Here is a 72,089-nt window from a genome sequence, read left to right on the forward strand (position 1 = left end):
AAAGTTCATCTCTCAGGTCGCACAAGACAGTTTCAACAGTCCCCTGGATTCTCTGCAGATGTGGCGTTAGACCGAATTGTTTAAGAGCGTTTGCTAAAATGTTTTTTAGCCCAGGCTTGAGCACCTCCTGACTGATCTCATCGAAATATCCGTAAAAATAATAGGGACTAGGTTCAAACAGGCACGAGTGTCTCGTTTGTGAAGGATGATCGACTGCGCAACCGTCACAATCCTTTTTCATCCTTTTATCAATCAGGTGTTGCAGGATGATGGTGACGACCGATTTAATGATCTTGTGACCCGTCACGCCAATACAGCCGTCCACATCATCACCGGCGCTGTCAGAAATCTTGGCGATGACTCCTGGAGATCCGTAGTTTGCGAGGAACTCGAGGTTATGATACCCCAGCTCTGTGCAGAACGTGGTCAGCCATGCATTGCATCTTTGGTAACACTCGACCGTTGGCTTTGATGATGATGATGATGATGATGGTGATGATGATGATGGTACAGTGTTGAGAGAGGTAGCTTCGCTTTCCTGAGACATGGTGCGTGAATGGTGTAAGTACTCTTCTGCGGTGGGTATTTAATGATTGTAGAATGTGGGTGGGGCTATATGAACGTCACGCCTACTAGTGACACACCATTCAGGGTGAAAAAGTTTGACTTTGATGTGTTTGTATCGGTCACGCGCCTCACACCACTTAAACATCTTGTCTATTTTATAAAATATATCCTCCATAACCTGCAAATCACGCCACTTAAATATGAACTTTATGTCATAAAGCTTAAGATGATCCTCCTCAGAAATAGGCCATGAACGCTCTGGCTGCCCCTTTCCGAAATCGCTGCAGAGAATGTACACGTAATCTTCCGGATTTTTGTTAATGTGATCGGCTAACATTCTGTATCTTCCCGTCACTAACCCATTCCACTCTGCTATGAACAGCGGATCGTCTCCTCCGTCTTTCAAATCACGCCACACACGCGTGTAAAACAGATTCCATTCTTTTTCTGAGAAAACCAGATCTGGATCATCCGTTGTTTTCGTTGTAAATCTTTTGTCGTTGTCCACATTGACCAGTCTGACCTCTCTTGTTTCTTTGTCAAAATTGTATGCACACACTCGAGAGCCTGACAAGTGAAACTCATATCTGATATCCTCCAACGGCTCGTGGGTGAATTTGGTCAGACAAGGCCCGTGCATCTTCCTAGGAGCTAGAGCCAGATTTTCCATTGCCGCCTCGACGGTTCTCTCAGGAGTTTTAGGTGAAGTCGCGGCCATCGTAGCAGATTAGCTTCTTTGTGTGTGTGTGTGTGTGTGTGTGTGTTAAATCACAAGTTGCGTTCTGCTGTTTTTTTCTCCCTTTTAACAGTTTACCGCAAAGGCCTGTGAGTGCAGGTGTGTTTTCCGCACAGAGGGTGGGTGTTAGGGGCGGAGCTGAGGGAGGGGGCTTCGCGCGAGCCTCCGGGTACATTCTTGTTTCTGTCGTCAACCTGAAAGGACGTGTTCGCACTGATGTCCGTAAGAGAGAATTATTTTAACTAAAACTAAAGAAAAACTTGATATGTTTAATGCCTATACTTGTTTGAAAACAGTGTTTACTCTATCTTTACAAACCGTAAGTCAAAGATATTCTCTAACTTGTTTTTATATTTATGAAAAAACATTTTAACGGCTCAAAGTTCAAATGTATGTGAAATACTATCTTTGTTTAATAAATACTATTCCCTGATCTTGTCACTGTTATCCAAACACAATGTCTGACATTTTAAAACGTTTCAAGCACATTCGTTTTTAAACATTCTTTGATCGTTTTCTAACTTTTTAGAAAAACACACAAAGTTACAAACAGTCGTAAATTCCTTTGAATGGGGAGGAATAGCAGGGGGAGGATAATAAAACAGGGGGTCAAAACAGATGGCCAAAACAGGTGTCCAGAACAGGTGTCCAGTCCGGTGGGAGGGAGGGGGGAGGAGGGAGGGGGGGTGGAATATTAATTAGGGGTGCCATAAATCAATCAAAAGTGACAGTACGTGCCCTTTATTACTCTCTACTGTACATAGTTGTGTGTTTAACAATAAAGCTCTTTCTTTGAATAAACAGCTGTGTGTTTATAAATGAAGCTCTTTCTTTGAATAAACGGCACGGTCCGGGCAAATTTTCCCATATATTCCTTGATGGTATGAATAGTGTAGTTCATAGCACAATAACATTAATATAAAACATACATTATTACAACATAAATTATATATTTAGGGGCCAAGCACCGAAGGTGCGAAGGCACCTATTGAAACCGTTCCCGTTCCTATTATTATTATTATTCATCTTCTTCTTCTTCCGCCACGAAGTCTATGGCAGCCCATAGAACCGTATGGTAAAAAGTTATGAAATTTGGCACACTAATAGAGGACAGTCTGAAATGTCACCATAGCAAATTTTGAGTCTCTAACTCAATCCCTCTAGCGCCACCATCAGTCCAAATTTAGACTCATGTTTATGCTAATAACTTTTGAACCATAAGGGCTAGAAACGAAATTCTTTTTTCTTCTGATTCCGTGGTTTGCGTCTGATTGCACCCTATGACGTCATTTTCCGTCATAATAATTTTCCCGCCATTTTTAATTAACCGAAAAACCTACTTTTGCGAACTCGTCCTAGACGGTTCATCCGATTTGCACGAAAATTGAACCAGATCATCTTCAGACCATGCTGACAAAAAATCTTGCAAATCAAGTTGATTCGTCAAATCATTTGCGATAAACGCGCAAACAAATTTTACGTAGCGGTTGCAAAAGCACTCTTAAGGCAATATCTCCGCAACGCTTTATCGTATTCAAACCAAACTTGGTACATGTCATCACAAGCATGACTTGAGGCAACATGCAGTGTTTCGGCGCAGCGCCACCTACTGGTCCGGAGATACAAAAAATGGCTGTTTTTGCTTATAACTTTTGAACCGTTTGTCCAAAAATCATAAAAGTGGTCTCGTTAGATTCAGGACGGCATGCCGAGTCGTCTGATATTCAATTTTACCATATCGGCCATTTTGTCTGTCGGCCATTTTGAATTATGTGCTAAAATGCTATATTTTACAAATGCATTAGTGTATTGTTACTAAACTCGGTATGTGACTTCCACTCCATGCCCTGAAGGTACTCAAAAAGTTTTGGGGCAGTGCCACCTTGTGGTCAAAAGTTATAACAAACTTGACAAAAATGCTAATAACTTTTGATTTAATTAGCTTAGTATAATGAAACTGGTCATAATACATTCATTGGCTCATGCCGATTCAATTGCATCCTATGACGTCATTTTCGGTCATGATAATTTCCCCGCCATATTTAATTTTCCAAAAAACCTACTTTTGCGAACTCGTCCTAGACGGTTTGTCCGATTTGCACGAAAATTGAACCAGATCATCTTCAGACCATGCTGACAAAAAATCTTGCAAATCAAGTTGATTCGTCAAATCGTTTTTGATAAACGTGCACACAAATTTTACGTAGCGGTTGCAAAAACACTCATAAGGCAAAATCTCCACAATGCTTTATCGTGTTCAATCCAAACTTGGTACATGTCATCACAAGCATGACTTGAGGCAACTTGCAGCGTTTCGGCGCAGCGCCACCTACTGGTCCGGAGATACAAAAAATGGCTATTTTTGCTTATAACTTTTGAACTGTTTGTCCAAAAATCATAAAAGTTGTCTCGTTAGATTCAGGACGGTATTCAGAGTTGTCTGATATTCAATTTTACCATATCGGCCATTTTGGCTCTCGGCCATTTTGAATTATGTGCTAAAATACTATATTTTACAAACGCATTAGTCTATCGTTACGAAACTTGGTATGGGTCTTCCGCACCATGCTTTGAAGGTACTCAAAAAGTTTTGGGGCAGTGCCACCTTGTGATCAGAGGTTATAACAAAATTTACAAACATGCTAATAACTTTTGATTAAATTAGCCTAGTTTAATGAAACTGGTCATAATACATTTATTGGCTCATGCCGAGAACATAGATACTAATTTTGCCATATTTGGTCAAACATCCTGTCCTCAATGTTCTTATTTGATCAAAACCTACTTTTTCAAACTCATCCTAGACCGTTTATCCAATTTCCACCAAAATCGAATCGTATCATCTTCAGACTATGTCAACAAAAAGTTAGGGATTTTGTATCAATAGATGAAACCGTTTTTGTAAACCGCAGTGACGAAGTTGAGCCATGATGCCAAAATGACTCTTGAGGCTGTATCTCTGCAATGCTTTGACATATTGGCATCAAACTTTGCATGTGTCATTGTTCCCTTATTCTGACTACACCACATCAATTTCGTAACTGTGCCACCTATTGGTCAAAAGTGATAAACCATTAACTTATATTATCAGTGACTCTATATATGATATTTCAGCCATTTTGCCTAATCTTCTTAAACTGTATAATTGTTAATTGTTGCAGTTGGTCTGACACTCTCAGACTACAATGCATTTTTCAGCCTTTTGCCTAAAATCATCTTAAAACGTGATTAATTGCTCATTGCTCCAGTTGATCTGACACTGCCAGCCATTTTGGCATGTCTTGTCTTCTTCTTTGCGCTTGGCCCCGGTATTGCTGCTTGCAGCTATATTTGTTATTGTTATTAGGGGCCAAGCACCGAAGGTGCGAAGGCACCTATTGAAACCGTTCCCGTTCTTATTATTATTAGGGGCCAAGCACCAAAGGTGCGAAGGCACCTATTGAAACCGTTCCCGTCTTTTTTTCTTCCGCCATGGGAGTCTATGGCAGCCCATAGAACCGTATGGTAAAAAGTTGTGAAATTTGGCACACTAATAGAGGATGGTCTGGTATGTCACCATGGCAATTTTGGTGTCTCTATCTCAATCCCTCTAGCGCCACCACCTGTCCAAATGTGTACTCATGTTTATGCTAATAACTTTTGAACCGTAAGGGCTAGAAACGAAATTCTTTTTTCCTCTAATTTCTGAGCTCGTGCCAATTCGATTGCACCCTATGACGTCATTTTCCGTCTTGGATATTTCCCCGCCATTTTCAATTAACCGAAAAACCTACTTTTGCGAACTCGTCCTAGACGGTTCATCCGATTTGCACGAAAATTGAACCAGATCATCTTCAGACAATATTGACAAAAAATCATGCAAATCAAGTTGATTCGTCTCTTCGTTTTCGATAAACGCGCGAACAAATTTTACGTAGCGGTTGCAAAAACACACTTAAGGCAATATCTCCGCAACGCTTTATCGTATTCAAACCAAACTTGGTACATGTCATCACAAGCATGACTTGAGGCAACATACAGCGTTTCGGCGCAGCGCCACCTACTGGTCCGGAGATACGAAAAATTGCTATTTTTGCTTATAACTTCTGAACTGTTTGTCCAAAAATCATAAAAGTGGTCTCGTTACATTCAGGACGGCATGCCGAGTCGTCTGATAATCAATTTTACCATATCGGCCATTTTGGCTGTCGGCAATTTTGAATTATGTGCTAAAATGCTATATTTTACAAATGCATTAGTGTATTGTTACTAAACTCGGTATGTGACTTCCACTCCATGCCCTGAAGGTACTCAAAAAGTTTTGGGGCAGTGCCACCTTGTGGTCAAAAGTTATAACAAACTTGACAAAAATGCTAATAACTTTTGATTTAATTAGCTTAGTATAATGAAACTGGTCATAATACATTCATTGGCTCATGCCGATTCAATTGCACCCTATGACGTCATTTTCGGTCATGATAATTTCCCCGCCATATTTAATTATCCAAAAAACCTACTTTTGCAAACTCGTCCTAGACGGTTTGTCCGATTTGCACGAAAATTGAACCAGATCATCTTCAGACCATGCTGACAAAAAATCTTGCAAATCAAGTTGATTTGTCAAATCGTTTTCGATAAACGCGCACACAAAATTTGCGTAGCGGTTGCAAAAACACTCATAAGCCTATATCTCCACAACGCTTTATCGTATTCAAACCAATCTTGGTATATGTCATCACAAGCATGACCTGAAGCAACTTGCAGCGTTTCGGCGCAGCGCCACCTACTGGTCCGGAGATACAAAAAATGGCTATTTTTGCTTATAACTTTTGAACTGTTTGTCCAAAAATCATGTCTTCCGCACCATGCTTTGAAGGTACTCAAAACGTTTTGGGGCAGTGCCACCTTGTGGTCAGAGGTTATAACAAAATTTACAAACATGCTAATAACTTTTGATTAAATTAGCCTAGTTTAATGAAACTGGTCATAATACAGTCATTGGCTCATGCCGAGAACAGAGATACTAATTTTTCCATATTTGGTCAAACATCCTGTCCTCAATGTTCTTATTTGATCAAAACCTACTTTTTCAAACTCATCCTAGACCGTTTGTCCAATTTCCACCAAAATCGAATCGTATCATCTTCAGACTGTCAACAAAAAGTTAGGGATTTTGCATCAATAGATGAAACCGTTTTTGTAAACCGCAGCGACGAAGTTGAGCCATTATGCCAAAATTACTCTTGAGGCTGTATCTCTGCAATGCTTTGACATATTGGCATCAAACTTTGCATGTGTCATTGTTCCCTTATTCTGACCACACCACATCAATTTCGTATCTGTGCCACCTATTGGTCAAAAGTGATAAACCATTAACTTACATTATCAGTGACTCAATATATGATATTTCAGCCATTTTGCCTAATCTTCTTAAACTGTATAATTGTTAATTGTTGCAGTTGGTCTGACACTCTCAGACTACAATGCATTTTCAGCCTTTTGCTTAAAATCATCTTAAAACGTGATTAATTGCTCATTGCTCCAGTTGATCTGACACTGCCAGCCATTTTGGCATGTCTTGTCTTCTTCTTTGCGCTTGGCCCCGGTATTGCTGCTTGTTATTATTCATCTTCTTCTTCTTCTTCTTCTTCCGCCACGAAGTCTATGGCAGCCCATAGAACCGTATGATAAAAAGTTGTAAAATTTGGCACACTAATAGAAGACAGTCTGAAAAGTCACCATAGCAAATTTGGCGTCTCTAACTCAATCCCTCTAGCGCCACCATCAGTCCAAAATTTGACTCATGTTTATGCTAATAACTTTTGAACCATAAGGGTTAGAAACAAAATTCTTTTTTCCTCTGATTCATTGGCTCAAGACGATTCGATTGCACCCTATGACGTCATTTTCCGTCATAAAAATTTTCCCGCCATTTTTAATTTTCCGAAAAACCTACTTTTACAAACTCGTCCTAGACGGTTCATCCGATTTGCACGAAAATTTAACCAGATCATCTTCAGACTATATTGACAAAAAATCTTCCAAATTAAGTTGATTCGTTAAATCGTTTTCGATAAACGCGCAAAAATTTTTTACGTAGTGGTTGTAAAAACACACTTAAGGCAATATCTCCGAAACGCTTCATTGTATTCAAACTAATCTTGGTACGTGTCATCACAAGCATAACCTGAGGCAACATGCAGCGTTTCGGCGCAGCGCCACCTACTGGTCCGGAGATACTCAAAATGGCTATTTTTGCTTATAACTTTTGAACCGTTTGTCCAAAAATCATAAAAGTGATCTCGTTAGATTCAGGACGGCATGACGAGTCGTTTAATATTCAATTTTACCATATCGCCAATTTTGGCTCTCGGCCATTTTGAATTATGTGCTAAAATGCTATATTTTACAAACTCATTAGTATATCGTTACGAAACTTGGTATGTTTCTTCCGCACCATGCTTTGAAGGTACTCAAAAAGTTTTGGGGCAGTGCCACCTTGTGGTCAAAGGTTATAACAAAATTTACAAAAATGCTAATAACTTTTGATTAAATTAGCTTAGTTAAATGAAATTGGTCATAATACATTCAATGGCTCATGCCGATTCAATTGCACCCTATGACGTCATTTTCGGTCATGACAATTTCCCCGCCATTTTTAATTTTCCAAAAAAACTACTTTTATGAACTCGTCCTAGACGGTTTGTCCGATTTGCAGGAAAATTGAACCAGATCATCTTCAGACCATGCTGACAAAAAATCTTGCAAATCAAGTTGATTTGTCAAATCGTTTTCGATAAACGCGCACACAAATTTTGCGTAGCGGCTGCAAAAACACTCATAAGGCAATATCTCCGCAACGCTTTATCGTATTCAAACCAATCTTGGTACATGTCATCACAAGCATGACCTGAGGCAACATGCAGTGTTTCGGCGTAGCGCCACCTACTGGTCCGGAGATACAAAGAATGGCTATTTTTGCTTAAAACTTTTGAACCGTTTGTCCAAAAATCATGTCTTCCGCACCATGCTTTGAAGGTACTCAAAAAGTTTTGGGGCAGTGCCACCTTGTGGTCAAAGGTTATAACAAAATTTACAAAAATGCTAATAACTTTTGATTAAATTAGCCTAGTATATTGAAACTGGTCATAATACATTTATTGGCTTATGCCGAGAATATAGATACTAATTTTACCATATTTGGTCAAACATACTGTCCTCAATATTCTTATTTGATCAAAACCTACTTTTTCAAACTCATCCTAGACCGTTTGTCCAATTTCCACCAAAATCAAATCGTATCATCTTTAGATTGTGTCAATAAAAAGTTACGGATTTTGCATCAATAGATGAAACCGTTTTTCTAAACCGCAGCGACGAATTTGAGGCATGATGCCAAAATGACTCTTGAGGCTGTATCTCTGCAATGCTTTGACATATTGGCATCAAACTTTGCATATGTCATTGTTCCCTTATTCTGACCACACCACATACATTTCGTAACTGTGCCACCTATTGGTCAAAAGTGATAAACCATTAACTTATATTATCAGTGACTCTATATATGATATTTCAGCCATTTTGCTTAATCTTCTTAAACTGTATAATTGTTCATTGTTGCAGTTGTTCTGACACTCTCAGACTACAAAGCATTTTTCAGCCTTTTGCCTAAAATCATCTTAAAATGTGATTAATTGCTCATTGATGCAGTTGATCTGACACTGCCAGCCATTTTGGCATGTCATGTCTTCTTCTTTGCGCTTGGCCCCGGTATTGCTGCTTGCAGCTATATTTATTAGGGGCCAAGCACCGAAGGTGCGAAGGCACCTATTGAAACCGTTCCCGTTCCTATTATTATTATTATTCATCTTCTTCTTCTTCCGCCACGAAGTCTATGGCAGCCCATAGAACCGTATGGTAAAAAGTTGTGAAATTTGGCACACTCATAGAGGACAGTCTGAAATGTCACCGTAGCAAATTTGGAGTCTCAAACTCAATCCCTCTAGCGCCACCATCAGTCCAAAATTTGACTCATGTTTATGCTAATAACTTTTGAACCATAAGGACTAGAAACAAAATTCTTTTTTCCTCTGATTCCTTGACTCAAGACGATTCGATTGCACCATATGACGTCATTTTCCGTCATAAAAATTTTCCCGCCATTTTGAATTTTCCGAAAAACCTACTTTTACGAACTCGTCCTAGACGGTTCATCCGATTTGCACGAAAATTGAACCAGATCATCTTCAGACCATGCTGACAAAAAATCTTGCAAATCAAGTTGATTCGTCAAATCATTTGCGATAAACGCGCAAACAAATTTTACGTAGCGGTTGCAAAAACACTCTTAAGGCAATATCTCCGCAACGCTTTATCGTATTCAAACCAAACTTGGTACATGTCATCACAAGCATGACTTGAGGCAACATACAGCGTTTCGGCGCAGCGCCACCTACTGGTCCGGAGATACGAAAAATTGCTCTTTTTGCTTATAACTTCTGAACTGTTTGTCCAAAAATCATAAAAGTGGTCTCGTTACATTCAGGACGGCATGCCGAGTCGTCTGATATTCAATTTTACCATATCGGCCATTTTGGCTGTCGGCCATTTTGAATTTTGTCAGAAAATGCTATATTTTACAAATGCATTAGTATATTGTTACTAAACTCGGTATGTGACTTCCTTGCTATGCCCTGAAGGTACTCAAAAAGTTTTAGGGCAGTGCCACCTTGTGGTCAAAAGATATAACAAACTTGACAAAAATGCTAATAACTTTTGATTAAATTAGCCTAGTATATTGAAACTGGTCATAATACATTTATTGGCTCATGCCGAGAACATAGATACTAATTTTGCCATATTTGGTCAAACATCCTGTCCTCAATGTTCTTATTTGATCAAAACCTACTTTTTCAAACTCATCCTAGACCGTTTATCCAATTTCCACCAAAATCGAATCGTATCATCTTCAGACTATGTCAACAAAAAGTTAGGGATTTTGCATCAATAGATGAAACCGTTTTTGTAAACCGCAGTGACGAAGTTGAGCCATGATGCCAAAATGACTCTTGAGGCTGTATCTCTGCAATGCTTTGACATATTGGCATCAAACTTTGCATGTGTCATTGTTCCCTTATTCTGACTACACCACATCAATTTCGTAACTGTGCCACCTATTGGTCAAAAGTGATAAACCATTAACTTATATTATCAGTGACTCTATATATGATATTTCAGCCATTTTGCCTAATCTTCTTAAACTGTATAATTGTTAATTGTTGCAGTTGGTCTGACACTCTCAGACTACAATGCATTTTTCAGCCTTTTGCCTAAAATCATCTTAAAACGTGATTAATTGCTCATTGCTCCAGTTGATCTGACACTGCCAGCCATTTTGGCATGTCTTGTCTTCTTCTTTGCGCTTGGCCCCGGTATTGCTGCTTGCAGCTATATTTATTATTCATCTTCTTCTTCTTCTTCTTCTTCTTCTTCTTCTTCTTCTTCCGCCACGAAGTCTATGGCAGCCCATAGAACCGTATGGTAAAAAGTTGTGAAATTTGGCACACTAATAGAGGACAGTCTGAAATGTCACCGTAGCAAATTTGGAGTCTCAAACTCAATCCCTCTAGCGCCACCATCAGTCCAAAATTTGACTCATGTTTATGCTAATAACTTTTGAACCATAAGGGCTAGAAACAAAATTATTTTTTCCTCTGATTCCTTGGCTCAAGACGATTCGATTGCACCCTATGACGTCATTTTCCGTCATAAAAATTTTCCCGCCATTTTGAATTTTCCGAAAAACCTACTTTTACGAACTCGTCCTAGACGGTTCATCCGATTTGCACGAAAATTGAACCAGATCATCTTCAGACCATGCTGACAAAAAATCTTGCAAATCAAGTTGATTCGTCAAATCATTTGCGATAAACTCGCAAACAAATTTTACGTAGCGGTTGCAAAAACACACTTAAGGCAATATCTCCGCAACGCTTTATCGTATTGAAACCAAACTTGGTACATGTCATCACAAGCATAACTTGAGGCAACATACAGCGTTTCGGCGCAGCGCCACCTACTGGTCCGGAGATACGAAAAATTGCTATTTTTGCTTATAACTTCTGAACTGTTTGTCCAAAAATCATAAAAGTGGTCTCGTTACATTCAGGACGGCATGCCGAGTCGTCTGATATTCAATTTTACCATATCGGCCATTTTGGCTGTCGGCCATTTTGAATTTTGTCAAAAAATGCTATATTTTACAAATGCATTAGTATATTGTTACTAAACTCGGTATGTGACTTCCATGCTATGCCCTGAAGGTACTCAAAAAGTTTTAGGGCAGTGCCCCCTTGTGGTCAAAAGATATAACAAACTTGACAAAAATGCTAATAACTTTTGATTAAATTAGCCTAGTATATTGAAACTGGTCATAATAGAGTCATTGGCTCATGCCGATTCAATTGCAACCTATGATGTCATTTTCGGTCATGATAATTTCCCCGCCATTTTTAATTTTCCAAAAAACCTACTTTTGCGAACTCGTCCTAGACGGTTTGTCCGATTTGCACAGAAATTGAACCATATCATCTTCAGACCATGTTGACAAAAAATCTTGCAAATCAAGTTGATTTGTCAAATCGTTTTCGATAAACGCGCACACAAATTTTGCGTAGCGGTTGCAAAAACACTCATAAGCCTATATCTCCACAACGCTTTATCGTATTCAAACCAATCTTGGTATATGTCATCACAAGCATGACCTGAAGCAACATGCAGCGTTTCGGCGCAGCGCCACCTACTGGTCCGGAGATACAAAAAATGGCTATTTTTGCTTATAACTTTTGAACTGTTTGTCCAAAAATCATGTCTTCCGCACCATGCTTTGAAGGTACTCAAAACGTTTTGGGGCAGTGCCACCTTGTGGTCAGAGGTTATAACAAAATTTACAAAAATAATAATAACGTTTGATTAAATTAGCCTAGTTTATTGAAACTGGTCATAATACATTTATTGGCTCATGCCGAGAATATAGATACTAATTTTGCCATATTTGGTCAAACATCTTGTCCTCAATGTTCTTATTTGATCAAAACCTACTTTTTCAAACTCATCCTAGACCGTTTGTCCAATTTCCACCAAAATCGAATTGTATCATCTTCAGACTGTGTCAACAAAAAGTTAGGGATTTTGCATCAATAGATGAAACCGTTTTTGTAAACCGCAGCGACGAAGTTGAGCCATGATGCCAAAATGACTCTTGAGGCTGTATCTCTCCAATGCTTTGACATATTGGCATCAACCTTTGCATGTGTCATTGTTCCCTTATTCTGACCACACCACATCAATTTCGTAACTGTGCCACCTATTGGTCAAAAATGATAAACCATTAACTTATATTATCAGTGACTCTGTATATGATATTTCAGCCATTTTGCCTAATCTTCTTAAACTGTATAATTGTTCATTGTTGCAGTTGGTCTGACACTCTCAGACTACAATGCATTTTTCAGCCTTTTGCCTAAAATCATCTTAAAACGTGATTAATTGCTCATTGCTCCAGTTGATCTGACACTGCCAGCCATTTTGGCATGTCTTGTCTTCTTCTTTGCGCTTGGCCCCGGTATTGCTGCTTGCAGCTATATTTATTATTATTAGGGGCCAAGCACCGAAGGTGCGAAGGCACCTATTGAAACCGTTCCCGTTCTTATTATTATTATTCATCTTCTTCTTCTTCTTCTTCTTCTTCTTCTTCCGCCACGAAGTCTATGGCAGCCCATAGAACCGTATGGTAAAAAGTTGTGAAATTTGGCACACTAATAGAGGACAGTCTGACATGTCACCGTAGCAAATTTGGAGTCTCAAACTCAATCCCTCTAGCGCCACCATCAGTCCAAAATTTGACTCATGTTTATGCTAATAACTTTTGAACCATAAGGGCTAGAAACAAAATTCTTTTTTCCTCTGATTCCTTGGCTCAAGACGATTCCATTGCACCATATGACGTCATTTTCCGTCATAAAAATTTTCCCGCCATTTTGAATTTTCCGAAAAACCTACTTTTACGAACTCGTCCTAGACGGTTCATCCGATTTGCACGAAAATTGAACCAGATCATCTTCAGACCATGCTGACAAAAAATCTTGCAAATCAAGTTGATTCGTCAAATCGTTTGCGATAAACGCGCAAACAAATTTTACGTAGCGGTTGCAAAAACACTCTTAAGGCAATATCTCCGCAACGCTTTATCGTATTCAAACCAAACTTGGTACATGTCATCACAAGCATGACTTGAGGCAACATACAGCGTTTCGGCGCAGCGCCACCTACTGGTCCGGAGATACGAAAAATTGCTATTTTTGCTTATAACTTCTGAACCGTTTGTCCAAAAATCATAAAAGTGGTCTCATTACATTCAGGACGGCATGCCGAGTCGTCTGATATTCAATTTTACCATATCGGCCGTTTTGGCTGTCGGCCATTTTGAATTTTGTCAAAAAATGCTATATTTTACAAATGCATTAGTATATTGTTACTAAACTCGGTATGTGACTTCCTTGCTATGCCCTGAAGGTACTCAAAAAGTTTTAGGGCAGTGCCACCTTGTGGTCAAAAGATATAACAAACTTGACAAAAATGCTAATAACTTTTGATTAAATTAGCCTAGTATATTGAAACTGGTCATAATAGAGTCATTGGCTCATGCCGATTCAATTGCACCATATGACGTCATTTTCGGTCATGATAATTTCCCCGCCATTTTTAATTTTCCAAAAAACCTACTTTTACGAACTCGTCCTAGACGGTTTGTCCGATTTGCACAGAAATTGAACCAGATCATCTTCAGACCATGCTGACAAAAAATCTTGCAAATCAAGTTGATTTGTCAAATCGTTTTCGATAAACGCGCACACAAATTTTGCGTAGCGGTTGCAAAAACACTCATAAGCCTATATCTCCACAACGCTTTATCTTATTCAAACCAATCTTGGTATATGTCATCACAAGCATGACCTGAGGCAATATGCAGCGTTTCGGCGCAGCGCCACCTACTGGTCCGGAGATACAAAAAATGGCTATTTTTGCTTATAACTTCTGAACCGTTTGTCCAAAAATCATAAAAGTGGTCTCGTTACATTCAGGACGACATGCCGAGTCGTCTGATATTCAATTTTACCATATCGGCCGTTTTGGCTGTCGGCCATTTTGAATTTTGTCAAAAAATGCTATATTTTACAAATGCATTAGTATATTGTTACTAAACTCGGTATGTGACTTCCTTGCTATGCCCTGAAGGTACTCAAAAAGTTTTAGGGCAGTGCCACCTTGTGGTCAAAAGATATAACAAACTTGACAAAAATGCTAATAACTTTTGATTAAATTAGCCTAGTATATTGAAACTGGTCATAATAGAGTCATTGGCTCATGCCGATTCAATTGCAACCTATGATGTCATTTTCGGTCATGATAATTTCCCCGCCATTTTTAATTTTCCAAAAAACCTACTTTTACGAACTCGTCCTAGACGGTTTGTCCGATTTGCACGAAAATTGAACCAGATCATCTTCAGACCATGCTGACAAAAAATCTTGCAAATCAAGTTGATTTGTCAAATCGTTTTCGATAAACGCGCACACAAATTTTGCGTAGCGGTTGCAAAAACACTCATAAGCCTATATCTCCACAACGCTTTATCGTATTCAAACCAATCTTGGTATATGTCATCAAAAGCATGACTTGAAGCAACATGCAGCGTTTCGGCGCAGCGCCACCTACTGGTCCGGAGATACAAAAAATGGCTATTTTTGCGTATAACTTTTGAACTGTTTGTCCAAAAATCATGTCTTCCGCACCATGCTTTGAAGGTACTCAAAACGTTTTGGGGCAGTGCCACCTTGTGGTCAGAGGTTATAACAAAATTTACAAACATGCTAATAACTTTTGATTAAATTAGCCTAGTTTAATGAAACTGGTCATAATACAGTCATTGGCTCATGCCGAGAACAGAGATACTAATTTTTCCATATTTGGTCAAACATCCTGTCCTCAATGTTCTTATTTGATCAAAACCTACTTTTTCAAACTCATCCTAGACCGTTTGTCCAATTTCCACCAAAATCGAATCGTATCATCTTCAGACAGTGTCAACAAAAAGTTAGGGATTTTGCATCAATAGATGAAACCGTTTTTGTAAACCGCAGCGACGAAGTTGAGCCATCATGCCAAAATTACTCTTGAGGCTGTATCTCTGCAATGCTTATACATATTGGCATCAAACTTTGCATGTGTCATTGTTCCCTTATTCTGACCACACCACATCAATTTCGTATCTGTGCCACCTATTGGTCAAAAGTGATAAACCATTAACTTACATTATCAGTGACTCAATATATGATATTTCAGCCATTTTGCCTAATCTTCTTAAACTGTATAATTGTTAATTGTTGCAGTTGGTCTGACACTCTCAGACTACAATGCATTTTCAGCCTTTTGCTTAAAATCATCTTAAAACGTGATTAATTGCTCATTGCTCCAGTTGATCTGACACTGCCAGCCATTTTGGCATGTCTTGTCTTCTTCTTTGCGCTTGGCCCCGGTATTGCTGCTTGCAGCTATATTTATTATTATTCATCTTCTTCTTCTTCTTCTTCTTCTTCTTCCGCCACGAAGTCTATGGCAGCCCATAGAACCGTATGGTAAAAAGTTGTGAAATTTGGCACACTAATAGAGGACAGTCTGAAATGTCACCGTAGCAAATTTGGAGTCTCAAACTCAATCCCTCTAGCGCCACCATCAGTCCAAAATTTGACTCATGTTTATTCTAATAACTTTTGAACCATAAGGGCTAGAAACAAAATTATTTTTTCCTCTGATTCCTTGGCTCAAGACGATTCGATTGCACCCTATGACGTCATTTTCCGTCATAAAAATTTTCCCGCCATTTTTAATTTTCCGAAAAACCTACTTTTACGAACTCGTCCTAGACGGTTCATCCGATTTGCACGAAAATTGAACCAGATCATCTTCAGACCATGATGACAAAAAATCTTGCAAATCAAGTTGATTCGTCAAATCATTTGCGATAAACGCGCAAACAAATTTTACGTAGCGGTTGCAAAAACACACTTAAGGCAATATCTCCGCAACGCTTTATCGTATTCAAACCAAACTTGGTACATCTCATCACAAGCATGACTTGAGGCAACATACAGCGTTTCGGCGCAGCGCAACCTACTGGTCCGGAGATACGAAAAATTGCTATTTTTGCTTATAACTTCTGAACTGTTTGTCCAAAAATCATAAAAGTGGTTTCGTTAGATTCAAGACGGCATGCCGAGTCGTCTGATATTAATTTTTACCATATCGGCCATTTTGCTTGTCGGCCATTTTGATTTTTGTCAAAAAATGCTATATTTTACAAATGCATTACTGTATTGTTACTAAACTCGGTATGTGACTTCCATGCCATGCCCTGAAGGTACTCAAAAAGTTTTAGGGCAGTGCCACCTTGTGGTCAAAAGATATAACAAACTTGACAAAAATGCTAATAACTTTTGATTAAATTAGCCTAGTATATTAAAACTGGTCATAATAGAGTCATTGGCTCATGCCGATTCAATTGCACCCTATGATGTCATTTTCGGTCATGATAATTTCCCCGCCATTTTTAATTTTCCAAAAAACCTACTTTTGCGAACTCGTCCTAGACGGTTTGTCCGATTTGCACAGAAATTGAACCAGATCATCTTCAGACCATGCTGACAAAAAATCTTGCAAATCAAGTTGATTTGTCAAATCGTTTTTGATAAACGCGCACACAAATTTTGCGTAGCAGTTGCAAAAACACTCATAAGCCTATATCTCCACAACGCTTTATCGTATTCAAACCAATCTTGGTACATGTCATCACAAGCATGACCTGAGGCAACATGCAGCGTTTCAACGCAGCGCCACCTACTGGTCCGGAGATACAAAAAATGGCTATTTTTGCTTATAACTTTTGAACTGTTTGTCCAAAATTCATGTCTTCCGCACCATGCTTTGAAGGTACTCAAAAAGTTTTGGGGCAGTGCCACCTTGTGGTCAGAGGTTATAACAAAATTTACAAACATGCTAATAACTTTTGATTAAATTAGCCTAGTTTAATGAAACTGGTCATAATACAGTCATTGGCTCATGCCGAGAACATAGATACTAATTTTGCCATATTTGGTCAAACATCCTGTCCTCAATGTTCTTATTTGATCAAAACCTACTTTTTCAAACTCATCCTAGACTGTTTGTCCAATTTCCACCAAAATCGAATCGTATCATCTTCAGACTGTGTCAACAAAAAGTTAGGAATTTTGCATCAATAGATGAAACCGTTTTTGTAAACCGCAGTGACGAATTTGAGCCATGATGCCAAAATGACTCTTGAGGCTGTATATCTGCAATGCTTTGACATATTGGCATCAAACTTTGCATGTGTCATTGTTCCCTTATTCTGACCACACCACATACATTTCGTAACTGTGCCACCTATTGGTCAAAAGTGATAAACCATTAACTTATATTATCAGTGACTCTATATATGATATTTCAGCCATTTTGCCTAATCTTCTTAAACTGTATAATTGTTAATTGCTGCAGTTGGTCTGACACTCTCAGACTACAATGCATTTTCAGCCTTTTGCCTAAAATCATCTTAAAACGAGATTAATTTCTCATTGCTGCAGTTGATCTGACACTGCCAGCCATTTTGGCATGTCTTGTCTTCTTCTTTGCGCTTGGCCCCGGTATTGCTGCTTGCAGCTATATTTAGGGGCCAAGCACCGAAGGTGCGAAGGCACCTATTGAAACCGTTCCCGTTCTTATTATTATTATTCATCTTCTTCTTCTTCTTCTTCTTCTTCTTCTTCTTCCGCCACGAAGTCTAGGGCAGCCCATAGAACCGTATGGTAAAAAGTTGTGAAATTTGGCACACTAATAGAGGACAGTCTGAAATGTCAACGAAGCAAATTTGGAGTCTCAAACTCAATCCCTCTAGCGCCACCATCAGTCCAAAATTTGACTCGTGTTTATGCTAATAACTTTTGAACCATAAGGGCTAGAAACAAAATTCTTTTTTCCTCTGATTCCTTGGCTCAAGACGATTCGATTGCACCCTATGACGTCATTTTCCGTCATAATAATTTTCCCGCCATTTTGAATTTTCCAAAAAACCTACTTTTGCAAACTCGTCCTAGACGGTTCATCCGATTTGTACGAAAATTGAACCAAATTATCTTCAGATCATGCTGACAAAAAATCTTGCAAATCAAGTTTATTCGTCAAATCGTTTTTGATAAACGCGCACACAAATTTTACGTAGCGGTTGCAAAAACACACTTAAGGCTATATCTCCGAAACGCTTTATCGTATTCAAACCAATCTTGGTACGTGTCATCACAAGCATGACCTGAGGCAACATGCAGCGTTTCGGCCCAGCGCCACCTACTGGTCCGGAGATACAAAAAATGGCTATTTTTGCTTATAACTTTTGAACCGTTTGTCCATAAATCATAAAAGTAGTCTCGTTAGATTCAGGACGGCATGCCGTGTCGTTTGATATTCAATTTTACCATATCGGCCATTTTGGCTCTCTGCCATTTTGAATTATGTGCTAAAATGCTATATTTTACAAACTCATTAGTCTATCGTTATGAAACTTGGTATGTGTCTTCCGCACCATGCTTTGAAGGTACTCAAAAAGTTTTGGGGCAGTGCCACCTTGTGGTCAAAGGTTATAACAAAATTTACAAAAATGCTAATAACTTTTGATTAAATTAGCTTAGTTTAATGAAACTGGTCATAATACATTCATTGGCTCATACCGATTCAATTGCACCCTATGACGTCATTTTCGGTCATGATAATTTCCCCGCCATTTTTAATTTTCCAAAAAACCTACTTTTGCGAACTCGTCCTAGACGGTTTGTCCGATTTGCACAGAAATTGAACCATATCATCTTCAGACCATGCTGACAAAAAATCTTGCAAATCAAGTTGATTTGTCTAATCGTTTTCGATAAACGCGCACACAAATTTTGCGTAGCGGTTGCAAAAACACTCATAAGGCAATATCTCCGCAATGCTTTATCGTATTCAAACCAATCTTGGTACATGTCATCACAAGCATGACCTGAGGCAACATGCTGCGTTTCGGCGCAGTGCCACCTACTGGTCCGGAGATACAAAGAATGGATATTTTTGCTTTTATCATTTTTTTAACCGTTTGTCCAAAAATCATAAAAGTTGTCTCATTAGATTCAGGACGGCATGCCGAGTCGTCTGATATTCAATTTTACCATATCGGCCATTTTGGCTGTCGGCCATTTTGAATTATGTGCTAAAATACAAACGCATTAGTCTATCGTTATGAAATGTGGTATGTCTTCCGCACCATGCTTTGAAGGTACTCAAAAAGTTTTGGGGCAGTGCCACCTTGTGGTCAAAGGTTATAACATTTGCCATATTTGGTCAAACATCCTGTCCTCAATGTTCTTATTTGATCAAAATCTACTTTTTCAAACTCATCCTAGACCGTTTGTCCGATTTCCACCAAAATCGAATCGTATCATCTTCAGACTGTGTCAACAAAAAGTTAGGGATTTTGCATCAATAGATGAAACCGTTTTTGTAAACCGCAGCGACGAATTTGAGACATGATGCCAAAATGACTCTTGAGGCTGTATCTCTGCAATGCTTTGACATATTGGCATCAAACTTTGCATGTGTCATTGTTCCCTTATTCTGACCACACCACATACATTTCGTAACTGTGCCACCTATTGGTCAAAAGTGATAAACCATTAACTTACATTATCAGTGACTCAATATATGATATTTCAGCCATTTTGCCTAATCTTCTTAAACTGTATAATTGTTCATTGTTGCAGTTGGTCTGACACTGTCAGACTACAATGCATTTTTCAGCCTTTTGCCTAAAATCATCTTAAAACGTGATTAATTGCTCATTGCTCCAGTTGATCTGACACTGCCAGCCATTTTGGCATGTCTTGTCTTCTTCTTTGCGCTTGGCCCCGGTATTGCTGCTTGCAGCTATATTTATTATTCATCTTCTTCTTCTTCTTCTTCTTCTTCCGCCACGAAGTCTATGGCAGCCCATAGAACCGTATGGTAAAAAGTTGTGAAATTTGGCACACTAATAGAGGACAGTCTGAAATTACACCGTAGCAAATTTGGAGTCTCAAACTCAATCCCTCTAGCGCCACCATCAGTCCAAAATGTGACTAATGTTTATACTAATAACTTTTGAACCATAAGGGCTAGAAACAAAATTCTTTTTTCCTCTGATTCCTTTGCTCAAGACGATTCGATTGCACCCTATGACGTCATTTTCCGTCATAAAAATTTTCCCGCCATTTTGAATTTTCCGAAAAACCTACTTTTACGAACTCGTCCTAGACGGTTCATCCGATTTGCACGAAAATTGAACCAGATCATCTTCAGACCATGCTGACAAAAAATCTTGCAAATCAAGTTGATTCGTCAAATCATTTGCGATAAGCGCGCAAACAAATTTTACGTAGCGGTTGCAAAAACACACTTAAGGCAATATCTCCGCAACGCTTTATCGTATTCAAACCAAACTTGGTACATGTCATCACAAGCATGACTTGAGGCAACATACAGCGTTTCGGCGCAGCGCCACCTACTGGTCCGGAGATACGAAAAATTGCTATTTTTGCTTATAACTTCTGAACTGTTTGTCCAAAAATCATAAAAGTGGTATCGTTACATTCAGGACGGCATGCCGAGTCGTCTGATATTCAATTTTACCATATCGACCATTTTGGCTGTCGGCCATTTTGAATTTTGTCAAAAAATGCTATATTTTACAAATGCATTTGTATATTGTTACTAAACTCGGTATGTGACTTCCATGCTATGCCCTGAAGGTACTCAAAAAGTTTTAGGGCAGTGCCACCTTGTGGTCAAAAGATATAACAAACATGACAAAAATGCTAATAACTTTTGATTAAATTAGCCTAGTATATTGAAACTGGTCATAATAGAGTCATTGGCTCATGCCGATTCAATTGCAACCTATGATGTCATTTTCGGTCATGATAATTTCCCCGACATTTTTAATTTTCCAAAAAACCTACTTTTGTGAACTCGTCCTAGACGGTTTGTCCGATTTGCACAGAAATTGAACCATATCATCTTCAGACCATGTTGACAAAAAATCTTGCAAATCAAGTTGATTCGTCAAATCGTTTTCGAAAAACGCGCACACAAATTTTGCGTAGCGGTTGCAAAAACACTCATAAGGCTATATCTCCACAACGCTTTATCGTATTCAAACCAATCTTGGTACATGTCATCACAAGCATGACCTGAGGCAACATGCAGCGTTTCGGCGCAGCGCCACCTACTGGTCCGGAGATACAAAAAATTGCTATTTTTGCTTATAACTTTTGAACTGTTTGTCCAAAAATCATAAAAGTTGTCTCGTTAGATTCAGGACGGAATTCAGAGTTGTCTGATATTCAATTTTACCATATCGGCCATTTTGGCTCTCGGCCATTTTGAATTATGTGCTAAAATACTATATTTTACAAACGCATTAGTCTATCGTTACGAAACTTGGTATGGGTCTTCCGCACCATGCTTTGAAGGTACTCAAAAAGTTTTGGGGCAGTGCCACCTTGTGGTCAGAGGTTATAACAAAATTTACAAACATGCTAATAACTTTTGATTAAATTAGCCTAGTTTAATGAAACTGGTCATAATACATTTATTGGCTCATGCCGAGAACATAGATACTAATTTTGCCATATTTGGTCAAACATCCTGTCCTCAATGTTCTTATTTGATCAAAATCTACTTTTTCAAACTCATCCTAGACCATTAGTCCAATTTCCACCAAAATCGAATCGTATCATCTTCAGACTGTGCCAACAAAAAGTTAGGGATTTTGCATCAATAGATGAAACCGTTTTTGTAAACCGCAGCGACAAATTTGAGGCATGATGCCAAAATGACTCTTGAGGCTGTATCTCTGCAATGCTTTGACATATTGGCATCAAACTTTGCATGTGTCATTGTTCCCTTATTCTGACCACACCACATCAATTTCGTAACTTTGCCACCTATTGGTCAAAAGTGATAAACCATTAACTTATATTATCAGTGACTCTATATATGATATTTCAGCCATTTTGCCTAATCTTCTTAAACTGTATAATTGTTCATTGATGCAGTTGGTCTGACACTCTCAGACTACAATGCATTTTTCAGCCTTTTGCCTAAAATCATCTTAAAACGTGATTAATTGCTCATTGCTCCAGTTGATCTGACACTGCCAGCCATTTTGGCATGTCTTGTCTTCTTCTTTGCGCTTGGCCCCGGTATTGCTGCTTGCAGCTATATTTAGGGGCCAAGCACCGAAGGTGCGAAGGCACCTATTGAAACCGTTCCCGTTCCTATTATTATTAGGGGCCAAGCACCGAAGGTGCGAAGGCACCTATTGAAACCGTTCCCGTTCTTATTATTATTATTCATCTTCTTCTTCTTCTTCTTCTTCTTCTTCTTCTTCCGCCATGAAGTCTATGGCAGCCCATAGAACCGTATGGTAAAAAGTTGTGAAATTTGGCACACTAATAGAGGACAGTCTGAAATGTCACCGTAGCAAATTTGGAGTCTCAAACTCAATCCCTCTAGCGCCACCATCAGTCCAAAATTTGACTCATGTTTATGCTAATAACTTTTGAACCATAAGGGCTAGAAACAAAATTCTTTTTTCCTCTGATTCCTTTGCTCAAGACGATTCGATTGCACCCTATGACGTCATTTTCCGTCATAAAAATTTTCCCGCCATTTTGAATTTTCCGAGAAACCTACTTTTACGAACTCGTCCTAGACGGTTCATCCGATTTGCACGAAAATTGAACCAGATCATATTCAGACCATGCTGACCAAAAATCTTGCAAATCAAGTTGATTCGTCAAATCATTTGCGATAAACGCGCAAACAAATTTTACGTAGCGGTTGCAAAAACACTCTTAAGGCAATATCTCCGCAACGCTTTATCGTATTCAAACCAAACTTGGTACATGTCATCACAAGCATGACTTGAGGCAACATACAGCGTTTCGGCGCAGCGCCACCTACTGGTCCGGAGATACGAAAAATTGCTATTTTTGCTTATAACTTCTGAACTGTTTGTCCAAAAATCATAAAAGTGGTCTCGTTACATTCAGGACGGCATGCCGAGTCGTCTGATATTCAATTTTACCATATCGGCCATTTTGGCTGTCGGCCATTTTGAATTTTGTCAAAAAATGCTATATTTTACAAATGCATTAGTATATTGTTACTAAACTCGGTATGTGACTTCCTTGCTATGCCCTGAAAGTACACAAAAAGTTTTAGGGCAGTGCCACCTTGTGGTCAAAAGATATAACAAACTTGACAAAAATGCTAATAACTTTTGATTAAATTAGCCTAGTATATTGAAACTGGTCATAATAGAGTCATTGGCTCATGCCGATTCAATTGCAACCTATGATGTCATTTTCGGTCATGATAATTTCCCCGCCATTTTTAATTTTCCAAAAAACCTACTTTTGCGAACTCGTCCTAGACGGTTTGTCCGATTTGCACAGAAATTGAACCATATCATCTTCAGACCATGCTGACAAAAAATCTTGCAAATCAAGTTGATTTGTCAAATCGTTTTCGAAAAACGCGCACACAAATTTTGCGTAGCGGTTGCAAAAACACTCATAAGCCTATATCTCCACAACGCTTTATCGTATTCAAACCAATCTTGGTACGTGTCATCACAAGCATGACCTGAGGCAACATACAGCGTTTCGGCGCAGCGCCACCTACTGGTCCGGAGATACAAAAAATGGCTATTTTTGCTTATAACTTCTGAACTGTTTGTCCAAAATTCATGTCTTCCGCACCATGCTTTGAAGGTACTCAAAAAGTTTTTGGGCAGTGCCACCTTGTGGTCAGAGGTTATAACAAAATTTACAAACATGCTAATAACTTTTGATTAAATTAGCCTAGTTTAATGAAACTGGTCATAATACAGTCATTGGCTCATGCCGAGAACATAGATACTAATTTTGCCATATTTGGTCAAACATCCTGTCCTCAATGTTCTTATTTGATCAAAACCTACTTTTTCAAACTCATCCTAGACCGTTTGTCCAATTTCCACCAAAATCGAATCGTATCATCTTCAGACTGTGTCAACAAAAAGTTAGGAATTTTGCATCAATAGATGAAACCGTTTTTGTAAACCGCAGTGACGAAGTTGAGCCATGATGCCAAAATTACTCTTGAGGCTGTATCTCTGCAATGCTTTGACATATTGGCATCAAACTTTGCATGTGTCATTGTTCTCTTATTCTGACCACACCACATACATTTCGTAACTGTGCCACCTATTGGTCAAAAGTGATAAACCATTAACTTATATTATCAGTGACTCTATATATGATATTTCAGCCATTTTGCCTAATCTTCTTAAACTGTATAATTGTTCATTGCTGCAGCTGGTCTGACACTCTCAGACTACAATGCATTTTCAGCCTTTTGCCTAAAATCATCTTAAAACATGATTAATTTCTCATTGCTGCAGTTGATCTGACACTGCCAGCCATTTTGGCATGTCTTGTCTTCTTCTTTGCGCTTGGCCCCGGTATTGCTGCTTGCAGCTATATTTAGGGGCCAAGCACCGAAGGTGCGAAGGCACCTATTGAAACCGTTCCCGTTCTTATTATTATTATTCATCTTCTTCTTCTTCTTCTTCTTCTTCTTCCGCCACGAAGTCTATGGCAGCCCATAGAACCGTATGGTAAAAAGTTGTGAAATTTGGCACACTAATAGAAGACAGTCTGAAATGTCACCGTAGCAAATTTGGAGTCTCAAACTCAATCCCTCTAGCGCCACCATCAGTCCAAAATTTGACTCATGTTTATGCTAATAACTTTTGAACCATAAGGGCTAGAAACAAAATTCTTTTTTCTTCTGATTCCTTGGCTCAAGACAATTCGATTGCACCATATGACGTCATTTTCCGTCATAAAAATTTTCCCGCCATTTTGAATTTTCCGAAAAACCTACTTTTACGAACTCGTCCTAGACGGTTTGTCCGATTTGCACGAAAATTGAACCAGATCATCTTCAGACCATGCTGACAAAAAATCTTGCAAATCAAGTTGATTCGTCAAATCATTTGCGATAAACGCGCAAACAAATTTTACGTAGCGGTTGCAAAAACACTCTTAAGGCAATATCTCCGAAACGCTTTATCGTATTCAAACCAAACTTGGTACATGTCATCACAAGCATGACTTGAGGCAACATACAGCGTTTCGGCGCAGTGCCACCTACTGGTCCGGAGATACGAAAAATTGCTATTTTTGCTTATAACTTCTGAACTGTTTGTCCAAAAATCATAAAAGTGGTCTCGTTACATTCAGGACGGCATGTCGAGTCGTCTGATATTCAATTTTACCATATCGGCCATTTTGGCTGTCGGCCATTTTGAATTTTGTAAAAAAATGCTATATTTTACAAATGCATTAGTATATTGTTACTAAACTCGGTATGTGACTTCCTTGCTATGCCCTGAAGGTACTCAAAAAGTTTTAGGGCAGTGCCACCTTGTGGTCAAAAGATATAACAAACTTGACAAAAATGCTAATAACTTTTGATTAAATTAGCCTAGTATATTGAAACTGGTCATAATAGAGTCATTGGCTCATGCCGATTCAATTGCAACCTATGATGTCATTTTCGGTCATGATAATTTCCCCGCCATTTTTAATTTTCCAAAAAACCTACTTTTACGAACTCGTCCTAGACGGTTTGTCCGATTTGCACGAAAATTGAACCAGATCATCTTCAGACCATGCTGACAAAAAATCTTGCAAATCAAGTTGATTTGTCAAATCGTTTTCGATAAACACGCACACAAATTTTGCGTAGCGGTTGCAAAAACACTCATAAGCCTATATCTCCACAACGCTTTATCGTATTCAAACCAATCTTGGTATATGTCATCACAAGCATGACCTGAATCAACATGCAGCGTTTCGGCGCAGCGCCACCTACTGGTCCGGAGATACAAAAAATGGCTATTTTTGCTTATAACTTTTGAACTGTTTGTCCAAAAATCATGTCTTCCGCACCATGCTTTGAAGGTACTCAAAACGTTTTGGGGCAGTGCCACCTTGTGGTCAGAGGTTATAACAAAATTTACAAACATGCTAATAACTTTTGATTAAATTAGCCTAGTTTAATGAAACTGGTCATAATACAGTCATTGGCTCATGCCGAGAACAGAGATACAAATTTTTCCATATTTGGTCAAACATCCTGTCCTCAATGTTCTTATTTGATCAAAACCTACTTTTTCAAACTCATCCTAGACCGTTTGTCCAATTTCCACCAAAATCGAATCGTATCATCTTCAGACTGTGTCAACAAAAAGTTAGGGATTTTGCATCAATAGATGAAACCGTTTTTGTAAACCGCAGCGACGAAGTTGAGCCATTATGCCAAAATGACTCTTGAGGCTGTATCTCTGCAATGCTTTGACATATTGGCATCAAACTTTGCATGTGTCATTGTTCCCTTATTCTGACCACACCACATCAATTTCGTATCTGTGCCACCTATTGGTCAAAAGTGATAAACCATTAACTTACATTATCAGTGACTCAATATATGATATTTCAGCCATTTTGCCTAATCTTCTTAAACTGTATAATTGTTAATTGTTGCAGTTGGTCTGACACTCTCAGACTACAATGCGTTTTTCAGCCTTTTGCCTAAAATCATCTTAAAATGTGATTAATTGCTCATTGCTCCAGTTGATCTGACACTGCCAGCCATTTTGGCATGTCTTGTCTTCTTCTTTGCGCTTGGCCCCGGTATTGCTGCTTGCAGCTATATTTATTATTCATCTTCTTCTTCTTCTTCTTCCGCCACGAAGTCTATGGCAGCCCATAGAACCGTATGGTAAAAAGTTGTGAAATTTGGCACACTAATAGAGGACAGTCTGAAATGTCACCGTAGCAAATTTGGAGTCTCAAACTCAATCCCTCTAGCGCCACCATCAGTCCAAAATTTGACTCATGTTTATGCTAATAACTTTTGAACCATAAGGGCTAGAAACAAAATTCTTTTTTCCTCTGATTCCTTGGCTCAAGGCGATTCAATTGCACCCTATGACGTCATTTTCCGTCATAAAAATTTTCCCGCCATTTTTAATTTTCCGAAAAACCTACTTTTACGAACTCGTCCTAGACGGTTCATCCGATTTGCACGAAAATTGATCCAGATCATCTTCAGACCATGCTGACAAAAAATCTTGCAAATCAAGTTGATTCGTCAAATCATTTGCGATAAACGCGCAAACAAATTTTACGTAGCGGTTGCAAAAACACTCTTAAGGCAATATCTCCGCAACGCTTTATCGTATTTAAACCAAACTTGGTACATGTCATCACAAGCATGACTTGAGGCAACATACAGCGTTTCGGCGCAGCGCCACCTACTGGTCCGGAGATACGAAAAATTGCTATTTTTGCTTATAACTTCTGAACTGTTTGTCCAAAAATCATAAAAGTGGTCTCGTTACATTCAGGACGGCATGCCGAGTCGTCTGATATTCAATTTTACCATATCGGCCATTTTGGCTGTCGGCCATTTTGAATTTTGTCAAAAAATGCGATATTTTACAAATGCATTAGTATATTGTTACTAAACTCGGTATGTGACTTCCTTGCTATGCCCTGAAGGTACTCAAAAAGTTTTAGGGCAGTGCCACCTTGTGGTCAAAAGATATAACAAACTTGACAAAAATGCTAATAACTTTTAATTAAATTAGCCTAGTATATTGAAACTGGTCATAATAGAGTCATTGGCTCATGCCGATTCAATTGCAACCTATGATGTCATTTTCGGTCATGATAATTTCCCCGCCATTTTTAATTTTCCAAAAAACCTACTTTTACGAACTCGTCCTAGACGGTTTGTCCGATTTGCACGAAAATTGAACCAGATCATCTTCAGACCATGCTGACAAAAAATCTTGCAAATCAAGTTGATTTGTCAAATCGTTTTCGATAAACGCGCACACAAATTTTGCGTAGCGGTTGCAAAAACACTCATAAGCCTATATCTCCACAACGCTTTATCGTATTCAAACCAATCTTGGTATATGTCATCACAAGCATGACCTGAAGCAACATGCAGCGTTTCGGCGCAGCGCCACTTACTGGTCCGGAGATACAAAAAATGGCTATTTTTGCTTATAACTTTTGAACTGTTTGTCCAAAAATCATGTCTTCCGCACCATGCTTTGAAGGTACTCAAAACGTTTTGGGGCAGTGCCACCTTGTGGTCAGAGGTTATAACAAAATTTACAAACATGCTAATAACTTTTGATTAAATTAGCCTAGTTTAATGAAACTGGTCATAATACAGTCATTGGCTCATGCCGAGAACAGAGATACAAATTTTTCCATATTTGGTCAAACATCCTGTCCTCAATGTTCTTATTTGATCAAAACCTACTTTTTCAAACTCATCCTAGACCGTTTGTCCAATTTCCACCAAAATCGAATCGTATCATCTTCAGACTGTGTCAACAAAAAGTTAGGGATTTTGCATCAATAGATGAAACCGTTTTTGTAAACCGCAGCGACGAAGTTGAGCCATTATGCCAAAATGACTCTTGAGGCTGTATCTCTGCAATGCTTTGACATATTGACATCAAACTTTGCATGTGTCATTGTTCCCTTATTCTGACCACACCACATCAATTTCGTATCTGTGCCACCTATTGGTCAAAAGTGATAAACCATTAACTTACATTATCAGTGACTCAATATATGATATTTCAGCCATTTTGCCTAATCTGCCTAACTGTATAATTGTTAATTGTTGCAGTTGGTCTGACACTCTCAGACTACAATGCATTTTCAGCATTTTGCTTAAAATCATCTTAAAACGTGATTAATTGCTCAATGCTCCAGTTGATCTGACACTGCCAGCCATTTTGGCATGTCTTGTCTTCTTCTTTGCGCTTGGCCCCGGTATTGCTGCTTGCAGCTATATTTATTAGGGGCCAAGCACCGAAGGTGCGAAGGCACCTATTGAAACCGTTCCCGTTCTTATTAGGGGCCAAGCACCGAAGGTGCGAAGGCACCTATTGAAACCGTTCCCGTTCTTATTATTATTATTCATCTTCTTCTTCTTCTTCCGCCACGAAGTCTATGGAAGCCCATAGAACCGTATGGTAAAAAGTTGTGAAACTTGGCACACTAATAGAGGACAGTCTGAAATGTCACCGTAGCAAATTTGGAGTCTCAAACTCAATCCCTCTAGCGCCACCATCAGTCCAAAATGTGACTCATGTTTATGCTAATAACTTTTGAACCATAAGGGCTAGAAACAAAATTCTTTTTTCCTCTGATTCCTTTGCTCAAGACGATTCGATTGCACCCTATGACGTCATTTTCCGTCATAAAAATTTTCCCGCCATTTTGAATTTTTCGAAAAACCTACTTTTACGAACTCGTCCTAGACGGTTCATCCGATTTGCACGAAAATTGAACCAGATCAACCTCAGACCACGCTGACAAAAAATCTTGCAAATCAAGTTGATTCGTCAAATCATTTGCGATAAACGCGCAAACAAATTTTACGTAGCGGTTGCAAAAACACACTTAAGGCAATATCTCCGCAACGCTTTATCGTATTCAAACCAAACTTGGTACATGTCATCACAAGCATGACTTGAGGCAACATGCAGTGTTTCGGCGCAGCGCCACCTACTGGTCCGGAGATACAAAAAATGGCTGTTTTTGCTTATAACTTTTGAACCGTTTGTCCAAAAATCATAAAAGTGGTCTCGTTAGATTCAGGACGGCATGCCGAGTCGTCTGATATTCAATTTTACCATATCGGCCATTTTGGCTGTCGGCCATTTTGAATTATGTGCTAAAATGCTATATTTTACAAATGCATTAGTGTATTGTTACTAAACTCGGTATGTGACTTCCAATCCATGCCCTGAAGGTACTCAAAAAGTTTTGGGGCAGTGCCACCTTGTGGTCAAAAGTTATAACAAACTTGACAAAAATGCTAATAACTTTTGATTTAATTAGCTTAGTATAATGAAACTTGTCATAATACATTCATTGGCTCATGCCGATTCAATTGCATCCTATGACGTCATTTTCGGTCATGATAATTTCCCCGCCATATTTAATTTTCCAAAAAACCTACTTTTGCGAACTCGTCCTAGACGGTTTGTCCGATTTGCACGAAAATTGAACCAGATCATCTTCAGACCATGCTGACAAAAAATCTTGCAAATCAAGTTGATTCGTCAAATCGTTTTTGATAAACGTGCACACAAATTTTACGTAGCGGTTGCAAAAACACTCATAAGGCTATATCTCCACAATGCTTTATCGTGTTCAATCCAAACTTGGTACATGTCATCACAAGCATGACTTGAGGCAACTTGCAGCGTTTCTGCGCAGCGCCACCTACTGGTCCGGAGATACAAAAAATGGCTATTTTTGCTTATAACTTTTGAACTGTTTGTCCAAAAATCATAAAAGTTGTCTCGTTAGATTCAGGACGGTATTCAGAGTTGTCTGATATTCAATTTTACCATATCGGCCATTTTGGCTCTCGGCCATTTTGAATTATGTGCTAAAATACTATATTTTACAAACGCATTAGTCTATCGTTATGAAACTTGGTATGGGTCTTCCGCACCATGCTTTGAAGGTACTCAAAAAGTTTTGGGGCAGTGCCACCTTGTGGTCAGAGGTTATAACAAAATTTACAAACATGCTAATAACTTTTGATTAAATTAGCCTAGTTTAATGAAACTGGTCATAATACATTTATTGGCTCATGCCGAGAACATAGATACTAATTTTGCCATATTTGGTCAAACATCCTGTCCTCAATGTTCTTATTTGATCAAAACCTACTTTTTCAAACTCATCCTAGACCGTTTATCCAATTTCCACCAAAATCGAATCGTATCATCTTCAGACTATGTCAACAAAAAGTTAGGGATTTTGCATCAATAGATGAAACCGTTTTTGTAAACCGCAGTGACGAAGTTGAGCCATGATACCAAAATGACTCTTGAGGCTGTATCTCTGCAATGCTTTGACATATTGGCATCAAACTTTGCATGTGTCATTGTTCCCTTATTCTGACTACACCACATCAATTTCGTAACTGTGCCACCTATTGGTCAAAAGTGATAAACCATTAACTTATATTATCAGTGACTCTATAAATGATATTTCAGCCATTTTGCCTAATCTTCTTAAACTGTATAATTGTTAATTGTTGCAGTTGGTCTGACACTCTCAGACTACAATGCATTTTTCAGCCTTTTGCCTAAAATCATCTTAAAACGTGATTAATTGCTCATTGCTCCAGTTGATCTGACACTGCCAGCCATTTTGGCATGTCTTGTCTTCTTCTTTGCGCTTGGCCCCGGTATTGCTGCTTGCAGCTATATTTATTATTATTCATCTTCTTCTTCTTCTTCCGCCACGAAGTCTATGGCAGCCCATAGAACCGTATGGTAAAAAGTTGTGAAATTTGGCACACTAATAGAGGACAGTCTGAAATGTCACTGTAGCAAATTTGGAGTCTCAAACTCAATCCCTCTAGCGCCACCATCAGTCCAAAATTTGACTCATGTTTATGCTAATAACTTTTGAACCATAAGGGCTAGAAACAAAATTCTTTTTTCCTCTGATTCCTAGGCTCAAGGCGATTCGATTGCACCCTATGACGTCATTTTCCGTCATAAAAATTTTCCCGCCATTTTGAATTTTCCGAAAAACCTACTTTTACGAACTCGTCCTAGACGGTTCATCCGATTTGCACGAAAATTGATCCAGATCATCTTCAGACCATGCTGACAAAAAATCTTGCAAATCAAGTTGATTCGTCAAATCATTTGCGATAAACGCGCAAACAAATTTTACGTAGCGGTTGCAAAAACACTCTTAAGGCAATATCTCCGCAACGCTTTATCGTATTTAAACCAAACTTGGTACATGTCATCACAAGCATGACTTGAGGCAACATACAGCGTTTCGGCGCAGCGCCACCTACTGGTCCGGAGATACGAAAAATTGCTATTTTTGCTTATAACTTCTGAACTGTTTGTCCAAAAATCATAAAAGTTGTCTCGTTACATTCAGGACGGCATGCCGAGTCGTCTGATATTCAATTTTACCATATCGGCCATTTTGGCTGTCGGCCATTTTGAATTTTGTCAAAAAATGCTATATTTTACAAATGCATTAGTATATTGTTACTAAACTCGGTATGTGACTTCCTTGCTATGCCCTGAAGGTACTCAAAAAGTTTTAGGGCAGTGCCACCTTGTGGTCAAAAGATATAACAAACTTGACAAAAATGCTAATAACTTTTGATTAAATTAGCCTAGTATATTGAAACTGGTCATAATAGAGTCATTGGCTCATGCCGATTCAATTGCAACCTATGATGTCATTTTCGGTCATGATAATTTCCCTGCCATTTTTAATTTTCCAAAAAACCTACTTTTACGAACTCGTCCTAGACGGTTTGTCCGATTTGCACGAAAATTGAACCAGATCATCTTCAGACCATGCTGACAAAAAATCTTGCAAATCAAGTTGATTTGTCAAATCGTTTTCGATAAACGCGCACACAAATTTTGCGTAGCGGTTGCAAAAACACTCATAAGCCTATATCTCCTCAACGCTTTATCGTATTCAAACCAATCTTGGTATATGTCATCACAAGCATGACCTGAAGCAACATGCAGCGTTTCGGCGCAGCGCCACCTACTGGTCCGGAGATACAAAAAATGGCTATTTTTGCTTATAACTTTTGAACTGTTTGTCCAAAAATCATGTCTTCCGCACCATGCTTTGAAGGTACTCAAAACGTTTTGGGGCAGTGCCACCTTGTGGTCAGAGGTTATAACAAAATTTACAAACATGCTAATAACTTTTGATTAAATTAGCCTAGTTTAATGAAACTGGTCATAATACAGTCATTGGCTCATGCCGAGAACAGAGATACAAATTTTTCCATATTTGGTCAAACATCCTGTCCTCAATGTTCTTATTTGATCAAAACCTACTTTTTCAAACTCATCCTAGACCGTTTGTCCAATTTCCACCAAAATCGAATTGTATCATCTTCAGACTGTGTCAAAAAAAAGTTAGGGATTTTGCATCAATAGATGAAACTGTTTTTGTAAACCGCAGCGACGAAGTTGAGCCATTATGCCAAAATTACTCTTGAGGCTGTATCTCTGCAATGCTTTGACATATTGGCATCAAACTTTGCATGTGTCATTGTTCCCTTATTCTGACCACACCACATCAATTTCGTGTCTGTGCCACCTATTGGTCAAAAGTGATAAACCATTAACTTACATTATCAGTGACTCAATATATGATATTTCAGCCATTTTGCCTAATCTTCTTAAACTGTATAATTGTTAATTGTTGCAGTTGGTCTGACACTCTCAGACTACAATGCGTTTTTCAGCCTTTTGCCTAAAATCATCTTAAAATGTGATTAATTGCTCATTGCTCCAGTTGATCTGACACTGCCAGCCATTTTGGCATGTCTTGTCTTCTTCTTTGCGCTTGGCCCCGGTATTGCTGCTTGCAGCTATATTTATTCATCTTCTTCTTCTTCCGCCACGAAGTCTATGGCAGCCCATAGAACCGTATGGTAAAAAGTTATGAAATTTGGCACACTAATAGAGGACAGTCTGAAATGTCACCATAGCAAATTTTGAGTCTCTAACTCAATCCCTCTAGCGCCACCATCAGTCCAAAATTAGACTCATGTTTATGCTAATAACTTTTGAACCATAAGGGCTAGAAACGAAATTCTTTTTTCCTCTGATTCCTTGGCTCAAGACATTTCGATTGCACCCTATGACGTCATTTTCCGTCATAATAATTTTCCCGCCATTTTTAATTAACCGAAAAACCTACTTTTGCGAACTCGTCCTAGACGGTTCATCCGATTTGCACGAAAATTGATCCAGATCATCTTCAGACCATGCTGACAAAAAATCTTGCAAATCAAGTTGATTCGTCAAATCATTTGCGATAAACGCGCAAACAAATTTTACGTAGCGGTTGCAAAAACACTCTTAAGGCAATATCTCCGCAACGCTTTATCGTATTTAAACCAAACTTGGTACATGTCATCACAAGCATGACTTGAGGCAACATACAGCGTTTCGGCGCAGCGCCACCTACTGGTCCGGAGATACGAAAAATTGCTATTTTTGCTTATAACTTCTGAACTGTTTGTCCAAAAATCATAAAAGTTGTCTCGTTACATTCAGGACGGCATGCCGAGTCGTCTGATATTCAATTTTACCATATCGGCCATTTTGGCTGTCGGCCATTTTGAATTTTGTCAAAAAATGCTATATTTTACAAATGCATTAGTATATTGTTACTAAACTCGGTATGTGACTTCCTTGCTATGCCCTGAAGGTACTCAAAAAGTTTTAGGGCAGTGCCACCTTGTGGTCAAAAGATATAACAAACTTGACAAAAATGCTAATAACTTTTGATTAAATTAGCCTAGTATATTGAAACTGGTCATAATAGAGTCATTGGCTCATGCCGATTCAATTGCAACCTATGATGTCATTTTCGGTCATGATAATTTCCCTGCCATTTTTAATTTTCCAAAAAACCTACTTTTACGAACTCGTCCTAGACGGTTTGTCCGATTTGCACGAAAATTGAACCAGATCATCTTCAGACCATGCTGACAAAAAATCTTGCAAATCAAGTTGATTTGTCAAATCGTTTTCGATAAACGCGCACACAAATTTTGCGTAGCGGTTGCAAAAACACTCATAAGCCTATATCTCCTCAACGCTTTATCGTATTCAAACCAATCTTGGTATATGTCATCACAAGCATGACCTGAAGCAACATGCAGCGTTTCGGCGCAGCGCCACCTACTGGTCCGGAGATACAAAAAATGGCTATTTTTGCTTATAACTTTTGAACTGTTTGTCCAAAAATCATGTCTTCCGCACCATGCTTTGAAGGTACTCAAAACGTTTTGGGGCAGTGCCACCTTGTGGTCAGAGGTTATAACAAAATTTACAAACATGCTAATAACTTTTGATTAAATTAGCCTAGTTTAATGAAACTGGTCATAATACAGTCATTGGCTCATGCCGAGAACAGAGATACAAATTTTTCCATATTTGGTCAAACATCCTGTCCTCAATGTTCTTATTTGATCAAAACCTACTTTTTCAAACTCATCCTAGACCGTTTGTCCAATTTCCACCAAAATCGAATTGTATCATCTTCAGACTGTGTCAAAAAAAAGTTAGGGATTTTGCATCAATAGATGAAACTGTTTTTGTAAACCGCAGCGACGAAGTTGAGCCATTATGCCAAAATTACTCTTGAGGCTGTATCTCTGCAATGCTTTGACATATTGGCATCAAACTTTGCATGTGTCATTGTTCCCTTATTCTGACCACACCACATCAATTTCGTGTCTGTGCCACCTATTGGTCAAAAGTGATAAACCATTAACTTACATTATCAGTGACTCAATATATGATATTTCAGCCATTTTGCCTAATCTTCTTAAACTGTATAATTGTTAATTGTTGCAGTTGGTCTGACACTCTCAGACTACAATGCGTTTTTCAGCCTTTTGCCTAAAATCATCTTAAAATGTGATTAATTGCTCATTGCTCCAGTTGATCTGACACTGCCAGCCATTTTGGCATGTCTTGTCTTCTTCTTTGCGCTTGGCCCCGGTATTGCTGCTTGCAGCTATATTTATTCATCTTCTTCTTCTTCCGCCACGAAGTCTATGGCAGCCCATAGAACCGTATGGTAAAAAGTTATGAAATTTGGCACACTAATAGAGGACAGTCTGAAATGTCACCATAGCAAATTTTGAGTCTCTAACTCAATCCCTCTAGCGCCACCATCAGTCCAAAATTAGACTCATGTTTATGCTAATAACTTTTGAACCATAAGGGCTAGAAACGAAATTCTTTTTTCCTCTGATTCCTTGGCTCAAGACATTTCGATTGCACCCTATGACGTCATTTTCCGTCATAATAATTTTCCCGCCATTTTTAATTAACCGAAAAACCTACTTTTGCGAACTCGTCCTAGACGGTTCATCCGATTTGCACGAAAATTGAACCAGATCATCTTCAGACCATGCTGACAAAAAATCTTGCAAATCAAGTTGATTCGTCAAATCATTTGCGATAAACGCGCAAACAAATTTTATGTAGCGGTTGCAAAAGCACTCTTAAGGCAATATCTCCGCAACGCTTTATCGTATTCAAACCAAACTTGGTACATGTCATCACAAGCATGACTTGAGGCAACATGCAGTGTTTCGGCGCAGCGCCACCTACTGGTCCAGAGATACAAAAAATGGCTGTTTTTGCTTATAACTTTTGAACCGTTTGTCCAAAAATCATAAAAGTGGTCTCGTTAGATTCAGGACGGCATGCCGAGTCGTCTGATATTCAATTTTACCATATCGCCCATTTTGGCTGTCGGCCATTTTGAATTATGTGCTAAAATGCTATATTTTACAAATGCATTAGTGTATTGTTACTAAACTCGGTATGTGACTTCCACTCCATGCCCTGAAGGTACTCAAAAAGTTTTGGGGCAGTGCCACCTTGTGGTCAAAAGTTATAACAAACTTGACAAAAATGCTAATAACTTTTGATTTAATTAGCTTAGTATAATGAAACTGGTCATAATACATTCATTGGCTCATGCCGATTCAATTGCATCCTATGACGTCATTTTCGGTTATGATAATTTCCCCGCCATATTTAATTTTCCAAAAAAACTACTTTTGCGAACTCGTCCTAGACGGTTTGTCCGATTTGCACGAAAATTGAACCAGATCATCTTCAGACCATGCTGACAAAAAATCTTGCAAATCAAGTTGATTCGTCAAATCGTTTTTGATAAACGTGCACACAAATTTTACGTAGCGGTTGCAAAAACACTCATAAGGCTATATCTCTACAATGCTTTATCGTATTCAATCCAAACTTGGTACATGTCATCACAAGCATGACTTGAGGCAACATGCAGTGTTTCGGCGCAGCGCCACCTACTGGTCCGGAGATACAAAAAATGGCTGTTTTTGCTTATAACTTTTGAACTGTTTGTCCAAAAATCATGTCTTCCGCACCATGCTTTGAAGGTACTCAAAACGTTTTGGGGCAGTGCCACCTTGTGGTCAGAGGTTATAACAAAATTTACAAACATGCTAATAACTTTTGATTAAATTAGCCTAGTTTAATGAAACTGGTCATAATACAGTCATTGGCTCATGCCGAGAACAGAGATACTATTTTTTCCATATTTGGTCAAACATCCTGTCCTCAATGTTCTTATTTGATCAAAACCTACTTTTTCAAACTCATCCTAGACCGTTTGTCCAATTTCCACCAAAATCGAATCGTATCATCTTCAGACTGTGTCAACAAAAAGTTAGGGATTTTGCATCAATAGATGAAACCGTTTTTGTAAACCGCAACGACGAAGTTGAGCCATTATGCCAAAATGACTCTTGAGGCTGTATCTCTGCAATGCTTTGACATATTGGCATCAAACTTTGCATGTGTCATTGTTCCCTTATTCTGACCACACCACATCAATTTCGTATCTGTGCCACCTATTGGTCAAAAGTGATAAACCATTAACTTACATTATCAGTGACTCAATATATGATATTTCAGCCATTTTGCCTAATCTTCTTAAACTGTATAATTGTTAATTGTTGCAGTTGGTCTGACACTCTCAGACTACAATGCATTTTCAGCCTTTTGCTTCAAATCATCTTAAAACGTGATTAATTGCTCATTGCTCCTGTTGATCTGACACTGCCAGCCATTTTGGCATGTCTTGTCTTCTTCTTTGCGCTTGGCCCCGGTATTGCTGCTTGCAGCTATATTTAGGGGCCAAGCACCGAAGGTGCGAAGGCACCTATTGAAACCGTTCCCGTTCCTATTATTATTATTATTCATCTTCTTCTTCTTCTTCTTCCGCCACGAAGTCTATGGCAGCCCATAGAACCGTATGGTAAAAAGTTATGAAATTTGGCACACTAATAGAGGACAGTCTGAAATGTCACCATAGCAAATTTTGAGTCTCTAACTCAATCCCTCTAGCGCCACCATCAGTCCAAAATTAGACTCATGTTTATGCTAATAACTTTTGAACCATAAGGGCTAGAAACGAAATTCTTTTTCCCTCTGATTCCTTGGCTCAAGACAATTCGATTGCACCCTATGACGTAATTTTCCGTCATAAAAATTTTCCCGCCATTTTTAATTAACCGAAAAACCTACTTTTGCGAACTCGTCCTAGACGGTTCATCCGATTTGCACGAAAATTGAACCAGATCATCTTCAGACCATGCTGACAAAAAATCTTGCAAATCAAGTTGATTCGTCAAATCATTTGCGAAAAACGCGCAAACAAATTTTACGTAGCGGTTGCAAAAGCACTCTTAAGGCAATATCTCCGCAACGCTTTATCGTATTCAAACCAAACTTGGTACATGTCATCACAAGCATGACTTGAGGCTACATGCAGTGTTTCGGCGCAGCGCCACCTACTGGTCCGGAGATACAAAAAATGGCTGTTTTTGCTTATACCATTTGAACCGTTTGTCCAAAAATCATAAAAGTAGTCTCGTTAGATTCAGGACGGCATGCCGAGTCGTCTGATATTCAATTTTACCATATCGGCCATTTTGGCTGTCGGCCATTTTGAATTATGTGCTAAAATGCTATATTTTACAAATGCATTAGTGTATTGTTACTAAACTCGGTATGTGACTTCCACTCCATGCCCTGAAGGTACTCAAAAAGTTTTGGGGCAGTGCCACCTTGTGGTCAAAAGTTATAACAAACTTGACAAAAATGCTAATAACTTTTGATTTAATTAGTTTAGTATAATGAAACTGGTCATAATACATTCATTGGCTCATGCCGATTCAATTGCATCCTATGACGTCATTTTCGGTCATGATAATTTCCCCGCCATATTTAATTTTCCAAAAAACCTACTTTTGCGAACTCGTCCTAGACGGTTTGTCCGATTTGCACGAAAATTGAACCAGATCATCTTCAGACCATGCTGACAAAAAATCTTGCAAATCAAGTTGATTCGTCAAATCATTTGCGATAAACGCGCAAACAAATTTTACGTAGCGGTTGCAAAAACACACTTAAGGCAATATCTCCGCAACGCTTTATCGTATTCAAACCAAACTTGGTACATGTCATCACAAGCATGACTTGAGGCAACATAAAGCGTTTCGGCGCAGCGCCACCTACTGGTCCGGAGATACGAAAAATGGCTATTTTTGCTTATAACTTCTGAACTGTTTGTCCAAAAATCATAAAAGTGGTCTCGTTACATTCAGGACGGCATGCCGAGTCGTCTGATATTCAATTTTACCATATCGGCCATTTTGGCTGTCGGCCATTTTGAATTTTGTCAAAAAATGCTATATTTTACAAATGCATTAGTATATTGTTACTAAACTCGGTATGTGACTTCCATGCTATGCCCTGAAGGTACTCAAAAAGTTTTAGGGCAGTGCCGCCTTGTGGTCAAAAGATATAACAAACTTGACAAAAATGCTAATAACTTTTGATTAAATTAGCCTAGTATATTGAAACTGGTCATAATACATTTATTGGCTCATGCCGAGAACATAGATACTAATTTTGCCATATTTGGTCAAACATCCTGTCCTCAATGTTCTTATTTGATCAAAACCTACTTTTTCAAACTCATCCTAGACCGTTTATCCAATTTCCACCAAAATCGAATCGTATCATCTTCAGACTATGTCAACAAAAAGTTAGGGATTTTGCATCAATAGATGAAACCGTTTTTGTAAACCGCAGTGACGAAGTTGAGCCATGATGCCAAAATGACTCTTGAGGCTGTATCTCTGCAATGCTTTGACATATTGGCATCAAACTTTGCATGTGTCATTGTTCCCTTATTCTGACTACACCACATCAATTTCGTAACTGTGCCACCTATTGGTCAAAAGTGATAAACCATTAACTTATATTATCAGTGACTCTATATATGATATTTCAGCCATTTTGCCTAATCTTCTTAAACTGTATAATTGTTAATTGTTGCAGTTGGTCTGACACTCTCAGACTACAATGCATTTTTCAGCCTTTTGCCTAAAATCATCTTAAAACGTGATTAATTGCTCATTGCTCCAGTTGATCTGACACTGCCAGCCATTTTGGCATGTCTTGTCTTCTTCTTTGCGCTTGGCCCCGGTATTGCTGCTTGCAGCTATATTTATTCATCTTCTTCTTCTTCTTCCGCCACGAAGTCTATGGCAGCCCATAGAACCGTATGGTAAAAAGTTGTGAAACTTGGCACACTAATAGAGGACAGTCTGAAATGTCACCGTAGCAAATTTGGAGTCTCAAACTCAATCCCTCTAGCGCCACCATCAGTCCAAAATGTGACTCATGTTTATGCTAATAACTTTTGAACCATAAGGGCTAGAAACAAAATTCTTTTTTCCTCTGATTCCTTTGCTCAAGACGATTCGATTGCACCCTATGACGTCATTTTCCGTCATAAAAATTTTCCCGCCATTTTGAATTTTTCAAAAAACCTACTTTTACGAACTCGTCCTAGACGGTTCATCCGATTTGCACGAAAATTGAACCAGATCATCTTCAGACCATGCTGACAAAAAATCTTGCAAATCAAGTTGATTCGTCAAATCATTTGCGATAAACGCGCAAACAAATTTTACGTAGCGGTTGCAAAAACACACTTAAGGCAATATCTCCGCAACGCTTTATCGTATTCAAACCAAACTTGGTACATGTCATCACAAGCATGACTTGAGGCAACTTGCAGTGTTTCGGCGCAGCGCCACCTACTGGTCCGGAGATACAAAAAATGGCTGTTTTTGCTTATAACTTTTGAACCGTTTGTCCAAAAATCATAAAAGTGGTCTCGTTAGATTCAGGACGGCATGCCGAGTCGTCTGATATTCAATTTTACCATATCGGCCATTTTGGCTGTCGGCCATTTTGAATTATGTGCTAAAATGCTATATTTTACAAATGCATTAGTGTATTGTTACTAAACTCGGTATGTGACTTCCACTCCATGCCCTGAAGGTACTCAAAAAGTTTTGGGGCAGTGCCACCTTGTGGTCAAAAGTTATAACAAACTTGACAAAAATGCTAATAACTTTTGATTTAATTAGCTTAGTATAATGAAACTTGTCATAATACATTCATTGGCTCATGCCGATTCAATTGCATCCTATGACGTCATTTTCGGTCATGATAATTTCCCCGCCATATTTAATTTTCCAAAAAACCTACTTTTGCGAACTCGTCCTAGACGGTTTGTCCGATTTGCACAGAAATTGAACCAGATCATCTTCAGACCTTGCTGACAAAAAATCTTGCAAATCAAGTTGATTTGTCAAATCGTTTTTGATAAACGTGCACACAAATTTTACGTAGCGGTTGCAAAAACACTCATAAGGCTATATCTCCACAATGCTTTATCGTATTCAAACCAAACTTGGTACATGTCATCACAAGCATGACTTGAGGCAACTTGCAGCGTTTCGGCGCAGCGCCACCTACTGGCCCGGAGATAAAAAAAATGGCTATTTTTGCTTATAACTTTTGAACTGTTTGTCCAAAAATCATAAAAGTTGTCTCGTTAGATTCAGGACGGTATTCAGAGTTGTCTGATATTCAATTTTACCATATCGGCCATTTTGGCTCTCGGCCATTTTGAATTATGTGCTAAAATACTATATTTTACAAACGCATTAGTCTATCGTTACGAAACTTGGTATGGGTCTTCCGCACCATGCTTTGAAGGTACTCAAAAAGTTTTGGGGCAGTGCCACCTTGTGGTCAGAGGTTATAACAAAATTTACAAACATGCTAATAACTTTTGATTAAATTAGCCTAGTTTAATGAAACTGGTCATAATACATTTATTGGCTCATGCCGAGAACATAGATACTAATTTTGCCATATTTGGTCAAACATCCTGTCCTCAATGTTCTTATTTGATCAAAACCTACTTTTTCAAACTCATCCTAGACCGTTTATCCAATTTCCACCAAAATCGAATCGTATCATCTTCAGACTATGTCAACAAAAAGTTAGGGATTTTGCATCAATAGATGAAACCGTTTTTGTAAACCGCAGTGACGAAGTTGAGCCATGATGCCAAAATGACTCTTGAGGCTGTATCTCTGCAATGCTTTGACATATTGGCATCAAACTTTGCATGTGTCATTGTTCCCTTATTCTGACTACACCACATCAATTTCGTAACTGTGCCACCTATTGGTCAAAAGTGATAAACCATTAACTTATATTATCAGTGACTCTATATATGATATTTCAGCCATTTTGCCTAATCTTCTTAAACTGTATAATTGTTAATTGTTGCAGTTGGTCTGACACTCTCAGACTACAATGCATTTTTCAGCCTTTTGCCTAAAATCATCTTAAAACGTGATTAATTGCTCATTGCTCCAGTTGATCTGACACTGCCAGCCATTTTGGCATGTCTTGTCTTCTTCTTTGCGCTTGGCCCCGGTATTGCTGCTTGCAGCTATATTTAGGGGCCAAGCACCGAAGGTGCGAAGGCACCTATTGAAACCGTTCCCGTTCTTATTATTATTATTAGGGGCCAAGCACCGAAGGTGCGAAGGCACCTATTGAAACCGTTCCCGTTCTTATTAGGGGCCAAGCACCGAAGGTGCGAAGGCACCTATTGAAACCGTTCCCGTTCCTATTATTATTAGGGGCCAAGCACCGAAGGTGCGAAGGCACCTATTGAAACCGTTCCCGTTCTTATTATTATTATTCATCTTCTTCTTCTTCTTCCGCCGCGAAGTCTATGGCAGCCCATAGAACCGTATGGTAAAAAGTTGTGAAATTTGGCACACTAATAGAGGACAGTCTGAAATGTCACCGTAGCAAATTTGGAGTCTCAAACTCAATCCCTCTAGCGCCACCATCAGTCCAAAATTTGACTCATGTTTATGCTTATAACTTTTGAACCATAAGGGCTAGAAACAAAATTATTTTTTCCTCTGATTCCTTGGCTCAAGACGAATCGATTGCACCCTATGACGTCATTTTCCGTCATAAAAATTTCCCCGCCATTTTGAATTTTCCGAAAAACCTACTTTTACGAACTCGTCCTAGACGGTTCATCCGATTTGCACGAAAATTGAACCAGATCATCTTCAGACCATGCTGACAAAAAATCTTGCAAATCAAGTTGATTCGTCAAATCATTTTTGATAAACGCGCAAACAAATTTTACGTAGCGGTTGCAAAAACACACTTAAGGCAATATCTCCGCAACGCTTTATCGTGTTCAATCCAAACTTGGTACATGTCATCACAAGCATGACTTGAGGCAACATACAGCGTTTCGGCGCAGCACCACCTACTGGTCCGGAGATACAAAAAATTGCTATTTTTGCTTATAACTTCTGAACTGTTTGTCCAAAAATCATAAAAGTTGTCTCGTTAGATTCAGGACGGTATTCAGAGTTGTCTGATATTCAATTTTACCATATCGGCCATTTTGGCTCTCGGCCATTTTGAATTATGTGCTAAAATACTATATTTTACAAACGCATTAGTCTATCGTTACGAAACTTGGTATGGGTCTTCCGCACCCTGCTTTGAAGGTACTCAAAAAGTTTTGGGACAGTGCCACCTTGTGGTCAGAGGTTATAACAAAATTTATAAACATGCTAATAACTTTTGATTAACTTAGCCTAGTTTAATGAAACTGGTCATAATACATTTATTGGCTCATGCCGAGAACATAGATACTAATTTTGCCATATTTGGTCAAACATCCTGTCCTCAATGTTCTTATTTGATCAAAACCTACTTTTTCAAACTCATCCTAGACCGTTTATCCAATTTCCACCAAAATCGAATCGTATCATCTTCAGACTGTGTCAACAAAAAGTTAGGGATTTTGCATCAATAGATGAAACCGTTTTTGTAAACCGCAGCGACGAAATTGAGCCATGATGCCAAAATGACTCTTGAGGCTGTATCTCTGCAATGCTTTGACATATTGGCATCAAACTTTGCATGTGTCATTGTTCCCTTATTCTGACCACAGCACATCAATTTCGTAACTGTGCCACCTATTGGTCAAAAGTGATAAACCATTAACTTATATTATCAGTGACTCTATATATGATATTTCAGCCATTTTGCCTAATCTTCTTAAACTGTATAATTGTTAATTGTTGCAGTTGGTCTGACACTCTCAGACTACAATGCATTTTTCAGCCTTTTGCCTAAAATCATCTTAAAACGTGATTAATTGCTCATTGCTCCAGTTGATCTGACACTGCCAGCCATTTTGGCATGTCTTGTCTTCTTCTTTGCGCTTGGCCCCGGTATTGCTGCTTGCAGCTATATTTATTATTATTCATCTTCTTCTTCTTCTTCTTCTTCTTCCGCCACGAAGTCTATGGCAGCCCATAGAACCGTATGGTAAAAAGTTGTGAAATTTGGCGTACTCATAGAGGACAGTCTGAAGAGTCACCATAGCAAATTTGGAGTCTCTAACTCAATCCCTCTAGCGCCACCATCAGTCCAAAATTTAACTCATGTTTATGCTAATAACTTTTGAACCATAAGGGCTAGAAACAAATGTCTTTTTTCCTCTGATTCCTTGGCTTAAGACAATTCGATTGCACCCTATGACGTCATTTTCCGTCATAAAAATTTTCCCGCCATTTTTAATTTTCCGAAAAACCTACTTTTGCGAACTCGTCCTAGACGGTTCATCCGATTTGCACGAAAATTGAACCAGATCATCTTCAGACCATGCTGACAAAAAATCTTGCAAATCAAGTTGATTCGTCAAATCATTTGCGATAAACGCGCAAACAAATTTTACGTAGCGGTTGCAAAAACACACTTAAAGCAATATCTCCGCAACGCTTTATCGTATTCAAACCAAACTTGGTACATGTCATCACAAGCATGACTTGAGGCAACATGCAGTGTTTCGGCGCAGCGCCACCTACTGGTCCGGAGATATGAAAAATGGCTATTTTTGCTAATAACTTTTGAACCGTTTGTCCAAAAATCATAAAAGTGGTCTCGTTAGATTCAGGAAGGCATGCCGAGTCGTCTGATATTAAATTCTACCAAATCGGCCATTTTGGCTATCTGACATTTTGAATTATGTGCTAAAATACTATATTTTACAAACTCATTAGTCTATCGTTACAAAACTTGGTATGTGTCTTCCGCACCATGCTTTGAAGGTACTCAAAACGTTTTGGGGCAGTGCCACCTTGTGGTCAAAGGTTATAACAAAATTTACAAAAATGCTAATAACTTTTGATTAAATTAGCTTAGTTAAATGAAACTGGTCATAATACATTCATTGGCTCATGCCGATTTAATTGCACCCTATGAAGTCATTTTCGGTCATGATAATTTCCCCGCCATTTTTAATTTTCCAAAAAACCTACTTTTACAAACTCGTCCTAGGCGGTTTGTCCGATTTGCACGAAAATTGAACCAGATCATCTTCAGACCATGCTGACAAAAAATCTTGCAAATCAAGTTGATTTGTCAAATCGTTTTTGATAAACGCGCACACAAATTTTGCGTAGCGGTTGCAAAAACACTCAAAAGGCAATATCTCCGCAACGCTTTATCGTATTCAAACCAAACTTGGTACATGTCATCACAAGCATGACCTGAGGCAACATGCAGCATTTCGGCAAAGCGCCACCTACTGGTCCGGAGATACAAAAAATGGCTATTTTTGCTTATGACTTTTGAACCGTTTGTCCAAAAATCATAAAAGGTGTCTCGTTAGATTCAGGACGGCATGCCAATATTTACCATATTGACCATTTTGGCTGTCAGCCATTTTGAATTTTGTCAAAAAATGCTACATTTTACGAATGCATTAGTGTATCGTTACGAAACTCAGTGTGTGTCTTCCGCACCATGCTTTGAAGGTACTCAAAAAGTTCTGGGGCAGTGCCTCCTTGTGGTCAAAGGTTATAACAAAATTTACAAAAATTCTAATAACTTTTGATTAAATTAACCTAGTTTAATGAAACTGGCCATAATACATTCCTTGGCTCAGGCCGAGAACATGGATACCCATTTTGCCATATTTGGCAAACCTTCTTGTCTTCCATCTTGTTATTTGCTAAAAACCTACTTTTTTTAACTCGTCCTAGACCGTTTGTCTGATTTCCACCAAAATGAAATATCATCTTCAGACTGTGCCGACAAAATGTTAGGGATTTTGCGTCGACAGATGAAACAGTTTTTGTAAACTGCAGTGACGAAGTTGAGGCATGATGCCAAAATGACTCTTGAGGCTGTATCTCTGCAATGCTTTGACATATTGGCATCAAACTTTGCATGTGTCATTGTTCCCTTATTCTGACCACACCACATCAATTCCGTAACTGTGCCCCCTATTGGTCAAAAGTGATAAACCATTAAATTATATTATTAGTGACTCTATAAATTATATTTCAGCCATTTTGCCTAATCTTCTTAAACTGTATAATTGTTCATTGCTGCAGTTGGTCTGACACTCTCAGACTACAATGCATTTTTCAGCCTTTTGCCTAAAATCATCTTAAAATGTGATTAATTGCTCATTGATGCAGTTGATCTGACACTGCCAGCCATTTTGGCATGTCTTGTCTTCTTCTTTGCGCTTGGCCCCGGTATTGCTGCTTGCAGCTATATTTATTATTCATCTTCTTCTTCTTCCGCCACGAAGTCTATGGCAGCCCATAGAACCGTATGGTAAAAAGTTATGAAATTTGGCACACTAATAGAGGACAGTCTGAAATGTCACCATAGCAAATTTTGAGTCTCTAACTCAATCCCTCTAGCGCCACCATCAGTCCAAAATTAGACTCATGTTTATGCTAATAACTTTTGAACCATAAGGGCTAGAAACGAAATTCTTTTTTCCTCTGATTCCTTGGCTCAAGACAATTCGATTGCACCCTATGACGTCATTTTCCGTCATAATAATTTTCCCGCCATTTTTAATTAACCGAAAAACCTACTTTTGCGAACTCGTCCTAGACGGTTCATCCGATTTGCACGAAAATTGAACCAGATCATCTTCAGACCATGCTGACAAAAAATCTTGCAAATCAAGTTGATTCGTCAAATCATTTGCGATAAACGCGCAAACAAATTTTACGTAGCGGTTGCAAAAGCACTCTTAAGGCAATATCTCCGCAACGCTTTATCGTATTCAAACCAAACTTGGAACATGTCATCACAAGCATGACTTGAGGCAACATGCAGTGTTTCGGCGCAGTGCCACCTACTGGTCCGGAGATACAAAAAATGGCTGTTTTTGCTTATAACTTTTGAACCGTTTGTCCAAAAATCATAAAAGTGGTCTCGTTAGATTCAGGACGTCATGCCGAGTCGTCTGATATTCAATTTTACCATATCAGCCATTTTGACTGTCGGCCATTTTGAATTATGAGCTAAAATGCTGTATTTTATGAACACATGAACGGATTGTTACTAAACTCGGTATGTGACTTCCATGCCATGCCCTGAAGGTACTCAAAAAGTTTTAGGACAGTGCCACCTTGTGGTCAAAAGATATAACAAACTTGACAAAAATGCTAATAACTTTTGATTAAATTAGCCTAGTATATTGAAACTGGTCATAATAGAGTCATTGGCTCATGCCGATTCAATTGCACCCATTGATGTCATTTTCGGTCATGATAATTTCCCCGCCATTTTTAATTTTCCAAAAAACCTACTTTTGTGAACTCGTCCTAGACGGTTTGTCCGATTTGCACAGAAATTGAACCATATCATCTTCAGACCATGCTGACAAAAAATCTTGCAAATCAAGTTGATTTGTCAAATCATTTTTGATAAACGCGCACACAAATTTTGCGTAGCGGTTGCAAAAACACTCATAAGCCTATATCTCCACAACGCTTTATCGTATTCAAACCAATCTTGGTATATGTCATCACAAGCATGACCTGAGGCAACATGCAGCGTTTCGGCGCAGCGCCACCTACTGGTCCGGAGATACAAAAAATGGCTATTTTTGCTTATAACTTTTGAACTGTTTGTCCAAAAATCATGTCTTCCGCACCATGCTTTCAAGGTACTCAAAACGTTTTGGGGCAGTGCCACCTTGTGGTCAGAGGTTATAACAAAATTTACAAACATGCTAATAACTTTTGATTAAATTAGCCTAGTTTAATGAAACTGGTCATAATACAGTCATTGGCTCATGCCGAGAACAGAGATACAAATTTTTCCATATTTGGTCAAACATCCTGTCCTCAATGTTCTTATTTGATCAAAACCTACTTTTTCAAACTCATCCTAGACCGTTTGTCCAATTTCCACCAAAATCGAATCGTATCATCTTCAGACTGTGTCAACAAAAAGTTAGGGATTTTGCATCAATAGATGAAACCGTTTTTGTAAACCGCAGCGACGAAGTTGAGCCATTATGCCAAAATGACTCTTGAGGCTGTATCTCTGCAATGCTTTGACATATTGGCATCAAACTTTGCATGTGTCATTGTTCCCTTATTCTGACCACACCACATCAATTTCGTATCTGTGCCACCTATTGGTCAAAAGTGATAAACCATTAACTTACATTATCAGTGACTCAATATATGATATTTCAGCCATTTTGCCTAATCTTCTTAAACTGTATAATTGTTAATTGTTGCAGTTGGTCTGACACTCTCAGACTACAATGCGTTTTTCAGCCTTTTGCCTAAAATCATCTTAAAATGTGATTAATTGCTCATTGCTCCAGTTGATCTGACACTGCCAGCCATTTTGGCATGTCTTGTCTTCTTCTTTGCGCTTGGCCCCGGTATTGCTGCTTGCAGCTATATTTAGGGGCCAAGCACCGAAGGTGCGAAGGCACCTATTGAAACCGTTCCCGTTCTTATTATTATTATTATTCATCTTCTTCTTCTTCTTCTTCCGCCGCGAAGTCTATGGCAGCCCATAGAACCGTATGGTAAAAAGTTGTGAAATTTGGCACACTAATAGAGGACAGTCTGAAATGTCACCGTAGCAAATTTGGAGTCTCAAACTCAATCCCTCTAGCGCCACCATCAGTCCAAAATTTGACTCATGTTTATGCTAATAACTTTTGAACCATAAGGGCTAGAAACAAAATTCTTTTTTTCTCTGATTCCTTGGCTCAAGACGATTCGATTGCACCCTATGACGTCATTTTCCGTCATAAAAATTTTCCCGCCATTTTGAATTTTCCGAAAAACCTACTTTTACGAACTCGTCCTAGACGGTTCATCCGATTTGCACGAAAATTGAACCAGATCATCTTCAGACCATGCTGACCAAAAATCTTGCAAATCAAGTTGATTTGTCAAATCATTTGCGATAAACGCGCAAACAAATTTTACGTAGCGTCTGCAAAAACACACTTAAGGCAATATCTCCGCAACGCTTTATCGTATTCAAACCAAACTTGGTACATGTCATCACAAGCATGACTTGAGGCAACATACAGCGTTTCGCCGCAGCGCCACCTACTGGTCCGGAGATACGAAAAATTGCTATTTTTGCTTATAACTTCTGAACCGTTTGTCCAAAAATCATAAAAGTGGTCTCGTTACATTCAGGACGGCATGCCGAGTCGTCTCATATTCAATTTTACCATATCGGCCATTTTGGCTGTCGGCCATTTTGAATTTTGTCAAAAAATGCTATATTTTACAAATGCATTAGTGTATTGTTACTAAACTCGGTATGTGACTTCCATGCTATGCCCTGAAGGTACTCAAAAAGTTTTAGGGCAGTGCCACCTTGTGGTCAAAAGATATAACAAACTTGACAAAAATGCTAATAACTTTTGATTAAATTAGCCTAGTATATTGAAACTGGTCATAATAGAGTCATTGGCTCATGCCGATTCAATTGCAACCTATGATGTCATTTTCGGTCATGATAATTTCCCCGCCATTTTTAATTTTCCAAAAAACCTACTTTTGCGAACTCGTCCTAGACGGTTTGTCCGATTTGCACAGAAATTGAACCATATCATCTTCAGACCATGCTGACAAAAAATCTTGCAAATCAAGTTGATTTGTCAAATCGTTTTCGAAAAACGCGCACACAAATTTTGCGTAGCGGTTGCAAAAACACTCATAAGCCTATATCTCCACAACGCTTTATCGTATTCAAACCAATCTTGGTACATGTCATCACAAGCATGACCTGAGGCAACATGCAGCGTTTCGGCGCAGCGCCACCTACTGGTCCGGAGATACAAAAAATGGCTATTTTTGCTTATAACTTCTGAACTGTTTGTCCAAAATTCATGTCTTCCGCACCATGCTTTGAAGGTACTCAAAAAGTTTTTGGGCAGTGCCACCTTGTGGTCAGAGGTTATAACAAAATTTACAAACATGCTAATAACTTTTGATTAAATTAGCCTAGTTTAATGAAACTGGTCATAATACAGTCATTGGCTCATGCCGAGAACATAGATACTAATTTTGCCATATTTGGTCAAACATCCTGTCCTCAATGTTCTTATTTGATCAAAACCTACTTTTTCAAACTCATCCTAGACCGTTTGTCCAATTTCCACCAAAATCGAATCGTATCATCTTCAGACTGTGTCAACAAAAAGTTAGGAATTTTGCATCAATAGATGAAACCGTTTTTGTAAACCGCAGTGACGAAGTTGAGCCATGATGCCAAAATGACTCTTGAGGCTGTATCTCTGCAATGCTTTGACATATTGGCATCAAACTTTGCATGTGTCATTGTTCTCTTATTCTGACCACACCACATACATTTCGTAACTGTGCCACCTATTGGTCAAAAGTGATAAACCATTAACTTATATTATCAGTGACTCTATATATGATATTTCAGCCATTTTGCCTAATCTTCTTAAACTGTATAATTGTTCATTGCTGCAGCTGGTCTGACACTCTCAGACTACAATGCATTTTCAGCCTTTTGCCTAAAATCATCTTAAAACATGATTAATTTCTCATTGCTGCAGTTGATCTGACACTGCCAGCCATTTTGGCATGTCTTGTCTTCTTCTTTGCGCTTGGCCCCGGTATTGCTGCTTGCAGCTATATTTATTATTATCTTCTTCTTCTTCTTCTTCCGCCACGAAGTCTATGGCAGCCCATAGAACCGTATGGTAAAAAGTTGTGAAATTTGGCACACTAATAGAGGACAGTCTGAAATGTCACCGTAGCAAATTTGGAGACTCAAACTCAATCCCTCTAGCGCCACCATCAGTCCAAAATTTGACTCATGTTTATGCTAATAACTTTTGAACCATAAGGGCTAGAAACAAAATTATTTTTTCCTCTGATTCCTTGGCTCAAGACGATTCGATTGCACCCTATGACGTCATTTTCCGTCATAAAAATTTTCCCGCCATTTTGAATTTTCCGAAAAACCTACTTTTACGAACTCGTCCTAGACGGTTCATCCGATTTGCACGAAAATTTAACCAGATCATCTTCAGACCATGCTGACAAAAAATCTTGCAAATCAAGTTGATTCGTCAAATCATTTGCGATAAACGCGCAAACAAATTTTACGTAGCGGTTGCAAAAACACTCTTAAGGCAATATCTCCGCAACGCTTTATCGTATTCAAACCAAACTTGGTACATGTCATCACAAGCATGACTTGAGGCAACATACAGCGTTTCGGCGCAGCGCCACCTACTGGTCCGGAGATACGAAAAATTGCTATTTTTGCTTATAACTTCTGAACTGTTTGTCCAAAAATCATAAAAGTGGTCTCGTTACATTCAGGACGGCATGCCGAGTCGTCTGATATTCAATTTTACCATATCGGCCATTTTGGCTGTCGGCCATTTTGAATTTTGTCAAAAAATGCTATATTTTACAAATGCATTAGTGTATTGTTACTAAACTCGGTATGTGACTTCCATGCTATGCCCTGAAGGTACTCAAAAAGTTTTAGGGCAGTGCCACCTTGTGGTCAAAAGATATAACAAACTTGACAAAAATGCTAATAACTTTTGATTAAATTAGCCTAGTATATTGAAACTGGTCATAATAGAGTCATTGGCTCATGCCGATTCAATTGCAACCTATGATGTCATTTTCGGTCATGATAATTTCCCCGCCATTTTTAATTTTCCAAAAAACCTACTTTTGCGAACTCGTCCTAGACGGTTCATCCGATTTGCACGAAAAATGAACCAGATCATCTTCAGACCATGCTGACAAAAAATCTTGCAAATCAAGTTGATTCGTCAAATCATTTGCGATAAACATGCAAACAAATTTTACGTAGCGGTTGCAAAAACACACTTAAGGCAATATCTCCACAACACTTTATTGTGTTCAAACCAAACTTGGTACATGTCATGACAAGCATGACATGAGGCAACATGCAGTGTTTCGGCGCAGCGCCACCTACTGGTCCGGATATATGAAAAATGGCTATTTTTGCTTATAACTTTTGAACCGTTTGTCCAAAAATTATAAAAGTGGTCTCGTTAGATTCAGGAAGGCATGCCGAGTCGTCTGATATTCAATTTTACCAAATCGGCCATTTTGGCTGTCGGCCATTTTGAATTATGTGCTAAAATACTATATTTTACAAACTCATTAGTCTATCGTTACAAAACTTGGTATGTGTCTTCCGCACCATGCTTTGAAGGTACTCAAAAAGTTTTGGGGCAGTGCCACCTTGTGGTCAAAGGTTATAACAAAATTTACAAAAATGCTAATAACTTTTGATTAAATTAGCTTAGTTAAATGAAACTGGTCATAATACATTCATTGGCTCATGCCGATTTAATTGCACCCTATGAAGTCATTTTCGGTCATGATAATTTCCCCGCCATTTTTAATTTTCCAAAAAACCTACTTTTACGAACTCGTCCTAGACGGTTTGTCCGATTTGCACAGAAATTGAACCATATCATCTTCAGACCATGCTGACAAAAAATCTTGCAAATCAAGTTGATTTGTCAAATCGGTTTCGATAAACGCGGACACAAATTTTGCATAGCGGTTGCAAAAACACTCAAAAGCCTATATCTCCACAACGCTTTATCGTATTCAAACCATTCTTGGTATATGTTATCACAAGCATGACCTGAAGCAACATGCAGCGTTTCGGCGCAGCGCCACCTACTGGTCCGGAGATACAAAAAATGGCTATTTTTGCTTATAGCTTTTGAACTGTTTGTCCAAAATTCATGTCTTCCGCACCATGCTTTGAAGGTACTCAAAACGTTTTGGGGCAGTGCCACCTTGTGGTCAGAGGTTATAACAAAATTTACAAACATGCTAATAACTTTTGATTAAATTAGCCTAGTTTAATGAAACTGGTCATAATACAGTCATTGGCTCATGCCGAGAACAGAGATACAAATTTTGCCATATTTGGTCAAACATCCTGTCCTCAATGTTCTTATTTGATCAAAACCTACTTTTGCAAACTCGTCCTAGACGGTTCGTCCAATTTGCACGAAAATTTAACCAGATCATCTTCAGACGATGCTGACAAAAAATCTTACAAATCAAGTTGATTCATCAAATAGTTTTAATGAAACTGGTCATAATACAGTCATTGGCTCATGCCGAGAACATAGATACTAATTTTGCCATATTTGGTCAAACATCCTGTCCTCAATGTTCTTATTTGATCAAAACCTACTTTTTCAAACTCATCCTAGACTGTTTGTCCAATTTCCACCAAAATCGAATCGTATCATCTTCAGACTGTGTCAACAAAAATTTAGGAATTTTGCATCAATAGATGAAACCGTTTTTGTAAACCGCAGTGACGAAGTTGAGCCATGATGCCAAAATGACTCTTGAGGCTGTATCTCTGCAATGCTTTGACATATTGGCATCAAACTTTGCATGTGTCATTGTTCCCTTATTCTGACCACACCACATACATTTCGTAACTGTGCCACCTATTGGTCAAAAGTGATAAACCATTAACTTATATTATCAGTGACTCTATATATGATATTTCAGCCATTTTGCCTAATCTTCTTAAACTGTATAATTGTTAATTGCTGCAGTTGGTCTGACACTCTCAGACTACAATGCATTTTCAGCCTTTTGCCTAAAATCATCTTAAAACGTGATTAATTTCTCATTGCTGCAGTTGATCTGACACTGCCAGCCATTTTGGCATGTCTTGTCTTCTTCTTTGCGCTTGGCCCCGGTATTGCTGCTTGCAGCTATATTTCATCTTCTTCTTCTTCTTCTTCTTCCGCCACGAAGTCTATGGCAGCCCATAGAACCGTATGGTAAAAAGTTGTGAAATTTGGCACACTAATAGAGGACAGTCTGAAATGTCACCGTAGCAAATTTGGAGTCTCAAACTCAATCCCTCTAGCGCCACCATCAGTCCAAAATTTGACTCATGTTTATGCTAATGACTTTTGAACCATAAGGGCTAGAAACAAAATTCTTTTTTCCTCTGATTCCTTGGCTCAAGACGATTCGATTGCACCATATGACGTCATTTTCCGTCATAAAAATTTACCCGCCATTTTTAATTTTCCGAAAAACCTACTTTTACAAACTCGTCCTAGACGGTTCATCCGATTTGCACGAAAATTGAACCAGATCATCTTCAGACCATGCTGACAAAAAATCTTGCAAATCAAGTTGATTCGTCAAATCATTTGCGATAAACGCGCAAACAAATTTTACGTAGCGGTTGCAAAAACACTCTTAAGGCAATATCTCCGCAACGCTTTATCGTATTCAAACCAAACTTGGTACATGTCATCACAAGCATGACTTGAGGCAAAATACAGCGTTTCGGCGCAGCGCCACCTACTGGTCCGGAGATACGAAAAATTGCTATTTTTGCTTATAACTTCTGAACTGTTTGTCCAAAAATCATAAAAGTGGTCTCGTTACATTCAGGACGGAATGCCGAGTCGTCTGATATTCAATTTTACCATATCTGCCATTTTGGCTGTCGGCCATTTTGAATTTTGTCAAAAAATGCTATATTTTACAAATGCATTAGTATATTGTTACTAAACTCGGTATGTGACTTCCTTGCTATGCCCTGAAGGTACTCAAAAAGTTTTAGGGCAGTGCCACCTTGTGGTCAAAAGATATAACAAACTTGACAAAAATGCTAATAACTTTTGAATAAATTAGCCTAGTATATTGAAACAGGTTGCAATTGAATCGGCATGAGCCAATGACTCTATTATGACCAATGATGTCATTTTCGGTCATGATAATTTCCCCGCCATTTTTAATTTTCCAAAAAACCTACTTTTACGAACTCGTCCTAGACGGTTTGTCCGATTTGCACGAAAATTGAACCAGATCATCTTCAGACCATGCTGACAAAAAATCTTGCAAATCAAGTTGATTCGTCAAATCATTTGCGATAAACGCGCAAACAAATTTTACGTAGCGGTTGCAAAAACACTCTTAAGGCAATATCTTCGCAACGCTTTATCGTATTCAAACCAAACTTGGTACATGTCATCACAAGCATGACTTGAGGCAACATACAGCGTTTCGGCGCAGCGCCACCTACTGGTCCGGAGATACGAAAAATTGCTATTTTTGCTTATAACTTCTGAACTGTTTGTCCAAAAATCATAAAAGTGGTCTCGTTACATTCAGGACGGCATGCCGAGTCGTCTGATATTCAATTTTACCATATCGGCCATTTTGGCTGTCGGCCATTTTGAATTTAGTCAAAAAATGCTATATTTTACAAATGCATTAGTATATTGTTACTAAACTCGGTATGTGACTTCCTTGCTATGCCCTGAAGGTACTCAAAAAGTTTTAGGGCAGTGCCACCTTGTGGTCAAAAGATATAACAAACTTGACAAAAATGCTAATAACTTTTGAATAAATTAGCCTAGTATATTGAAACAGGTTGCAATTGAATCGGCATGAGCCAATGACTCTATTATGACCAATGATGTCATTTTCGGTCATGATAATTTCCCCGCCATTTTTAATTTTCCAAAAAACCTACTTTTACGAACTCGTCCTAGACGGTTTGTCCGATTTGCACGAAAATTGAACCAGATCATCTTCAGACCATGCTGACAAAAAATCTTGCAAATCAAGTTGATTCGTCAAATCATTTGCGATAAACGCGCAAACAAATTTTACGTAGCGGTTGCAAAAACACTCTTAAGGCAATATCTTCGCAACGCTTTATCGTATTCAAACCAAACTTGGTACATGTCATCACAAGCATGACTTGAGGCAACATACAGCGTTTCGGCGCAGCGCCACCTACTGGTCCGGAGATACGAAAAATTGCTATTTTTGCTTATAACTTCTGAACTGTTTGTCCAAAAATCATAAAAGTGGTCTCGTTACATTCAGGACGGCATGCCGAGTCGTCTGATATTCAATTTTACCATATCGGCCATTTTGGCTGTCGGCCATTTTGAATTTTGTCAAAAAATGCTATATTTTACAAATGCATTAGTATATTGTTACTAAACTCGGTATGTGACTTCCTTGCTATGCCCTGAAGGTACTCAAAAAGTTTTAGGGCAGTGCCACCTTGTGGTCAAAAGATATAACAAACTTGACAAAAATGCTAATAACTTTTGAATAAATTAGCCTAGTATATTGAAACTGGTCATAATAGAGTCATTGGCTCATGCCGATTCAATTGCAACCTATGATGTCATTTTCGGTCATGATAATTTCCCTGCCATTTTTAATTTTCCAAAAAACCTACATTTACGAACTCGTCCTAGACGGTTTGTCCGATTTGCACGAAAATTGAACCAGATCATCTTCAGACCATGCTGACAAAAAATCTCGCAAATCAAGTTGATTTGTCAAATCGTTTTCGATAAACGCGCACACAAATTTTGCGTAGCGGTTGCAAAAACACTCATAAGCCTATATCTCCACAACGCTTTATCGTATTCAAACCAATCTTGGTATATGTCATCACAAGCATGACCTGAAGCAACATGCAGCGTTTCGGCGCAGCGCCACCTACTGGTCCGGAGATACAAAAAATGGCTATTTTTGCTAATAACTTTTGAACTGTTTGTCCAAAAATCATGTCTTCCGCACCATGCTTTGAAGGTACTCAAAATGTTTTGGGGCATTGCCACCTTGTGGTCAGAGGTTATAACAAAATTTACAAACATGCTAATAACTTTTGATTAAATTAGCCTAGTTTAATGAAACTGGTCATAATACAGTCATTGGCTCATGCCGAGAACAGAGATACTAATTTTTCCATATTTGGTCAAAAATCCTGTCCTCAATGTTCTTATTTGATCAAAACCTACTTTTTCAAACTCATCCTAGACCGTTTGTCCAATTTCCACCAAAATCGAATCGTATCATCTTCAGACTGTGTCAACAAAAAGTTAGGGATTTTGCATCAATAGATGAAACCGTTTTTGTAAACCGCAGCGACGAAGTTGAGCCATTATGCCAAAATGACTCTTGAGGCTGTATCTCTGCAATGCTTTGACATATTGGCATCAAACTTTGCATGTGTCATTGTTCGCTTATTCTGACCACACCACATCAATTTCGTATCTGTGCCACCTATTGGTCAAAAGTGATAAACCATTAACTTATATTATCAGTGACTCAATATATGATATTTCAGCCATTTTGCCTAATCTTCTTAAACTGTATAATTGTTAATTGTTGCAGTTGGTCTGACACTCTCAGACTACAATGCATTTTTCAGCCTTTTGCCTAAAATCATATTAAAATGTGATTAATTGCTACTTGCTGCAGTTGATCTGACACTGCCACCCATTTTGGCATGTCTTGTCTTCTTCTTTGCGCTTGGCCCCGGTATTGCTGCTTGCAGCTATATTTGTTATTATTATTATTATTATTAGGGGCCAAGCACCGAAGGTGCGAAGGCACCTATTGAAACCGTTCCCGTTCTTATTATTATTATTAGGGGCCAAGCACCGAAGGTGCGAAGGCACCTATTGAAACCGTTCCCGTTCTTATTATTAGGGGCCAAGCACCGAAGGTGCGAAGGCACCTATTGAAACCGTTCCCGTTCCTATTATTATTATTATTCATCTTCTTCTTCTTCCGCCACGAAGTCTATGGCAGCCCATAGAACCGTATGGTAAAAAGTTATGAAATTTGGCACACTAATAGAGGACAGTCTGAAATGTCACCATAGCAAATTTTGAGTCTCTAACTCAATCCCTCTAGCGCCACCATCAGTCCAAAATTAGACTCATGTTTATGCTAATAACTTTTGAACCATAAGGGCTAGAAACGAAATTCTTTTTTCCTCTGATTCCTTGGCTCAAGACATTTCGATTGCACCCTATGACGTCATTTTCCGTCATAATAATTTTCCCGCCATTTTTAATTAACCGAAAAACCTACTTTTGCGAACTCGTCCTAGACGGTTCATCCGATTTGCACGAAAATTGAACCAGATCATCTTCAGACCATGCTGACAAAAAATCTTGCAAATCAAGTTGATTCGTCAAATCATTTGCGATAAACGCGCAAACAAATTTTATGTAGCGGTTGCAAAAGCACTCTTAAGGCAATATCTCCGCAACGCTTTATCGTATTCAAACCAAACTTGGTACATGTCATCACAAGCATGACTTGAGGCAACATGCAGTGTTTCGGCGCAGCGCCACCTACTGGTCCGGAGATACAAAAAATGGCTGTTTTTGCTTATAACTTTTGAACCGTTTGTCCAAAAATCATAAAAGTGGTCTCGTTAGATTCAGGACGGCATGCCGAGTCGTCTGATATTCAATTTTACCATATCGCCCATTTTGGCTGTCGGCCATTTTGAATTATGTGCTAAAATGCTATATTTTACAAATGCATTAGTGTATTGTTACTAAACTCGGTATGTGACTTCCACTCCATGCCCTGAAGGTACTCAAAAAGTTTTGGGGCAGTGCCACCTTGTGGTCAAAAGTTATAACAAACTTGACAAAAATGCTAATAACTTTTGATTTAATTAGCTTAGTATAATGAAACTGGTCATAATACATTCATTGGCTCATGCCGATTCAATTGCATCCTATGACGTCATTTTCGGTTATGATAATTTCCCCGCCATATTTAATTTTCCAAAAAACCTACTTTTGCGAACTCGTCCTAGACGGTTTGTCCGATTTGCACGAAAATTGAACCAGATCATCTTCAGACCATGCTGACAAAAAATCTTGCAAATCAAGTTGATTCGTCAAATCGTTTTTGATAAACGTGCACACAAATTTTACGTAGCGGTTGCAAAAACACTCATAAGGCTATATCTCTACAATGCTTTATCGTATTCAATCCAAACTTGGTACATGTCATCACAAGCATGACTTGAGGCAACATGCAGTGTTTCGGCGCAGCGCCACCTACTGGTCCGGAGATACAAAAAATGGCTGTTTTTGCTTATAACTTTTGAACTGTTTGTCCAAAAATCATATCTTCCGCACCATGCTTTGAAGGTACTCAAAACGTTTTGGGGCAGTGCCACCTTGTGGTCAGAGGTTATAACAAAATTTACAAACATGCTAATAACTTTTGATTAAATTAGCCTAGTTTAATGAAACTGGTCATAATACAGTCATTGGCTCATGCCGAGAACAGAGATACTATTTTTTCCATATTTGGTCAAACATCCTGTCCTCAATGTTCTTATTTGATCAAAACCTACTTTTTCAAACTCATCCTAGACCGTTTGTCCAATTTCCACCAAAATCGAATCGTATCATCTTCAGACTGTGTCAACAAAAAGTTAGGGATTTTGCATCAATAGATGAAACCGTTTTTGTAAACCGCAACGACGAAGTTGAGCCATTATGCCAAAATGACTCTTGAGGCTGTATCTCTGCAATGCTTTGACATATTGGCATCAAACTTTGCATGTGTCATTGTTCCCTTATTCTGACCACACCACATCAATTTCGTATCTGTGCCACCTATTGGTCAAAAGTGATAAACCATTAACTTACATTATCAGTGACTCAATATATGATATTTCAGCCATTTTGCCTAATCTTCTTAAACTGTATAATTGTTAATTGTTGCAGTTGGTCTGACACTCTCAGACTACAATGCATTTTCAGCCTTTTGCTTCAAATCATCTTAAAACGTGATTAATTGCTCATTGCTCCTGTTGATCTGACACTGCCAGCCATTTTGGCATGTCTTGTCTTCTTCTTTGCGCTTGGCCCCGGTATTGCTGCTTGCAGCTATATTTATTAGGGGCCAAGCACCAAAGGTGCGAAGGCACCTATTGAAACCGTTCCCGTCTTTTTTTCTTCCGCCATGGGAGTCTATGGCAGCCCATAGAACCGTATGGTAAAAAGTTGTGAAATTTGGCACACTAATAGAGGATGGTCTGGTATGTCACCATGGAAATTTTGGTGTCTCTATCTCAATCCCTCTAGCGCCACCACCTGTCCAAATGTGTACTCATGTTTATGCTAATAACTTTTGAACCGTAAGGGCTAGAAACGAAATTCTTTTTTCCTCTAATTTCTGAGCTCGTGCCAATTCGATTGCATATTCAAGATTACCGTCTTGGATATTTCCCCGCCATTTTCAATTAACCGAAAAACCTACTTTTGCGAACTCGTCCTAGACGGTTCATCCGATTTGCACGAAAATTTAACCAGATCATCTTCAGACAATATTGACAAAAAATCTTGCAAATCAAGTTGATTCGTCTATTCGTTTTCGATAAACGCGCGAACAAATTTTACATAACGTTTGCAAAAACACACTTAAGGCAATATCTCCGCAACGCTTTATCGTGTTCAAACCAAACTTGGTACATGTCATCATAAGCATGACTTGAGGCTACATGCAGCGTTTCGGCGCTGTGCCACCTACTGGTCTGGAGATACGAAAAATGGCTATTTTAGCTTTTCTTTGCTGAACCGTTTGTCCAAATATCATAAAAGGGGCCTCGTTAGATTCGGGACGTCATGCCGAGTCGAAGGATATCCAATTTTACCATATCGGCCATTTTGGCTGTCGGCCATCTTGAATTATGTGCTAAAATGCTGTATTTTATCAACGCATGAACGGATTGTTGCAAAACTCGGTATGGGTCATCACCACGATACCCCAAAGTAGCCTGACAAGTTTCGAAACAGCGCCGCCTAGTGGAGATTTTTTTTTAAAAAAGGCTCAGAACTTTGGGTGTGGTTGACTTATTTTCACGAGACTCATCTCATTAGACTCCTGAATCGTTGCCGAGTCCAACAATACCACACTTGCCAGGTTTCGTCGTATGGTTTGTGCACCGTTGTAATTTAGCGCTTAAAACTTTTTTGCCGATATCTTCGAAACCGCTAGTCCGATCGAGACAAAACCAGCGTCAGAAGTTCGGAAACATAGGTCGTTAGGCACAATCGCGAGCCCAAATGTCAAAATATTGATAGTAAGGGGTAGTAAAATCCAATCAAAGTCAGGTGTCAGGCTGAAACCCTATTGTAACTGTTCATTTTCCCATGATGCATCATTCTCCAGCTAAAACTGATCGGGCAGACCAAACCGTAAGTCGTAGAGACTTGAAACTTGCAGGGATGGTAGTACTCACAACGACTACTGACGTCACCGAAGCACGCCCCGATCGGCCTGACGGGGGTGCTACAGCGATCAAAAGTACGAAACGGCGATCAAAAGTACGAAACGGCTCATAACTCATCAAACGTAAGGCGTAGCCTCGAGTGCCTTATATCGCTGGAATCCTTGGCTCAAGGCGGACAAAATGCATGCCTCGGATTTGCTCGTCAGAGTGGGAAAAATTTCGGCTATTTGGGATTTTTTGCGAAACCTACTTTTGCAAACTAGTCCTAGGTTATTGGCCCGACCGGAACCAAACCAGCGCAGCGAGATTCTCTGGAGTCTGATTGTCAAAGGTTATAAAAAAAAGTGGAAATTTGGGTTCACGGTCCCTAAGGGCCGCCAAAACGTTGGAAGGGGGAGGAGCCACTTTTACTAAATTGGCTATAACTCGTGAACGGAACGAGGTATTTTCACCAATCTCAGCACGCATATGTAAGAGCTCGTTCTGTGGCCGCATGAAAAAGGACGTGGAGATTGGCCACTTGGTGGCGCTATAACGGTTAAAAAGGGGTCACAATGATGTATTTCTATGGAAAATCCCATTAAATGCCTGAAAGCGGCCCTCTTCCTGCCTGATTTGCATACAGCTTCACGAAATCACGCGTGCGCATGCGTCACGTGACCCTAAAGAGGCTTGCAGACTTTTATGGACGCCGTGGCGCTTTAACTGTTATAAAGGTGAAAAAAATGCTCTATATTATCCTATGCGAAATGACATTTAAATGACTAAAAATTGCCTGCTCTGCGCAGAACTTCACCAAATCGGCTGAGCATGTGCGTCGCATTATTGTAAAGACGCGTGCAAACTTTGACGGAGATCGGGCCATCAGTAGAGGCATACCAGTTTAAAAGGTTAAAAAAAAAACACCACTTTTCCATGATAAATGAGCTGAAAATGCAAAAATTTACCTTTGACCTCTCCGATGCACATGTCACCAGGCTTGATAAAGTTTTTGCAACCTGCAGCTCAAAAATAAAGTGCTCAGACCCTATAGTCTTTTTTTTATAGGCCTTTTTAGACCCTTTTTATGCCCTTTTTATTAGGGGCCAAGCACCAAAGGTGCGAAGGCACCTATTGAAACCGTTCCCGTCTTTTTTTCTTCCGCCATGGGAGTCTATGGCAGCCCATAGAACCGTATGGTAAAAAGTTGTGAAATTTGGCACACTAATAGAGGATGGTCTGGTATGTCACCATGGAAATTTTGGTGTCTCTATCTCAATCCCTCTAGCGCCACCACCTGTCCAAATGTGTACTCATGTTTATGCTAATAACTTTTGAACCGTAAGGGCTAGAAACGAAATTCTTTTTTCCTCTAATTTCTGAGCTCGTGCCAATTCGATTGCACCCTATGACGTCATTTTCCGTCTTGGATATTTCCCCGCCATTTTCAATTAACCGAAAAACCTACTTTTGCGAACTCGTCCTAGACGGTTCATCCGATTTGCACGAAAATTTAACCAGATCATCTTCAGACAATATTGACAAAAAATCTTGCAAATCAAGTTGATTCGTCTATTCGTTTTCGATAAACGCGCGAACAAATTTTACATAACGTTTGCAAAAACACACTTAAGGCAATATCTCCGCAACGCTTTATCGTGTTCAAACCAAACTTGGTACATGTCATCATAAGCATGACTTGAGGCTACATGCAGCGTTTCGGCGCTGTGCCACCTACTGGTCTGGAGATACGAAAAATGGCTATTTTAGCTTTTCTTTGCTGAACCGTTTGTCCAAATATCATAAAAGGGGCCTCGTTAGATTCGGGACGTCATGCCGAGTCGAAGGATATCCAATTTTACCATATCGGCCATTTTGGCTGTCGGCCATCTTGAATTATGTGCTAAAATGCTGTATTTTATCAACGCATGAACGGATTGTTGCAAAACTCGGTATGGGTCATCACCACGATACCCCAAAGTAGCCTGACAAGTTTCGAAACAGCGCCGCCTAGTGGAGATTTTTTTAAAAAAAGGCTCAGAACTTTGGGTGTGGTTGACTTATTTTCACGAGACTCATCTCATTAGACTCCTGAATCGTTGCCGAGTCCAACAATACCACACTTGCCAGGTTTCGTCGTATGGTTTGTGCACCGTTGTAATTTAGCGCTTAAAACTTTTTTGCCGATATCTTCGAAACCGCTAGTCCGATCGAGACAAAACCAGCGTCAGAAGTTCGGAAACATAGGTCGTTAGGCACAATCGCGAGCCCAAATGTCAAAATATTGATAGTAAGGGGTAGTAAAATCCAATCAAAGTCAGGTGTCAGGCTGAAACCCTATTGTAACTGTTCATTTTCCCATGATGCATCATTCTCCAGCTAAAACTGATCGGGCAGACCAAACCGTAAGTCGTAGAGACTTGAAACTTGCAGGGATGGTAGTACTCACAACGACTACTGACGTCACCGAAGCACGCCCCGATCGGCCTGACGGGGGTGCTACAGCGATCAAAAGTACGAAACGGCGATCAAAAGTACGAAACGGCTCATAACTCATCAAACGTAAGGCGTAGCCTCGAGTGCCTTATATCGCTGGAATCCTTGGCTCAAGGCGGACAAAATGCATGCCTCGGATTTGCTCGTCAGAGTGGGAAAAATTTCGGCTATTTGGGATTTTTTGCGAAACCTACTTTTGCAAACTAGTCCTAGGTTATTGGCCCGACCGGAACCAAACCAGCGCAGCGAGATTCTCTGGAGTCTGATTGTCAAAGGTTATAAAAAAAAGTGGAAATTTGGGTTCACGGTCCCTAAGGGCCGCCAAAACGTTGGAAGGGGGAGGAGCCACTTTTACTAAATTGGCTATAACTCGTGAACGGAACGAGGTATTTTCACCAATCTCAGCACGCATATGTAAGAGCTCGTTCTGTGGCCGCATGAAAAAGGACGTGGAGATTGGCCACTTGGTGGCGCTATAACGGTTAAAAAGGGGTCACAATGATGTATTTCTATGGAAAATCCCATTAAATGCCTGAAAGCGGCCCTCTTCCTGCCTGATTTGCATACAGCTTCACGAAATCACGCGTGCGCATGCGTCACGTGACCCTAAAGAGGCTTGCAGACTTTTATGGACGCCGTGGCGCTTTAACTGTTATAAAGGTGAAAAAAATGCTCTATATTATCCTATGCGAAATGACATTTAAATGACTAAAAATTGCCTGCTCTGCGCAGAACTTCACCAAATCGGCTGAGCATGTGCGTCGCATTATTGTAAAGACGCGTGCAAACTTTGACGGAGATCGGGCCATCAGTAGAGGCATACCAGTTTAAAAGGTTTAAAAAAAAACACCACTTTTCCATGATAAATGAGCTGAAAATGCAAAAATGTACCTTTGACCTCTCCGATGCACATGTCACCAGGCTTGATAAAGTTTTTGCAACCTGCAGCTCAAAAATAAAGTGCTCAGACCCTATAGTCTTTTTTTTATAGGCCTTTTTAGACCCTTTTTATGCCCTTTTTATTAGGGGCCAAGCACCAAAGGTGCGAAGGCACCTATTGAAACCGTTCCCGTCTTTTTTTCTTCCGCCATGGGAGTCTATGGCAGCCCATAGAACCGTATGGTAAAAAGTTGTGAAATTTGGCACACTAATAGAAGATGGTCTGGTATGTCACCATGGAAATTTTGGTGTCTCTATCTCAATCCCTCTAGCGCCACCACCTGTCCAAATGTGTACTCATGTTTATGCTAATAACTTTTGAACCGTAAGGGCTAGAAACGAAATTCTTTTTTCCTCTAATTTCTGAGCTCGTGCCAATTCGATTGCACCCTATGACGTCATTTTCCGTCTTGGATATTTCCCCGCCATTTTCAATTAACCGAAAAACCTACTTTTGCGAACTCGTCCTAGACGGTTCATCCGATTTGCACGAAAATTTAACCAGATCATCTTCAGACAATATTGACAAAAAATCTTGCAAATCAAGTTGATTCGTCTATTCGTTTTCGATAAACGCGCGAACAAATTTTACATAACGTTTGCAAAAACACACTTAAGGCAATATCTCCGCAACGCTTTATCGTGTTCAAACCAAACTTGGTACATGTCATCATAAGCATGACTTGAGGCTACATGCAGCGTTTCGGCGCTGTGCCACCTACTGGTCTGGAGATACGAAAAATGGCTATTTTAGCTTTTCTTTGCTGAACCGTTTGTCCAAATATCATAAAAGGGGCCTCGTTAGATTCGGGACGTCATGCCGAGTCGAAGGATATCCAATTTTACCATATCGGCCATTTTGGCTGTCGGCCATCTTGAATTATGTGCTAAAATGCTGTATTTTATCAACGCATGAACGGATTGTTGCAAAACTTGGTATGGGTCATCACCACGATACCCCAAAGTAGCCTGACAAGTTTCGAAACAGCGCCGCCTAGTGGAGATTTTTTTTAAAAAAGGCTCAGAACTTTGGGTGTGGTTGACTTATTTTCACGAGACTCATCTCATTAGACTCCTGAATCGTTGCCGAGTCCAACAATACCACACTTGCCAGGTTTCGTCGTATGGTTTGTGCACCGTTGTAATTTAGCGCTTAAAACTTTTTTGCCGATATCTTCGAAACCGCTAGTCCGATCGAGACAAAACCAGCGTCAGAAGTTCGGAAACATAGGTCGTTAGGCACAATCGAGAGCCCAAATGTCAAAATATTGATAGTAAGGGGTAGTAAAATCCAATCAAAGTCAGGTGTCAGGCTGAAACCCTATTGTAACTGTTCATTTTCCCATGACGCATCATTCTCCAGCTAAAACTGATCGGGCAGACCAAACCGTAAGTCGTAGAGACTTGAAACTTGCAGGGATGGTAGTACTCACAACGACTACTGACGTCACCGAAGCACGCCCCGATCGGCCTGACGGGGGTGCTACAGCGATCAAAAGTACGAAACGGCGATCAAAAGTACGAAACGGCTCATAACTCATCAAACGTAAGGCGTAGCCTCGAGTGCCTTATATCGCTGGAATCCTTGGCTCAAGGCGGACAAAATGCATGCCTCGGATTTGCTCGTCAGAGTGGGAAAAATTTCGGCTATTTGGGATTTTTTGCGAAACCTACTTTTGCAAACTAGTCCTAGGTTATTGGCCCGACCAGAACCAAACCAGCGCAGCGAGATTCTCTGGAGTCTGATTGTCAAAGGTTATAAAAAAAAGTGGAAATTTGGGTTCACGGTCCCTAAGGGCCGCCAAAACGTTGGAAGGGGGAGGAGCCACTTTTACTAAATTGGCTATAACTCGTGAACGGAACGAGGTATTTTCACCAATCTCAGCACGCATATGTAAGAGCTCGTTCTGTGGCCGCATGAAAAAGGACGTGGAGATTGGCCACTTGGTGGCGCTATAACGGTTAAAAAGGGGTCACAATGATGTATTTCTATGGAAAATCCCATTAAATGCCTGAAAGCGGCCCTCTTCCTGCCTGATTTGCATACAGCTTCACGAAATCACGCGTGCGCATGCGTCACGTGACCCTAAAGAGGCTTGCAGACTTTTATGGACGCCGTGGCGCTTTAACTGTTATAAAGGTGAAAAAAATGCTCTATATTATCCTATGCGAAATGACATTTAAATGACTAAAAATTGCCTGCTCTGCGCAGAACTTCACCAAATCGGCTGAGCATGTGCGTCGCATTATTGTAAAGACGCGTGCAAACTTTGACGGAGATCGGGCCATCAGTAGAGGCATACCAGTTTAAAAGGTTAAAAAAAAAACACCACTTTTCCATGATAAATGAGCTGAAAATGCAAAAATTTACCTTTGACCTCTCCGATGCACATGTCACCAGGCTTGATAAAGTTTTTGCAACCTGCAGCTCAAAAATAAAGTGCTCAGACCCTATAGTCTTTTTTTTATAGGCCTTTTTAGACCCTTTTTATGCCCTTTTTATTAGGGGCCAAGCACCAAAGGTGCGAAGGCACCTATTGAAACCGTTCCCGTCTTTTTTTCTTCCGCCATGGGAGTCTATGGCAGCCCATAGAACCGTATGGTAAAAAGTTGTGAAATTTGGCACACTAATAGAGGATGGTCTGGTATGTCACCATGGAAATTTTGGTGTCTCTATCTCAATCCCTCTAGCGCCACCACCTGTCCAAATGTGTACTCATGTTTATGCTAATAACTTTTGAACCGTAAGGGCTAGAAACGAAATTCTTTTTTCCTCTAATTTCTGAGCTCGTGCCAATTCGATTGCACCCTATGACGTCATTTTCCGTCTTGGATATTTCCCCGCCATTTTCAATTAACCGAAAAACCTACTTTTGCGAACTCGTCCTAGACGGTTCATCCGATTTGCACGAAAATTTAACCAGATCATCTTCAGACAATATTGACAAAAAATCTTGCAAATCAAGTTGATTCGTCTATTCGTTTTCGATAAACGCGCGAACAAATTTTACATAACGTTTGCAAAAACACACTTAAGGCAATATCTCCGCAACGCTTTATCGTGTTCAAACCAAACTTGGTACATGTCATCATAAGCATGACTTGAGGCTACATGCAGCGTTTCGGCGCTGTGCCACCTACTGGTCTGGAGATACGAAAAATGGCTATTTTAGCTTTTCTTTGCTGAACCGTTTGTCCAAATATCATAAAAGGGGCCTCGTTAGATTCGGGACGTCATGCCGAGTCGAAGGATATCCAATTTTACCATATCGGCCATTTTGGCTGTCGGCCATCTTGAATTATGTGCTAAAATGCTGTATTTTATCAACGCATGAACGGATTGTTGCAAAACTCGGTATGGGTCATCACCACGATACCCCAAAGTAGCCTGACAAGTTTCGAAACAGCGCCGCCTAGTGGAGATTTTTTTAAAAAAAGGCTCAGAACTTTGGGTGTGGTTGACTTATTTTCACGAGACTCATCTCATTAGACTCCTGAATCGTTGCCGAGTCCAACAATACCACACTTGCCAGGTTTCGTCGTATGGTTTGTGCACCGTTGTAATTTAGCGCTTAAAACTTTTTTGCCGATATCTTCGAAACCGCTAGTCCGATCGAGACAAAACCAGCGTCAGAAGTTCGGAAACATAGGTCGTTAGGCACAATCGCGAGCCCAAATGTCAAAATATTGATAGTAAGGGGTAGTAAAATCCAATCAAAGTCAGGTGTCAGGCTGAAACCCTATTGTAACTGTTCATTTTCCCATGATGCATCATTCTCCAGCTAAAACTGATCGGGCAGACCAAACCGTAAGTCGTAGAGACTTGAAACTTGCAGGGATGGTAGTACTCACAACGACTACTGACGTCACCGAAGCACGCCCCGATCGGCCTGACGGGGGTGCTACAGCGATCAAAAGTACGAAACGGCGATCAAAAGTACGAAACGGCTCATAACTCATCAAACGTAAGGCGTAGCCTCGAGTGCCTTATATCGCTGGAATCCTTGGCTCAAGGCGGACAAAATGCATGCCTCGGATTTGCTCGTCAGAGTGGGAAAAATTTCGGCTATTTGGGATTTTTTGCGAAACCTACTTTTGCAAACTAGTCCTAGGTTATTGGCCCGACCGGAACCAAACCAGCGCAGCGAGATTCTCTGGAGTCTGATTGTCAAAGGTTATAAAAAAAAGTGGAAATTTGGGTTCACGGTCCCTAAGGGCCGCCAAAACGTTGGAAGGGGGAGGAGCCACTTTTACTAAATTGGCTATAACTCGTGAACGGAACGAGGTATTTTCACCAATCTCAGCACGCATATGTAAGAGCTCGTTCTGTGGCCGCATGAAAAAGGACGTGGAGATTGGCCACTTGGTGGCGCTATAACGGTTAAAAAGGGGTCACAATGATGTATTTCTATGGAAAATCCCATTAAATGCCTGAAAGCGGCCCTCTTCCTGCCTGATTTGCATACAGCTTCACGAAATCACGCGTGCGCATGCGTCACGTGACCCTAAAGAGGCTTGCAGACTTTTATGGACGCCGTGGCGCTTTAACTGTTATAAAGGTGAAAAAAATGCTCTATATTATCCTATGCGAAATGACATTTAAATGACTAAAAATTGCCTGCTCTGCGCAGAACTTCACCAAATCGGCTGAGCATGTGCGTCGCATTATTGTAAAGACGCGTGCAAACTTTGACGGAGATCGGGCCATCAGTAGAGGCATACCAGTTTAAAAGGTTTAAAAAAAAACACCACTTTTCCATGATAAATGAGCTGAAAATGCAAAAATGTACCTTTGACCTCTCCGATGCACATGTCACCAGGCTTGATAAAGTTTTTGCAACCTGCAGCTCAAAAATAAAGTGCTCAGACCCTATAGTCTTTTTTTTATAGGCCTTTTTAGACCCTTTTTATGCCCTTTTTATTAGGGGCCAAGCACCAAAGGTGCGAAGGCACCTATTGAAACCGTTCCCGTCTTTTTTTCTTCCGCCATGGGAGTCTATGGCAGCCCATAGAACCGTATGGTAAAAAGTTGTGAAATTTGGCACACTAATAGAAGATGGTCTGGTATGTCACCATGGAAATTTTGGTGTCTCTATCTCAATCCCTCTAGCGCCACCACCTGTCCAAATGTGTACTCATGTTTATGCTAATAACTTTTGAACCGTAAGGGCTAGAAACGAAATTCTTTTTTCCTCTAATTTCTGAGCTCGTGCCAATTCGATTGCACCCTATGACGTCATTTTCCGTCTTGGATATTTCCCCGCCATTTTCAATTAACCGAAAAACCTACTTTTGCGAACTCGTCCTAGACGGTTCATCCGATTTGCACGAAAATTTAACCAGATCATCTTCAGACAATATTGACAAAAAATCTTGCAAATCAAGTTGATTCGTCTATTCGTTTTCGATAAACGCGCGAACAAATTTTACATAACGTTTGCAAAAACACACTTAAGGCAATATCTCCGCAACGCTTTATCGTGTTCAAACCAAACTTGGTACATGTCATCATAAGCATGACTTGAGGCTACATGCAGCGTTTCGGCGCTGTGCCACCTACTGGTCTGGAGATACGAAAAATGGCTATTTTAGCTTTTCTTTGCTGAACCGTTTGTCCAAATATCATAAAAGGGGCCTCGTTAGATTCGGGACGTCATGCCGAGTCGAAGGATATCCAATTTTACCATATCGGCCATTTTGGCTGTCGGCCATCTTGAATTATGTGCTAAAATGCTGTATTTTATCAACGCATGAACGGATTGTTGCAAAACTCGGTATGGGTCATCACCACGATACCCCAAAGTAGCCTGACAAGTTTCGAAACAGCGCCGCCTAGTGGAGATTTTTTTAAAAAAAGGCTCAGAACTTTGGGTGTGGTTGACTTATTTTCACGAGACTCATCTCATTAGACTCCTGAATCGTTGCCGAGTCCAACAATACCACACTTGCCAGGTTTCGTCGTATGGTTTGTGCACCGTTGTAATTTAGCGCTTAAAACTTTTTTGCCGATATCTTCGAAACCGCTAGTCCGATCGAGACAAAACCAGCGTCAGAAGTTCGGAAACATAGGTCGTTAGGCACAATCGCGAGCCCAAATGTCAAAATATTGATAGTAAGGGGTAGTAAAATCCAATCAAAGTCAGGTGTCAGGCTGAAACCCTATTGTAACTGTTCATTTTCCCATGATGCATCATTCTCCAGCTAAAACTGATCGGGCAGACCAAACCGTAAGTCGTAGAGACTTGAAACTTGCAGGGATGGTAGTACTCACAACGACTACTGACGTCACCGAAGCACGCCCCGATCGGCCTGACGGGGGTGCTACAGCGATCAAAAGTACGAAACGGCGATCAAAAGTACGAAACGGCTCATAACTCATCAAACGTAAGGCGTAGCCTCGAGTGCCTTATATCGCTGGAATCCTTGGCTCAAGGCGGACAAAATGCATGCCTCGGATTTGCTCGTCAGAGTGGGAAAAATTTCGGCTATTTGGGATTTTTTGCGAAACCTACTTTTGCAAACTAGTCCTAGGTTATTGGCCCGACCGGAACCAAACCAGCGCAGCGAGATTCTCTGGAGTCTGATTGTCAAAGGTTATAAAAAAAAGTGGAAATTTGGGTT

This window comes from Gobio gobio, assembly GCF_949357685.1.
Source record: "Gobio gobio genome assembly, chromosome: 16".
Taxonomy (NCBI): domain Eukaryota; kingdom Metazoa; phylum Chordata; class Actinopteri; order Cypriniformes; family Gobionidae; genus Gobio; species Gobio gobio.